Source organism: Lynx rufus, unplaced genomic scaffold, assembly GCF_022079265.1.
Source record: "Lynx rufus isolate CCGP_SWC_20201006 ecotype Redwood Valley unplaced genomic scaffold, mLynRuf1.p SCAF_4, whole genome shotgun sequence".
Lineage (NCBI taxonomy): Eukaryota > Metazoa > Chordata > Mammalia > Carnivora > Felidae > Lynx > Lynx rufus.
Genome location: NW_025814856.1, coordinates 126598583 through 126670671, shown reverse-complemented (window position 1 = coordinate 126670671; position 72089 = coordinate 126598583). Strand labels below are relative to the sequence as shown.

Here is a 72089-nt window from a genome sequence, read left to right as displayed (position 1 = left end):
TTGAATTAAATAATGTCATAGATCTAAAACTGTGCATTATATTAATCAGGTAAATTCTATTCAATTGTTTAAGCCAGCCGCCAATCAACGGTTGGAACAGAATACTCCTATTTTCTTGATTAATTGTCCTGTTGATTGCAGAGAAAAATCACAAAATTCATGCTCTTCCTCTCATACTTTGCAGTTATTTCAGTTGGACATCCACTCTCATCAGGGGGATAGAAGAAAGCTCTAAAACTTGCATCTTACACCTTGGTGAATATGTAAGTTAAGATCAAACATTTGAACTCTATTTATGGTGGACTGCCTATCCACTCTCTTGATTCCCAGGGTTGGAAATATTAAGGACTGTCTGATCCTATAGCAATGAATCCTTAACATTTATTAACATCTGCAGGGCTGACACTGTTCTAGGGACTCATTTCGCAAATCTCACCTTATGTAGCACTTTCAACATGCTTGATCCCGTCTGGTCCTCACAACTACCCACCACCTTCCTACGAGCTGTGCTCCCACCAGAGAACAGCACAGAGCACTTAGAAGTGCTGTGTTTGGAAAATCATTAGCAGTAGTTTCTCCTGGGCAGTGGAAGATGTCGCTCTGCCCAGAGAAGGTGTGGCTCTGAGCTCTCCCCTGACCCAGAGAGGACCCTGAAGGGCAACCACGTCTCCATAAACCTTGAGACTGTCCAAGACATAGCCTTATGCTTTACAAGAACAATCTTGTGGGATTTCTTATCCTTCCAACTTTCACTTGGCCACAAATGCCCTGAGACCCGCCTTTGCAGCTATATTTTAGCACTTTTGTCTCTGGCTTCAACAGCAGCAAATAAGGGTACAGAGATGTGAGACACTAATAGTCTTTCACCCACACACCCTTAAAATAATCTAGGCTTCTTGGGAATGGTCCACGTCAGTTGTCTGAGTTTCACATGAAGGTGAAGTGCCGATGAATCTCCTCAGCTTTCTCCTTTTCTGACAGAGGCTATCAAGCCAACTTTTTGCTCTGACAAGAATGCTCTAAGCACCTGGGAAATCAGGGAAAGAATCAGAAGATTTGGGCTTCTTCATGTATGCTTTGAAAACATCTTTAAACATCTTTATTGTGAGAGATACAGATGGCTTCAAGGTGAACAGACACAATCTCTCTTTTTTTTAAGGAACTCCTAGTCAGACAAATAAACTGATAGAGTATAATTCTGTATCATGGCTGTATAATTAGTTGCTTACGTGCTTAACGAATAGCCATTCTCCCTTCTTTCTTGCTAATAGGACTCCAATTGTATTCCCATTTAACCTGCTGTGCCATGGTGGATCAGTTAGGGTGGGTCTGAATCAGTCACTGCAAGTCCGATGCCCTTTTTCAGTGACCAGCCCTAGGGGTGGATATGGGACTCAGTTCTGGCCAGTAAGACTTCAGAGGAAGACTTGGAGAGCTATAGACAACAACTGTGGATGACAAAGTAGAGATATTGGTAATTGAGTCTTGGATGGCATCATTGAACCATTAAAAGCAAACCTGGGACCATCTGTCACCTGACTTCCTATTAAGGAAATAGGAGTTTGAGCCAGAGGTAGTTAAATCTTTTGTTACTAGTAGCCAAAGCATTCCTAAATGTTAAAAATGAGGGAAGGGCTTTACTAAGATATATGCTACTAAATTCTTGGGGGACAGAGGCTACACCTGGGAGGTTGCATAGATGAGATGACACTTGAGCTGGGTCTTGAAGGATGAGTGGGGCTCACCTGGTACAAAAAGTGGGGAAGAGAATTCCCGGCAGAGGTATGAACAGTGAAACATGTGTGCAGAAAGACATGCTATATTTGGACATGGTGAGAAGTTCAGTGTGGTTGCAACACAGATTTTGAGGAAGAAGTGATGAGTTTATTCAGAGTCAAGGCTAGGTTTCTTTAACAAAATTCAGTGGCTTAGAGGATGTGCAAGCTTACTTCTCTCTCAGGCAATAGTCATGGGGGTAGTGGTCCAAGTGGCCAGGGGAGTGGTGCTCTGGGTGGTTGTTTGGGGACTCGGGTTCCTTGCCTGATCGCTCTGTCCTCCCGGGGGGTGTTGCCCTGTCTTCGTGTTTGGGGCAGGCTCCATGTTCCAGCTTCGGGGGAGAGGATGACAGGCTAGCGAAATGTGTGCTGGATGTTTGAATGGCTCACACTGGGAAGTGTGATCATTTTTGCTTACTGTCAGTTAGCAAGAATTTAGTCACTGGCCACGGCTGGCTGCAGGATAGGCTGGGAAATGTAGTCACTAGCTGTGCAGGCCACTCTGCAGCCAATCTTTGTTGCTGGGGAGATTTGGGCCTCATTGTGAACGGGTTTATGTGCTAAGGTAAAGAGATGGGAACTTCTGTAGGCGGAGAGAATCACTAAAGAGCTGAAAGTGACGCGAGGGAGGTAGATTTTAGCTTAATGTAAGGATGAAACCTTCTGTGACTGGAATTGACCAGAGGTAAATGATCTATTTAATGATGAAGTCAATTTCTCTTCATCAGAGATATTCAAGTAAATGCTGTACAGCCACTCTCCAGATGTCACAGAGACCGACAAGGAGAGAGTGGGCTGGACTGGACCACCCCTACAGGATCCCTGCCACGTCCCAGACCGGGAGTCTGTGAGTTCTAAGTCTCTGTATCACAGCGGTGGTGTGATATGGGTGGATGGGGCAGCCTGGAGGTATGGAGATCAGTTGTGAGGATGAAGCCAAACTGAGGTGGTGCCAGAGGGGTGGAGGAGAGAGGAATGGCCGTGAGGTAGAGGAAAAATCAGCAGGACTTGGTGTCTGATGGGCCTGGGGACGGGTTTAGGAAAATCAGAAGGCTTAATGGTGACCGCAAGTTTTCTAGTCTGCACAACCACAGAGATGTCACCCAGCCACCAACAGAAATAGGCAAGAGTAAAGCAGGATATGGAAGGAAGATGTGTTTGAGGTCCCTGTGGGGTATCTATCAAGCAGCTCAAAATGCAGGTATGGAATTGGTAAAGAGACCAAGGTTGGAGGCTTAGATGTGAAAATTGTCCAAATTGCATAATTTTAAAAATAAGAATTGTCAAGATCACCAAGAAAGAAAGTAAGGAGCAGAGGTAGTTAACCTGGCATTTCCAGACTTTTATAGGGCCCACGAATGGATGTGTGTGTGTGTGTGTTTATTAGATTCTCAAAACAACCTGTGACTCTTTAAAAAATGTCAAGAACTACAACTGTAGAAAGAGAGTGTTCTGTCAGAAAGAACAGAAGAATTTGGAGGAACCATTATTCACAGGTGCCAGAGGGAAAGTTCATTCCAGAAAGTGGATGTTTGGCAAATTTCAGATGCTACACATCTGTGGGACATCTGTCCCACGGAGGATAAGAATTGAGGAACGGCTTTCCGATTAGACGGCCAGTGACTTTTAAATAAAGCCACCTCAGTGTGATGTGAGAAGGTGCAGTTCAGATCCCAGAGTGCGGAGAAGTGAGTAGGAGGTGAGGGCTAAGAGGCAAGGAGAGAAATGAATTCATTCATTGAAAGGGAGTGCAAGAGTGTAGGGTTTCTGGTATGGTTCTTAGAGGAAGTGAGCATGGCCCGGACTGAAGGTACAGTGGCGGTGAGTGGGAGGTGGTTGGGAGGGGGTTCATTTAGGCAAGGGGAAGCAAAAAGGAGGGAGAGTAGGCAGGTGTGTTGAAGTAAAGAGGTGGGAAGCAATGGAAGGAAGCTCAAGAAAGATGGCCTTCACCACCCCTGCTAAGAGTGGGGGACCAGGGGTGGAGTTGGGACTGAGTGGTGTATTCGGGTCTGCGGGTTTGAGGATGAACTGAGACTAAAGCATCAAAGCCCGTGGAGTTGCTGCAAGAGCAATGGTCTTAGCTCCCTCCACCCCCACCGGGCCTCACACAGGTGCTGTGTGCTGACTGGCAGGTGTGGTGCCAATGTCCATTGCCTGCTGCCTCGCTGGTAAGGCGTCACTTTGGCCCAGCGGCTCATGTGGCCCCCACCCCAGTTCCGTGCCTCTGTCCGCGATGTGATTAAATGAGACCTGTGCCTTTAAGGAGTGCCCCCTTCCTCAGCCCTTCCCCCTCCAATTACAGCACTAATTTCAGTAATGGAGCATTAATAGAGTAATGGGCTGGTGAGGCTGGCCTGAAGGAACTGTGGAGCTCAGCACAAATTGAGTAAATAAACCATATATTAGATTTCTAAACAATACTTTTAGTCTAGTCTCCAGGGAAAGAGAGTCGTCAAGACTTACTTAAGTCATCCCTGCAAAGTGTATGTAAAAGAAGCCTCCTCCTAGAGCTTAGTTGTTTGTAGAAGCCGGAAATCTCCTTCTCTCTTCCAAGGATAGGAGAGATAAGATAGCTGCTGTTCCCCAAAGTTCCCTTTTCCTGTGATTTCCCAATTTCTCTTACTTTGACAGATCTATGAGAGGTGAGACTCTCCAAGGATGCCTCATCCCTCCTGAGCACCCTGGCAGGAGAGGGGACACTGCATGTCTGCCAGGGAAAGGTAGCCCGAGGCAGGTCGTGGTGACAGATGGGAAGTAGGGGAAGGACAGGGGCACAGTAAACAGGAACTTGGGAGGAAAGACGGGAAATGATTAGCAGATGACCTTCTGATGGGGGAATGACCTTGTACTGCCACTACTTGGCAAGGTTTTAGTAGAGATCCCTTTCGGAAGACTAAAGCATAATAACGACAGGCGACAGTAAGGACTTGCATCTATGTTGCTTTAATGGATAATGGAAAGAACAAAGGTCTAAGTGTCAGAGACCAGGGAGGTGGTCTCAGCTCTATTAGCTGTAGGAATGTGGACAAATAATATTACCTCTCCATGCCTCAGTTTCTTTGTCTGTATGATGGGGAATACAGAATCTTTCTGCCTGCTTCCAAAGGAATTACGAGGGACAGACGTGATGGCATGTTAGTTGGGTGGCTTCCTGACTACAGTAGTGGAAGTCTGCATCCTCTGTGTTTCTTCTTCCAGCCCTAGACTCTGAGGGCAAGGAGAGGGTGATTCTGTGAGGTCTGAGTAGTGGTAGGAAGTCCTTAGAAGATTAATTTAGGGTCATGAATGTTAACATATTGATCACTTGCTCCGGGTCCATGATGGTGACATTTTGAAGCTGTGAAATAGGATTATAGGATTTCAGTATTGTTGCTAAAATCCTTCCTGACTTTGTTTGCTCCTATTGCCTGAGCAAGTTCTGACTGTAGGCTGAGACGATAGGGTCAAGTGCCTGAAAAGAGCTCTCTCTCCTCCACAAAGAGCCTGTGAACTTCAAAAGGGCTGATTCACAGACTGACTTATGGTGGCTGTGGCGAGTCCCTAGGGTAAGGCATTGATAGCCAATGACTGTTCTGCTAAACCTGCTAAACGTTCACTTGCGAGAGATCAACTACTGCAGTAAGTTCCTCGTGAAGCTTTTGTCTCCATGGGGTGTCAGTGAGGAGGCAAAAGACGATGGGAAAGAGGCAAGGTGGGTTCTCGTACCTTCTCAGTCTTACTGCTTAAGAGCATGCATTCTGCACTGGAGTCTCCCAATCTTTGCTGAAACCCCTTGTCACCTGCAAGCATAGACTCAAGTTGCTAGAGGGTGGATATCAAACTGTTTCCCTCTTGGTGGCTGGTTTAGATGGGGCTCCTAGCAGACAGGCCCCAGAGAAGCTCAGACCACAATCAGAACCCTGGAAGAAGATGTTTTGCTACCTATATCACTTTTGAAAGAGAAACCCAAATCTGTATGCTATTTTCATCCTTTACAAAACAATGCATCCTGAAGGTATTTGCTCTAATTGTGTTCCTACTGAGTACCAAGTCCCCTAAAATAGCAAGTACATGCAATAAATCACAAACAGTATTTATAATATAGCAGCTTTGGAGTTTTACTATTAGTAATAGTATTACTGTTTCACCCAAATTTGCTCTAATAGAATCAGAAGGTCTGGTTCATCCAACCTAGAAAATGATACACTGTACAAGCCATTGTGTGTAACATTGGCATTGGCAGCTTTCATAAACTCTTTTAGAACTTTTGGGAGAGGATGCATAAAGCATTCTTGCAGAGCCAGCTTATATTCAAATTCTGAGAAGTCTATGCTTTAGGAGAGAGGGAAAACACATTTCTAGCTATGTATTCTGGCTCAGTCTGAAATTCTAATCATGCTGGGCTCAGAGGTTTAAAACACAGGTAGACATTTCATAACTGTTGACTTGGATGAAATCTAAAGCATTAATGCTTACATTAATGGGGCACAAAAAGAGAAGACCACCTCTTGGGCCCATGATCTGTAGGATGATTTGAAGTGGCTGCATAGATGACTGAGAACAGTTTAAAACCTCTAAACTACACACTGCCTGAGGCTTCTCCCAACACTTAAATATGTCCAGTTCTATGGGAACAAAGCACCAAATGACCTAGAGAGAAGTGTGTATTTCAGAAAAATCGTGACACGGTGGGCATCATATTAAGGGAGAAACGTGAGTGGGCAATGCCATGAAAAACAGGGCTTATCTGAGCAGGCCTCCAAAGCCCCAGGTCAAGATCCAAGAGGCACCCGTGATTCTGTGCCAGTTGGCTCAGGGAATCAGCTCAGATTCCTCCCCAACTCTCCTTCTTGCAGTTCTCTTCTTCTAGCTGATGGCCTCGGCTCTATCCTCTAGCCCCATACCTTGGTCCTGCCCAGCTCTTCATAGAGGCCTCTTGTTTGGATGGGTGTCCGGTGTGAGGCTTTCATTTGATCCCTGGTCATTGATGCAACTCTCTGTATATCTCTGAATCTGCTTCTCAGGCCAATCTCAGCATCCTACCCCTCCACACTCCCCACCCCATACATCCCTAGCCTTTTACTCAACAACCCAGACTTTGATACCTGACTGTGGACAGACTTTGAAGAAGAAAGGAAGGAAGGAAGGAAGGAAGGAAGGAAGGAAGGAAGGAAGGAAGGAAGGAAGGAGTAAAGGAAAAAGAAAAGAAAAGAAAAAAGAAAAAAGAAAAGGTTGTATTTGACACCTAAAATCAGAAAGGTTTGTCATATCCCTAAGTGATGGCTAAAAGTCAACCTAGGTTGAATCCACTAAGAAAATACAGAGTGGAGATTAACAGTATGTACCCAGATGGCCAAGGTTCAAATCCTGGCTCAGCCACTTACCACCCTTCTAGTGTCGAAGGGCCTCTTTCACTTCTCTGAGCTTCAGTTCCCCACCTCCAAATGGGAACTATTAATTCCTACCTTCCCAGGCTCTTCTATGTAATAAAGGAGATGAAGCAAGCCTAGTGCCTGGCACACAGAAAAGACTCAGCAAATGTTCATTTTTCTTTCCCTTTGGGAGACCAATATCAGGAGATGATCTCCATGGTACTTGATTTTTAAATAGCCCTTGCAGAGAATTTTTATTATTTATTTATTTATTTATTTTTATTACGTAACTTTTAAAATTCCCATTAAACATGTCAACCACAGAGGACCTAATGGGTCCAGGAGCCAGTAATGTGGGATAATTAATCAGGTTTACTTTAATTTTTTAGACGTTCCCAGATTGCAGTGACTTAACTGGCTTACTGTGTGGACCTCCTCTTTGGTGATAAAAGTTTAAGAGCTTTGTCCGTGTGTTCATATCACAGCAAATGTGTTGTCATGGGGCTGTGCCTGGTATCCCAATTGGTACTGTCCTTTTTCTTTTTATTATGGAAAATTTCAAGTATAAACAGCAGTCAGAAGAATAGTATAATGAACCGTATTTACCCATCACCTATCCAATCCTGTTTTATGCATATTCTTACTCACTTGCTGTCCTACTAGAATATTTTAAAGCAAAACCCAGACTTCACATTATTATATATACATTTCAGTATTTAGTATATGGAGAAGAACTATTTTTCAAACATAATCACACTACATTATCACCTCTAAAAATTATTACAATAATTCCTTAATATCTTTCAATATCTACTTATTTTTCCTCTCCTTTTCTCCACCCATACTCTGCCATATGTAGTTTGTTCATATTAAGATCCAAATAAGGTTTATACATTGCAGTTGGTTGACTTTTCACATGTGTTGCTTTCTTAAAAAAATACACTTCATTTTTTAGAGCAGTTTGGGGTTCACATCAAAATTGAATGGAAAGTAGACTTCCCATATACCCTCTGTCTTCACACACTCAACAAACTCCCCCTCTGTCAACCTCCTGCACCCGAGTGGTACATTTGTAACAATTGATGAACCTGCATTGATACATCATTATCACCCAAAGAACAGAGTTTACATTAGTTTCACTCTTGGTGTTGTGCCTTCTATGGGTCTTGGCAAATACATAATGGTGAGTAGCCCTCTTAGTATCATACAGTTATAAGTACATTATAATATCATACAGATACAATTTTACTGCCTTGAAAATCCTCTGTGTTCTGTCTATTCTACTTTCCCTCCTCACTAATGCCTGTCAACCACTTACCTTTTGTACTGTCTCCATACTTTTATCTTTTCTAGAATATCTCATAGTTGGAATCCTATAGTATGTAGCCTTTACAGACTGGCTTCTTTCACTTAGTAATATGCATTTAGGGTTCTTTTCATGGCTTGTTAGCTCATTTCTTTTTAGTCTCGAATAGTATTCTATCATTTGGATGTACAACAATTTATTCATTTGCATACTGAAGGACATCTTGGTTGCTTCTAAGTTTTGGCAAGTATGAATAACTTGGCAGTAAATATCTATCTGCATTTTTTTGTGTGGACACAAGTTTTCGATTCATCTGGATAAATACTGAGGAGTATGATTGCTAGACTGCAATGGTAAGGGTCTGTTTGGTTTAATGAGAAAATGCCAAGCACTTTCTATTTTGCATTCCCACCAGCAATGAATGAGAGTTCCTGTTGCTCCCCATCTTCACCACCATCTGGTGTTTTCGGTGTGTGTTGCTTTTTAATTTATAGGTTTCTCCTTCATCTCTCTCTTTACCTTTCACTTTGTTTGTTGACGAAACCACCATGAGGTTCTCATAGTCTAGACTTTGCTGATTATAACCCCCACAGTGTCATTTAGCATGTTTTTCTGGCTCTGAATTGCCAGAAAATTAGTATTTAGATCTAGAGTTTGATCAGATTAAAATGTGGTATTTTTGGTAAGACCACTTTAGAGATGGTGCTATGTACTTTCATCAGGAGGCATAAAATGTTTGATTGCCTCTCTTTTTATGATATTGTGATGATCATTGCCAAGTAAATTAATTCATTAGTGTTGCAAAATGGTGGTTTTTTTTATTACCCCTCCTCATTTATTAGCTGGAAACTCTATAAAGAGAAACCACTCATCAATGATTTGATTACTCTCAAATAGAGTTCACGTTGGAAAGGTAAAATAAGTGTTTGAGTCTTTCCTTTTATTTGCCAATTTAAAAATAATGAATTCATTCCCTAGAACACATTTAATCTATTTCAATCCATTGCAGCAGTTATTATCCTGTTTGCTGCTCAGTTTGCCCCATCTTTGGCCAATGGGAACCTCTCTGATGAGACAGCCCCTGAGTCCTTTTGCCTTGATCCCAATAGACTCTGATAGCTTTGTTGCTGTCTCATATGGTAAAAAGCTCCAGGTGTATCCCACATATTTCCTGCTCCAGACCTGAATTCTGTTACTTGTAGTAGGTGACTGCTTCTCTTTCATGCATTATATTCTTCAATGTCAACCAAAAGGGAAACTCAGACAATTAGCTAAGCATAGAATCCTACTGGGGTTGTGGAATGTTTTGCATCTGGGGAGACCTAAGTATACCTTGACATAGGCATCTTATTATTATGAGAGGCATTCTCTGTCTTTTAAAAAATTATTTTCAATGTTTAATTTTTTTGAGAGAGAGACAGAGAGAGTGCAAGCAGGGGTAGGGAAGAGAGAGAGGGAGAGGGAGAGGGAGAGGGAAAGGGAGAGGGGGAGAGAGAGAGAGAGAGAGAGAGAGAGAGAGAGAGAGAGATACAGAATCTGAAGCAGGCTTCAGGCTCTGAGCTGTCATCACAGAGCCTGACTTGGGGCTCAAACCCACCAACTATGAGATCATGACCTGAGCTGAAGTTGGACCCTCAACTAAGCCACCCAGGCCCCCCTGAGGCATTCTCTGTCTTGATTATGAGAAGGCCCTTCTGTAAAGACTTGTTTGTCAATATTTCTTAGATACTCTCAGTCATCCGGGTCTCCTTTTATCCTAATCATATGAAGGTAATAACAATTCACTGTGCTCATCAAGTTCTAATTATGTACCAGACACTTGACATAGATTTCTAATCCTCCATGCAACCCCATAGGGTATGTATTTTCAGTAATTTTTCCTCTACAGATGAAGAAACCAAAGCAGAAAGATTGAGTATGTTATTCAAGATTACAGAGAGTGAATTGACAGTGGTGGCGTTTAAGCTTGGGTAGAAATAATATGGCACTATACTCTTAACAGCAAAACTGGCTTGCTTGGCAAGATGTGACTATGGGGAAAGCTGGTTTCATTTGTGGTTAAGGAGATTTCAAATGAAAGATGCATCTTTGAAACACAGTAGTAGCGGTAGAGAGAGGACGGCAATAATTCTGGGAGCTGATTAATTGTCTCAGCTTATTTCCAAATCCTTAATGGCAGGTTGTCTTGGATAGTTCTTTGATCCGGAGGCTTTCCCAGCCTTGACTCTGAGCTAGTTTTGAGCCTCTAAAAGAGACGAAAGACTAGCAAAGGAGAAAGTCGGCATGGGGGACAAGGTTACAATGTGGTTGCTCCAGGAGTTGGGTTAATGTTTTCATTTAATTGATGGCTGCTGTTCCACTGGGGCCCACTGCAGTGTCAGAATGGCATTTGTCAAGCCTGGCAGAGACAGACCGTGCGTATGTGTACTCCTTAGTCTCAGAAGCCAACACTTTTTTCTTTAATGCTCCTTTGATGTGATACAAAATCCTAATTAGGGTAGTTCAATAAATCAGTCCCTTGGGCATTGACACTTCAACATAGGCCTAATTTGCTAAGCACTGGTAGACATTAACCAGTTGTTGGAAATTTGCTGTGACATTCCTCAAAGACTCACATAAGGATCCTACTCCCACCAGAGGCCCTGATTCCAGTTTCTGGTCCCAAGTGTACGTTCCCAAAGGTTGATCTCAGATAGTCCATGACTAATAATACTTCCCCCGGTCCTTTAGTGGATTAAGCTATTGTTTGCCTAAGACTCCAGGATAGACAGAGATATGTAAGTGTTAAGTGGTGGCCTCATGGCTCCAAGTTTCCTGTGGTTACTGCCCAGCCTTCAGGATTAATTTGGAGCCTATCTCTGGAGAGAGTCAACTGTCCTGTGCAATCCTCATTCATAACTTCCTGCTACATTTGGCAAGACGCCAGGACACTCATTTTTTTTGTCTACTAGGCTGAAAGGGAAAAAAAGAGGGGGGTGGAGAATTACAGAGGAAGGAAGGGAATTAGGGATGCCTTATCTTCAGAAAGTTCATCCATTCTTTCTCAGCATAGGATAAGACTGGCAAATCGGCCCTATTGGTATCCTGCGTATCCAGCCTGGGATTGCACAGGAAGGATGTGACACATTTGGAGAAGAGACACCCCCACCTGATATGGGCTTTGGAACTAGCACCTGGGAAAGTCAAATGATAAGACCAACATTTTTTTGAGGACTTTCTTTCTCTTTCTTTCTTTCTTTCTTTCTTTCTTTCTTTCTTTCTTTCTTATAAAATATGTATTTTATTTTATTTTTCTTTAATTTAGATTGTAGTTGGTTAACATACAGTGCAATATTGGCTTCAGGAGTGGAATTCAGTGGTTCATCACTTACATACAACACCCAGTGCTCATCACAAGTGCCCTCCTTAGTACCCATCACCCATCTAGCCCATCTCCCACTCACCTCCAGTTTGTCAATCCTCAGTTTGTTCTTTATCATTAAGAATCTCTTGTGGTTTGTTTCCCTCTCCTGTCTTTTTCCCCTCCTTCCCATTTGTTCATCTGTTTTGTTTCTTAAATTCCACATGTGAGTGAAATCATATGGTATTTGTCTTTCTCTGACTGACTTATTCCTATGCTTATGACTTTACAGGCCGTATTTTATTTAAATGTCCCTGCAGCACTATGGCTTTCTTTGGGTAGAAACTGTTATTATTTACATTTTAAAGAGGATGAAATTGAGGCCGGAACGGTTAAGCCCGTTGCCCATGATGCAGCCAGCAAGAGGCTGATGTAGTCTGACCCTCTACTACCATGCTGTGGGGGCCGATGCAGGCTGGAGAAGCAGTTTTCCACCCATCCTGGGCAGCTGCATGTGTGATGGTTCTCTTGTCGAACCCACTCCTGTGGTGGACACTGGATCATGCATGCACAAGCCTCAGAGGGCCAGTTATGGGACTGGCTCCACAAGGTCAAGTGAAATGAAGTAGGATGGAGTGAAGTTATTATTACAGAGGGAAAAGCTTGGAACTGCTCTAATTGATGGGTAAGAGTAGATGATTTGCAAATCATTTAAATATATCAAATAAATCATTAAATAAATAAATATATTCAATAAATCACTTAAAATATGTAACTCCTAGGGGCCCCTGGGTGGCTCAGTCAGTTAAGCGTCCAACTCTTGATTTCAGCTCAGGTCATGATCTCATGGTTCATGGGTGTGAGCCCCACATCGGGCTCTGTGCTGAGCGTGCAGAGCCTACTTCTGATTGTCTCCCTCTTTTTCTGCCCCTCCTCTGCTTGTGCACTCTCTCTCTCAAAATACATAAACTGAAAAAAAAATTTTGTTTAAAAAGCACACTTAACTCCTATTAGGCCCTGCATTCCATCTCATGTTTAATCATCGATACCTGTGGGTTTCTTCATCATGCCTCATGTGTACAGTGATCAGCTTCATTCTGTGATGCTAGGGGTTACTTTGGCTTTGGTCCCTGCCATACACACCTCTTAGGTACTCGCATATGTAGTAGGCCCTGTGCTGGCTTACAATACTCAGAGAAACCGACATTGATGTGAGCCCCACTGAAGGCACAGCATAGACCGTGTTTATGAGCAAGGGCTTGGGTCAGATTGCCCAAGTTAGGCGTCCAGCTCCATCAAGTTTCTTAATCTCATCGAGTCTTGGTTTCCTCATCTATAAAATGGGGACAGTAATACTACCTGCTGCATGGGGAATAGCAAAAATTTAATGAGAGAATTTATGCAAAAAGTCAACCCAGTCCCTAGTATATAGTGAGCTCAAATAGATATCAGCTCTTCTTATTTCCTGACATTTTGGGTTTACCCTCTTCTCATGATAGACATGATTTCCTGCGTTTGGTGGCCCTGGCTCTCGAATCTGTTTGGTTGCTGACTCCAAGATAATTTGATGTCAGTTTGAAACTGGCCCAGGTTTCAAGATGGTGTGGTGGCCCATGCCCCCAGGAGTCCACAGCCGGGACAGCTGGCCTGGGTGCTCTCTCATGGGCCCCGTCTCCTCCCCAGCCTTGTCAGGCCCCACAGTGTCCCCACCTCAAGTAATATATTTTCAGTCTTCTCCAGGATTGGTGACATAATTTTACATTGGCTAAAATATTTTTGCTCTTTCTTTGATTTCCCCCTTTCAAAACGGAGCAATCACATTTTTCTTTTAACTCGAGTGTAAGAGAACTGGACGAAATGCCTACTTTACATAGTAACTTGATAACACCAGGCTTTAGCAATACTTGGTTCTGTCTGAGGATCACAATCTGCAGCAAATTGGTTTCCCTTCTGCCATCTTCACCGGCTTTGCTTACTCATGCCTCTGTGCTGCTCTTGGCCATTTCCCTATCCTGGACTACCTTCCTGTGTCTCGATTTTCTCATCCCGCAACACATATCTCAAGGTGTTACTCCCACTGTGGGACCGTGGCCTTCAGCTGTTGCTTGATTTCTTTGCTTCCTGAACAAGCGAAGCACTCAGCTACCTGCAGTTTGGCACTTTTCACACACTTTCTTATATTCAGATTATTCAATGAACATTCAGCAAGCCTCCTAATAATTTCCAAAGTCTAGGCTAAGCATCTTTTACATATTTTACCTCTTGTAATCCTTTCAACAATCCCGAGAATAGGTATTGTTAATATTCCCCACAAACATATGCAAAAAATTGAAGCTAGATTACAGTAGCTTAAATAATTTGTCCATTAAGAAAATGAGAAGACAAGCCACAGACTGGGAGAAAATATTTGCACATCATATATCTGACATGGAATTTGTATCCAGAGTATGTAAACAACTCCTACAACTCAACAGTAAGAAGATAAATAACTCAATTAAAAATAGGCCAGATTTGAATAGACATTTTGCCCAAGAAGATATGTGAATGGCTATTCAGCACATGGAGATACCCTTAGCATCATTAGCCATTAGGAGAATGCAAATCAAAACCACAACGAGATGCCATCCCCACCCATTCGGATGGTTATAATTGAAAAGACAGATGATAGCAAGTACTTATGGGGATGCGAAGAAAGTAGAGCCTCATGCATTGCTGGTGGGAATGCAAAATGGTGCAACCACTTGGTATATGAGTTTGGTAGTTTCTTAAGAAGTTAAACAGATACGTAAACCCCCAAAATCTACTCCAAGGATCCTATATCTACATAAAGATTTATAGGTGAATGTTCATAGAAGCACTATACATAATAGGCCCAATCCAAATATCCATCCGCTAGTGAATGGATAACCAAATGTGGAAATCCATAAAATGAAATACAATTCAGCAATCAAAAGGAATGAATACACACTAATACGTGCTACAACATGGATGGAGCTCAAAAATATGATGCCAAGTAAAAGAAGTCATGCACCAATGAGCACATATTGTATGATTCCACTTAAGAAATTTCTAGAAAGGGCAAATCTGTAGAAACAGAAAACAGATCAGTGGTTGCCTGGGTCTGGGCTGAGAATGAGGATTGACTGAAAGTGATCATAGGTAAACTTCTGGGGATGATGGAAATGTTCTAAGATTGGACTGAAGTGATGTTTGCATGCTCTGTAAAGTTACTAAAAATAATTTTATCAAACGCTATACTCACAATGGGTAATGGTATATAAATTATACTTCAGGAATGATGTTTTAAAAAAAAATCCTTGTCCAAGATTGCACAAGCAGCAGAGTAGGGGTTTGGTTGTGGCCTCCCTGCGGGGCTGTTCCAGCATTTGTTCTTGTGTGTGGCATCTCCCCAGCAGACAGACAACTCTTTGAGAACGGGAGCACGGCTTTACATCTTTGTGACTCCCTCACTGTGTTCTCAACAAATATGTGGAACTGAGTCGATAGTGCATCATATTATAATGGGATTATTCTGTACCAGAAGGAACAACGTAGGACTGCTGTTTCTCCAAAAGCTGCTCAGAGTGTTGAGCCATGAGGGGCAGATAGTCCATCAAAGGCATGCCGCCCAGAGAACAATGTTGTGACAGGGCTGGCTGACAACGAGAGACAAAGAGCTGTGCTGTCGAACACTGCCCAGAGCAACCTGTCTCTTCCTGCTCAGCCCAGCAGTCTGTTAAAGGACCACAAAAGGCTGCTGGGGAGATGACAAGAGCTTAAGAATTTGCTGAATGTGTTACCCTTGATAGTGAGAGTAAACCCGAATGACCTTCCCAGGACACATAGTAGAGATTATTAACATATAGGCCGGACCTGGACCTAGGCAGGGAGGTGGAGATACATGTTTCAAGACCGTGTAGTGGGCTCACACATATCTGATCCACTCAGCAGAGTTAATTACTTTGTTGGAAAACAATGTTAATTTTTTTTCACAATTTATAAAGGTATTATCAAGAAAACTTGTTCAAACTTCAAGATGAGCAAACAGACGACTGAGTGTGCTTTTAGTGGCTTACTGGGCATTAGCTAACATGTCCTATAAGGTGTGCACTTTTTACTGGCTTTCTATTGATTAGGCTACTTTCCAACCACAGGGATAACAGTTAACATGTAGAAAACTTGATAGTAATGCAAATGGCTCTTGTTCACAGCAAAGCAAATGAATTTCATCCAGTAGATATAGAAAAGATAACCCCAAACACTGCATATATAAAATGCACGATATATGATGTGCATTTTATTGCCCTTTCAGGTATTAACCAGTTTGCATCTATTAGCAAATTTATGTAGGCATTCTTGACTGCCTATAGATATCACTGTTCTTCAGATTCTCCATTGAAATAGTCTTAAGGGGCGCCTGGGTGGCTCAGTCGGTTGAGCCTCTGACTTGGGTTCAGGTCATGATCTCATGGTTCGTGAGCCCTGCATCAGGCTTACTGCTGTCAGCACAGAGCCCACTTTGGATCCTCTGTTTTTCTCTCTCTCTGCCCCCTGCCCCCACTCACACTCTCTCTGTCTCTTAAAAATAAATAAAACATTAAAAAAAAGTCTTAAGAAAAGAGAAATAGCCTTAACATCTTACAGATTCTCCCATTAAGGGGTCAAACAAAATCTTTAACACATATTCCTTTTATATTTGCATAGAAGTCATGTTTTTAACTTTTTGAAGATAATATTTTAGCAGTGTGGACAGACACAGTTCAGGTTCACAATCAAAAATTGTACACTGGCATCTGATCAGATAATTGAAAGAGATTCCCCCCACCCTACACCCAACCTCCCTTTAGTCCTGAAACTCCCGTGGTTCTTCTCTATTAGGCCAACAGCTACCATTGCTCTATCAGGAAGCTCTCTAACCTTTATTATTTATTTATTTATTTATAATGTTTTTCTTTTTTTAAAAAATGTTTATTTATTTTTGAGAGAGATAGAGTACGAGCAAGGGAGGGGCAGAGAGAGAGGGAGATGCAGAATCTGAAGCCGGCTCCAGGCTCTGAGCTGTCAGCACAGAGCCTGACACAGGGCTCGAACCCATGAACCATGAGATCATGACCTGAGCTGGAGTCAGATGCTTAACCAACTGAGCCACCCAGGCACCCTATCTCTAACCTTTAGATTGGACTAGTTGTCTTTGTTCTGTGCGGTCACAACAAACACTTGTTTTCTCATAACACAGTATGAAACACTCTGGAAAAAAAGTAAAAACCAAAGTTGTAGACTACTTTAAAAAATAACAATAAGAGTATTACCTCTCAAAGTCTAGGACAATTATTTGCTAATCTCCCTGTGATAGGGATTTGCCACTTTACCTACCCCCACCAGCACCATTTGACTTTGCTAGGCCATTAGAATGTGAATGGGAGTAACCCGTGTCTGGTTCAAGCAGAAGCTTTAAGACCCCAGGTGTGCCTCAGCCACTGCTCTTTTTCTTCTACAGTAAGAAAAGCATGTCCCACATATGAGGTGGCTTCTTTGGCTTGCATCTCAGAACGAAAAAGACTAAAGCTGCAGCCAACATGCAAAGGACATGTAATGTAAAAGAGAATAAACCCTAGATGTTTAAACTGATGAGATTTGGGGATTATTTCTCCCTGCAGCATAACCTAGCAAAAACTGACTAATGCAGCTACATTCAAGTAGTCCCAAGTGTGTTTATTAAAAACAGCACCAAAAATAATCTAAGCATTTAGCTCAATCCAGAAAGAGAGAAATGTAGGGGAAGCAGGAGAAAGGTAGCATAAAGTTTAATGCAAAATTAATTAATTAGAAAAGTAGAGAAATGATAATAAATTCAAAATCCATTCCTTCAATAGGACCAGTTAAGTTGGCAAACTCCTCACAAGTGTAAGGAAAACAAAAGGAGAGAAAAAAGAGAACCCCTAAAATAAAAAATCCAATATACAATATTAATCACAAGAAGTGGATTTGGGCAAAGCTAGAAAAGAAATTATGAAAAGTTTTAAGAAAATACAATGTATATCTCTACGTTGATAAATTTCAAAATCCTGATTCAATCCATTTTTAAAACTGAAAACATATGGTCACGTTTGTGTAAAAGAAGTTGAAAGTCTACATAGAACAAAAAGCATAGAAAAGATAAAAAAAAAAAGGCATCGTTGAAGACCCACTGTTAAAGTACTGTAGCCAGGAAAATTTATTGGCAAGTTCCTTCATATTTTCAAGGAGCACATAGTTCCTATGCTATTAAAACTATTAAAAGAGAGGGAAATGAAAGTTCCACAATTTATTTTAGAAAATTAGTATAACCCTGATACCAGACTTGACATACTAGAACCTCAAAAAGAGATAATCGACTAAATGTATAACTGTATAAATGTAATAATCCCATATGAAATATTAGCAAGTCAAAACTGGAGCTGTTTTTTCTTAAATACACTATGTCCAAGTGAGCTTACTCTTGAAATATAAGATGGATATAATTTTGGGATATTTATTAATATGGTTAATCATATTACCAGAACAAGGAAAAATTTTAGTGCTCAAATAGCAAAATAGAAAAAAATATTGGTGTCAAAAACATTTGAAAAAACCTAAAATTTATTCCTGATTTAAAAAATTCTCTTAAAGGGAAACAAAAAAAATTTAACTGAAGTAGGCATTATGAAATTAGTATCTTGATGTTAATAGTGTACGAATAAAGAAGCATTTACTTTCACATCAAAAAATAAGACAAAGATACTTACTGTCATCTTATTATTAAGCAGTTTTCTGGAACTTAAAGGCAATAAGATGAGAAAAACAAATGAGGCATAAACATTGGTAAAGAGTAAAATATATATATATTATATACTTTGCAGAAGATAATAGCCTGCCTGGAAAAACTAAGAAAAATCAAATATGCCAGCACACATGTTCTTGGTGTAATATCCTGACACAGAGAGAAAACATGAGGAAAAACATCAAATAATTTGATTTTTAAAAAACTTGCAGAGAACACAATAAATAAAACTGACAGGTGCATTATAAATTAAGAAAAAAATTTGAAACCCATCCTAAGTATTAATTCCATTGATAGATAAAGAACTCTTGCAAATTGTTAGGCACTTCCCTTCATTCAACAAATATTAACTGAGCACTTATTCTTTGTCAGGAACTGGTGTAGATCCTTGGGGGCATACACAAAAATCCCTGCTGTGACAGACCTTACCTCCTCAAGTAATTTATCTTAAAAAATGCAAATACTAATACGAACTGAAAAAAGTCTTGACTTCCATTAGCAATTAAAGAAATGTGAATAAAATATTTTAACTCTTCACTCTTTCAATGGTAGAGATGTTAAAAAATTGGTTATATTCAATGTTGTTGAGAGTATGGGACACATGTACTCTTATGTGCTTCTGGGAGGAGTATGAAGGGGTAGAAACTTTCTGGAAGGCCATTTGGCAACCTTGAGAAGGATTACCTTCCTTCAAGAGGAGTTCCTCTTCTAGGAATTTTTACCAAGCAAATAAACAGATAACTGTGAAAACAACTTAACTATCAGGATATTTATTACAGAGATATTTTTTTTAAAGCTTCTTTATTTATTTTGAGAGCACACAAGTGGGAGAGGGGCAGAGAGAGAGAGAGAGAGAGAGAGAGAGAGAGAGAGAATCCCAGGCAGGCTCCACGCTGACAGCAAGGAGCCAGATTCAGGGTTCGATCCCAGGAACAGTGAGATCGTGACCTGAGACGAAACCAAGAGTTAAACACTCAAGGAACTGAGCCACCCAGGTGCCCCTACAGAACTATTTATAAGAGCAGAAAAGTTGGACACACTCTAATTTGCTATACACACACAATGGGATGACCCATAAGAAGTTATATTGTAGAAGAATATGTAATAATACAAACTATTGTTAGATGTAAATGCCGGTTGTAGTATATACTGAATGGCTCAATTTTAAATGAAAAAAGTATATACGTATACCCATGGGTTTTAGAAAGTTGAGAAGATAGACGTTAAAATATTAAGGTTCTGGGGGCGCCTGGGCGGCTCAATCGGTTGAGCGGCCGACTTCGGCTCAGGTCACGATCTCACCATCCGTGAGTTCGAGCCCCCCGTCGGGCTCTGTGCTGACAGCTCAGAGCCTGGAGCCTGTTTCAGATTCTGTGTCTCCCTCTCTCTCTGACCCTCCTCCATTCATGCTCTGTCTCTCTCTGTCTCAAAAATAAATAAACGTTAAAAAAAAATTAAAAAAAAATATTAAGGTTCTGTCGTAGGGGTACAATTTTGATTGTGCTTTTAACTTTCTCGTGACTTAGGTGGTATGGATTTTTTTCAATTTAAAAAAGAGTATTGCTTTTCTTTAAAACTAATGTATGGAGTAAAGATATCCATATGCCTTAGGGATTTTATATTTTGTCAGGTCCTATTATTTTGCAGATCTATCTCCAAGGTTTGAAAGTGATCCCCCTTAAACTCTGGAATTCTCTCACACCTGAAGAGAGGCTGTCAGGAGGGACAGGCTCTGATCAGGGTAAAGCAGGTGAGGGGAGTTGTACAAGCGTGGTGTTGGACCCCCTATTTCCTTAAATGTTTGATATTTATTGTGGATTTTTTGCATTCATGTTACTTTTAAAACACTGCATTAAAACATTACTTTTCTTGAATGCTGATTCTTTGGCACCCCTAAATTTTGCCCCCGTGGTGAGGCACTCACTCTCACCTCACCCCATTCCTGGCCCTGCTGCCTGAGAGCCCGGTGCACCTTCCATGCTCCGCAAATAGCATCTGTACATGTCCCGCTTCTGCCCACCTTCCCACAGCTGCAGCTCCCTCCTGGCAACCTAGGACCAAACGCTGGTGTTCTGAGTGGGTGAGGGATGGCAGCGGTCCCAGCCATTCGTGGGGCACTTCCTTTGGCCCGGTCTCTGTGCAAAGCACTTTACCAGCATTATCTGAATCCTCACAATAGCTTGATAGGTTGGGGAGCAGAGAATCCTATGCATCCCCCACTATTATGCTTTCCTCTCAGGAACAGACTTTCCCAATTGCAGTGGGGCACATGACCATCCAGAATAAAGACCACATTTCCCAGGCTCTCTGGCAGCCAGGTGTGGTCCTGTGATTAAGTTCAGGACAAAAAAAAGTTAAGGGTCATGTCCCTAGAGGGGAAGACCATTCCCTTCTTTTCTCTTTGCCTGCTTGCTCTGCGTGGAATATGAGTGTGAGGGCTGGGGCTGCAGCATCCATCTTGGACTAGAATGGAAGCCACCATGAAGATCGTGGAGCAACTCGATGGAAGACCCGATTTCTTCATTGTGTGGAGTCTCCACAGCAGGCCTGGACTGCCGTGTTACATGAGAGAGAGAGATAGACTTACCTCGTTAAAACCACTGTTATCTCAGGTTTCCCGGTACTTGCAGGTCCTAATTTATTCTGGTGGATATTACTATTAAGTCCCCTTCATAGACAGATGAGGGAACGAGACTCAGAGAAGTTAAGCACCTTTCACAAGTTTGCACAGCTATTAAGTGACAGATGAGAATCTGAAACCAGGATGTCAGACTCCAATGCCCTAGCTCTTAATCTATGCTATTAAGGTTCCCTGCTCCAGGAAGATTTCCAACTCTGAACAAAGGGCTTCGAATCCTAGATTTCAGATGCTCATTCCTATGCTGTTCTCCAGCCAAAGTCCTAAACCCTGCTGGGGGGTCAGCAGCTGAAAATGGCTTAGCAGGAGGATAGAAAGAGAGAACAGGAGAACAGAAATTCCTTGCAAATGTCTTCTTCATTACCTCCTATACCTTGCTCGGTCTCCAGACCACCATGTGAAGCTAGCACTGTTTATATGCATTGGGCTTTGGGGATCGTCCGTCATTGTTTCCTAGGACAAAGGTTACTCTGCTCTTCCAACAATGAGAGTGGTGGGGGTGCAGGGGAGGGGAGGGCTGCACCTCTGCAGACACTTCAGAAATCCCACCACCTTAAAATAGTCTCATGGAAACCCGGTTCCAGCTTTGGAACACCGCACAGCCCTGTGGCATTTTGACATTGGATGTCTCTGCATTGTTGAAGTAACTCAGCACGTTGGCATGCCTTTATCCCCTCAGGTCAGGTCAATGCTAAAGGAAGTTCATCGCCTCTGCTTCTTCAGTAACTGATGTCTGATGCATAAGCCAAATGCATTTCAGGCTTATAAGCAGTTCCCCTCAATCTACAGGCAAAAAAGCTTTCACCATCTCCCCCTCCCCGCGGAGTGACCGGTGTCTCAGCATTAATGCATCTGATGGCACTGAGCCTTCGTGGCCAGAGCGAGGACAGTCGCCAAGCAGGGATTGAAATCACATTTTTATTTACATTATTACTTTTCCACAGCTTGGTTTCTTGCAGGCTTTTGATCTATTAGGCTACACTATTTAGTCTGGACTGAATCTTTGAGTTGCTTTACTTTTCCATCCAAGATTATCAAAGAATTTGATAAACCTGTACTAATTAACCAAAATATTCATCTGTAGCGTTGCTATATCAGGTCCAAAAAGCGGAGCATTGCTATATGTGCACCGTGGGGAAGACAATCTAAATCTTCTCAAGTGTAGTCTTTGTTGGTGATTCTTTTGTGAAGAGTAATCATTGTTATTTTAGGAAAGGCCCGGAATTTATCCAGCTCTTACTAGAGCTGGAGGAGACTGGATTGCTAGCGTAGAATGCAACTGTGAAGGCGAAACCCTCCTGTAAAGTAAACTGTAAAGTAAAGTAAAATGAGTTTACTGTAAAGTAAACTCATACTGTTGCTTTCACGTGTCTGGTCACAGCATTAATAAATGCAGATTGTCTTGGAGAAGACACAAAGGTAGCCTTTATAATAGATACGAAAATAGGATTATAGATAATTGCTCTTCTTCATTGTGAATATTAGGTTGTATTTAATGCCAAACTTTTTTTTTTGACAGCTTCTAGGGAGTAAATATTAAGGGTGTTATAATCATTCTCAAAGTGCAAGCTGCCACTTCTCATTCATGGCATTTCTTCTCCATCCATTAATGAAAGAAATGGAGACAGGATGAGTCAAAGCAGAACCAGAGGGATTTGTTAGGACAGAAATTCTGATTCATTCATGATTTTCGCATATTGCCAGACAATCGGCAAGTAATATTCTACTGGATTTTTCTTTTGATGCATACAATGGGCAGTTTTCTAGCACAATAGCTTAGTTTTGGAAGAGCAGCCCTAAATACACTACTAACTGAAATATCTTCCCATTTCTGTTGTACTTTCTTCTTTGACTCATTGGTTATTGAGGAGTGTGTTAATTTCCACATATTTTTTAATTCCCCAAAGTCCTCCTGTTATTCCTTTATATTTTCATTCCATTAGATGAGAAAACATAGTTTGTGTGGTTCAGTCATTTAAAATTTATTGAGACTTACTTTATGGCCTAATGTATGATGTCTCATGGAGCATTTTCTATTTACATTGAGAAGAAATGTATAGTCTGTGGTTAATGGTTTGAGGGTTCTATAGATGTCCATTAAGTCCATTTGGTTTGTAATGTTGTTCAACTCTTCTGGTTTGTTATTGGTCTTCCGTGTAGTTTTTCTATTCTTAATTGAAAGCAGGGTATCGAAGTCTTCAACTATTATTGTTGAATTGTCTATTTCTTCTTCAGTTTTGATAGTTTTTACTTCATATAATTTGGCTTCCATGGTTAAGTGCCTAAATGTTTGTTACTGTCTTCTTGATGGATTTATCCTTTTATCATTGCGAAATGTCCTTCTTTGTCTCTCGTGACAATTTTGTATTAAAGTCCATTTTGTCTGATATTAGGATATCCACTCCAGTTCTCTTTTGCTTAAATTTTTTCCATCTTTCACATTCAAACTGTCTGTGTCTTTGAATCGAGAGTATCTCTCTTATAAGACAGCACCTAATTACATTATAATTTTTGTCCATTCCACCAGTCTCTGCCTTTTAATTGGTACTCTCAGAGTCCTGAAGAGAGCTCCTCCAGCTGGGGAAGATCAGGGGAGACCTTGTGTAAAAATAGGATTTTAGTGGGGGATTGAAGAGTGCGGACAACTCTATGGAAAAGATCAGATTTTAAACGCTGTTTAGATATTTTTACTTTAATTTCTTAAAAATTAAACTTTGAAGGATGGAGGGGGGAGGGTTTGGGGAAACAGAGGTCTAACCTTGCTTTCTAAAATGGAGTTTTTATGTAATAACCAACGTATTATTCTACTATAAATATATATGTTAAACTAAACAGAAGTAGTGGTACCTTTTTGAATTAGCTTCCCCAAATCAGCCTTAGATTTAAACAATTTAGATGAACATAAGTGCGATGAGCTGAAATGTGTCCTCTTCCCCACAAATTCGTATGCTTAAATCCTAACAACCAGGGCTTCAGGATGTGACTGTATTTGGAGATAGGGCCATTAAAGAGGTAATTAACATAAAATGAGTTCATATGTATGGGCGCTGATCCAATATGGCTGCTGTCCTTATCGCAAGAGATTAACACACATGTGCACAGGGGACATACCATGCGAGGACACAGAGATGGAGACGGTCTTCAAGCTGATGAGAGAAGCCTCAGAAGAAACTAAACCTGTTGACTCCTAATCTTGGGCTTGATCTTGGACTTCTGGCCTCCAAAACTGTGAGAAAATAAATTTCTGTTGTCTAAGCCACCCCGACTGGGGTATATTGTTATAGCAGCCCAAGCAAACTCATACAAAGGTTTTACAGATGTATAACCATTTGCTTATTCCAAATCAATGTTTTTGTAATTAACAGGAAACTCAGGACTATCTTCCAAGCAGTTTGAGTAAGTAATAGTAATATATTCAACAACAACAACAACAACAACAACAACAACAACAAAAACCCCCATAATCATATTCCAACAAACAGATGCCAGGATTTCTGTCTGATTAAACTAGTTTGACTTCACACTCCATTGTTCAGGCACACACAGACACACTCAGAGATCAGCCTGGAATTCCCAGATGATGTACTCACTGTGAATGTCAAGATTATTTTCATGATCAGATGTCATCTTTTGTAACAGTCCCTGGTCCTACTTGCGAAGCAATGTGTTCATTGAACACGTTTCAGCAGAAGAAGGATTTATTGAAGGATACGAGGAAACTCACAGAACCTGGGGGGAAAGGCTAGAGGAAGGAGCTGGAAACCCCCCTTCAGAAGCAATACCCAAACCCTGCAGACAGAGTAGCCTGCCAGGAAGTCACTGACTCTGCCACTGCCGAGCACTAAGCGCCTGAGATTCACTTTTACTGCACCAGCTTCTTCCACCTATTTTGAAGCCACTTGTGCAACAGGATCTTTTGGAAGGAAGTCTCTCCCAAATGTCCTTGATTGGTGGGCACTTGGGTCACATGCTGTATTCTAGCTGCAAAAAGGCTAAGTCACTTCAGTTATAACTTCTATACTGGGAAACATAGGTATTTCAGTTAGTAATGGGAGGTCATTTCAAAGTTGATGGGCCGGTAAGAATATGACAAATGTCTGGTATAGGCCTGGAGTTCTCCCTTAGTACTACTATATTGTGCTTTAACATCTAAGCCCCTAAAATAACAGAATTCATGTTCGACGAATATAAATGTAGTGATCAACAAGGCTGACAAGTCAAGTATTTTCCATCAGATTCTCACCAAAACTTTACATAACACATGTTCAGTATTCTCAGAACATTTGATAGTGTTTGCTAATAAATGAATAAATTTTATCATGTATTCTTTTTACTTAATGAGAACACCAAAAACTCTTAGAACCCAAATTGATGGATTGTACTTATGGCTCTTCATTTTCACACCCCCTAATGGTGTCTACCTTCTCATTCAAGAACATAGTTTATCTGTTATTGTGGCAACCTTGTTTCCCAAAAAGAGCAATGAGACACATGATTCTGACAAATAATCTTGGTAATTGTTTTGGGGCACAAGGAGTAAGCTGATAGATGATGCTCAAATATTAAAATGGCCATTTTGATGGTTGGTGAGGACAAGAGAATATTTCAAATCAGGAGTGTTCCAGAAAGTATGATATGGTCATAGTATGTACCCACACTACAATGGGTATATCATTTGTTTCTAGGAGAAGTTGTACAGGCATTGAAATTAATTCATGCATTCAATTTTCTATTTTAACAAACATTTCTTGAGCACCTCCTGTGGTCCAGACACTGAACTAGGCCCTTGAGTTGTTCCACAAAGACTGGGCCGTTCAATAGTATGAGAGAGAAGTAAGCAAAACCAATGCAATAAAAGAACTGTTAGGACAGAAATCTATAACAGTGCTTAACCACACACTACATTATGATTACACAACAAAAAGTAAATAACTTGGGTGTCTGAATGGATTAAGCCTTTGACTCTTTTTTTTTCTTTAATTTTTTTTTTCAACGTTTATTTTTGGGGCAGAGAGAGACAGAGCATGAACAGGGGAGGGGCAGAGAGAGAGGGAGACACAGAATCGGAAACAGGCTCCAGGCTCTGAGCCATCAGCCCAGAGCCTGATGCGGGGCTCGAACTCCCGGACCGTGAGATCGTGACCTGGCTGAAGTCGGACGCTTAACCGACTGTGCCACCCAGGCGCCCCAAGCCTTTGACTCTTGATTTCAGCTCAGGTCGTGATCTCTCAGTTTGTGAGATTGAGCCCTGCGTTGGGCTCTGCACTGACAGATTCTCTCCCTCCCTCTCTCTGCCTCTGTCTGTCTCTGTCTCTCTCTCTCAATCTCTCTCAAAATAAATAAATACACTTAAAAAAAGTAAATATAACTCTTCCTTCCTTAAGCACAGAGTAACTACAAAGAAGTCATATGTTAATATCTTGTCCCCAGTGCAATGCAGATCTCTGCTGAGAATTTTTTTGAAGTCTGCTACATTTGCTCTCCTGGTTGAAGATTTAATTTCACTTCGCAGTCAGTAAAACATCAATATGCACACAGAGCCCACAAGATAGAAGATTTCACATAAATACAAAGGGAAGTAACATGACCACATTCGCTTGTGTACTGAATGGACTTATGAGACTCTCTTAGCTCAGTTCTTTCCCCATTCTCTCTTAAGCATCTAATCATTTACATGGAATTTCAAAAGAAAACAACATGTACTCTAAAATCTCCTATGAAATCTTTAAGACCCTCTCCAAAGTCCCTCCCAATGGAAGAAAGGCATCACTTTATTTGATGGTACAGTATTTGTTTACTTTTCTCTGTCTCCTGTCCTGCACTCTATGTTCTTTTCTCTCCTTGGCGCCTAGGACCTGGAAGATGAGCAATCATCTCCAAATGAACGCATAGCTAGTGGAATAAATGAAGGCACCCCTTAGTAACTCGCAGAACATGAAGAGCAGTTTTGTAGTAGGCCTACAAGTTTAGGAGTTGGGCAGCCTTGGGTTGGAAACTGCCTCTGCTACTTGTTGGTTTCAGGAATTTGAGCAACTCGCATAAACTTTCCTGGCCTCGGTAGTTTTATCTGTAAGATGGGAATGATTAATAGAACACACCTCACAAGCTTGCTGTGAGGATGAAGCGGGACCATGTGCGTAAAAGATACAGCACACTCTGCAACACAGTGCCAAACCCATGGCTGATCCTTAGTAAGTGGTGGAAAGAGTTGTCGTTGATTGGGATTCCAATGGTGATGATGTGCTCTATTGCAGCAGGCACCCTTGTGTTCAGGGACATTGAACTTTCTGGATAGAACAAATTTTATATTGCTCTTGGCTGCTACTTGCTTTGCCTCATACTCTTTCATAATATGGAATCTACAACTCTGCCTGTCCCAAATCTGAGTGCATCTTTGGCCTTTGAGGAGGTAGCACTTTTTCTTGAGGCGGTAGCTCAGATTTTTCTTTCTCTGCCTCTCACTGCCCTGGAAGGGTATTTAATAAGAAAATGCCCCCAGCTTAATTTGAAAGCCCAGCTTCCCAATTCATCATGAAACATAGAAATCTGATAAGCTGGCTTCATTAAATTAAGGGCCCAACATCACTGCACTGCAAAGTTTGGGGAGCACAGGAAGTGTGCGCCAGTTGGGTGGGCAGTGAGGAATGGCAGAATATGCCCCCCCCCACCCCACAGACAAACACGTGCTGTCTTAGAAGAGCCAGGATCATTTTTTCTGATTGGATGCTCATTCTGAAATTGGACCAAGTGGAAAAACACAAAGCCTTTCAGATTTGTCCAATTTTGTAACATTAAATTGGGATGGAGTGTGTGATGGGGGTGGGGGTAGTTTCATAATATAGTAAGTGGAACCTTTTAGCTTCAGTAAGTGAGTCTGACTCAGGAATGTAGGCGATTGTATCTCAAAAAAAATCAATATTAAGATGCACAATTGCTCCCCTGGTATCGAAAGAATTAGTTGATCTACATGCTAAATGACAAGCCTCTTGATAACAGGGATTATGCGACCTGCCTTTCCAGCCAGAGCTGCTGGGGACTGTCCCTTAGGTCCCTAAGGCAGAGATAACCTAATTACAACAACAAAGACCAGGTCCATTTGAGGAGAAGGCAACCGTGGGGGTGGGTGGGGGGTCGGAAGGTGATGGTGGGTGTGCGGACCAGACCGTGTTGGGTCTTGTGTTAGCAGGGAGGGGCTCATCTAGGACAAAAGCATCTAGGTGGGGAGTTGCTGGGGAGTGAGGCCCAGAGGGGAGGGGATGACTGCAGAAAGGGTGGACAGAGGTCACCTCTAAAACATGACTTAATCTCCACTTTGGCTCCACAAACACTGCCACGCTGGCTCCCAGACTCCGGCCAGACTTGACAGAATGAGCGAGCAAGGCTCCAGACATTCAGACACTCAGAGACCCTCCAGCCAGTCACAGGAGAGGGAGAAGGGTCTGGGAAACACACGTGGGCCTCTGTGACCCAGGTCTTCTCCCTCCTCTGTGAATCTCCCACCACCCTAGAAGGATAGGTTCCAGGGACCAGGCCCTGATGGCATTTCCACCTGACCATGGCAAGAAAGGGGCCATGTGCTGCACTTTTCAGGGAACTAAATCTCTTTCATTTCAAGGACTGTCCTCTTTTCTGATTTTACGTCCTCCTCATGTCTTTGGTGCTAAATATTCCTTTTTTAGAAGTGAGATGATGGTGATCGTGGCTAGGAAAGGTTTTTGTGCTTTGACTTTTATTTGTTTTCAATGCTCTTACCTGGTATGATAAGAAGTTTCCATTGATTCCAAAAATGTTTGTCTCTGAAATTATCAGACTCTGGAAAACAAAAATCTGTAAGACTATGTTGTTAAACAGACTTCTCAGCAAATGTTCGTTAAAGTTTTACCCTCGTACTTTTTTTTTTTTTAATCTTTTGGAGAAAAAGTGACACAGATAATCTTTGTTCCTAGTTTCTATATCTTCCATATCTTACTGCTCCCAAGGTTAAAAGGTGCTTTCAGTACCTTGGGTACCCTGGAATTCTAAGGCAATGAGGCATTCATTAGGTCAATAGTTGCCCCATCTTTAAAAGCAGAAGGACCTTTTAATGTAATCCAGTCACTCAGAACTTGGGTGTGTACCACAGTGTAGACTAAAGCACGGGAGCTCTGACTTTGGGGCAAGGTGGGCTCAGAGTCCTGACTTCTTGGCCTTTTCCTCAAATGCCCTGCCCCCACCACCTCCAGGGAGCCTGGGTCCCTCATGTGTCCCTGGGCTGTGGGTGGTGGGTGTGTGCAGACAAGTCCTCCATCAGGCTCCTCAGTTCTGGCCCAGTGTGAGAGGCCTTCCTTTCTTCTCCCCGGCTGTTCATGCTGTGGACAGGCTGAACCGGCCCATCACTCAAAACTAAGATTTTGAGGGACACCTGGGTGGGTCAGGCAATTCAGTGACCCACTCTTGATTTCGGCCCAGGTCATGATCCCAGGGTCGTGGGATCGAACCCACACTGGGCTCCGTGGTGAGCGTGGAACCTGCTTAAGTTTCTCTCTCTGGGGTGCCTGCGTGGCTCAGGTGGTTACACATACGACTTCAGCTCAGGTCATAATCTCATGGTTCATGAGTTCGAGTATCTCACTGGACTCTATTGACAGTGCAGAGCCTGCCTGGGATTCTCTCTCCCTGCCCCACCCCCGCTCACTTGCACATGCTCGCTCACTCTCTCTCAAAATAAATAAACTTAAAAAATTCTCTCTCTCCCTCTCTATCCCTCTCCCTCACTTGCTCTCTCTCTCTAAAATAAGCTAAGATTTTTGAACCCTAAAAAGCTGAGTTTACATGAGAAACCTACCCAAGCCCAGGGCAGTGGAGATGCTGGGTGATTTACCATGGTTTGTTTGAAGGGAGCTTCCTACTTATTTCAAGGAGCATAGGTCATGTCCAGGAAAACAGCTTAAAGGTTCTGTTGACATTTTCACTCAAAATGGAAAATGAAGGAATGTTGGTGGGCAGTGGAGAGGAAGGGACTTCAGTTCTCTACCAACCAGTTCTAGTGGGGAACATGAATGTTTTAACCTGAAAAGAAATTAGAAAAATACATGAGAAGGCCTTAATAGATAGTAAAAGATCCTGAATTTTTATTTTTCCTGTCCCAAAGCTCTCACACAAATTCCTGAGTTTCTTAGAGATGGCCACTATATAAATGATCCATCAATTTAGTATTATTTTTATGCAAAATAATACGGTGATAATTGTCGTGTTTTCTTTTTTTGTTAAGAAAAATGTGTGGGTTTTGCTAAGGGGAAGAAATTATCAGCATTTTTGGATAAAAACCTAAAGCAAAAATGTTTTAGGGATATTATCTATATCTGACTTCCTTGCTAAGTTCTGAGGACTAAATCCTAGAATAAATGACAGTTAACATCTGCTTAGCTTGAGTAAAGACTGTACTTGGAAGGCTTAATAATCTCTCCCCTTGACTTATTAAAATGCCAAGAATTTATATCAAACTAATTTGCTTAGGCATGCACCGGGTTTGAGTTTTAGAAAATGTTGCTTTTGTTTGAATGTCACTATGATTGAGTTTAGAAGGAGGTCATGGCTGAATGAATGAGAAGGAAAGAAGAAACGGAGAGGAGGTCCCCAAATCCTGCTTTTTGTCTCACTGTCATAAAATATACACGTACATTTGAAAATTAAAACTATACATGCTATTCACATTGATTCTAATGTCAATGATTGAAAACTTACTGCATCCCCCCCTATTCTTGGGGGTACCTAGTTGGGGAGAAAAGACTGGCACAAAGGAACTAACCCAGAGCAAGACTGTAATTAAACGCTAAGTTGGGTGGTCTGTCACAATGCGGATGATTTCTGTGTGGGCTGTGGTAGTCGGGAAGTCTCTGCAGAGAAATGGGTGTTGTGATTTGATTCGATGAATGGAGAGAACCATGAGCAGGAGAACACAAAAGAAAAAAAAACAGACATAGGGAAGACACAGATGTGGTTCAGTGGGAAGGTGGAGCCAGATTCTGATCCCAGGAGAGGACCTTGTTTGGGAGATGGGAGAAATGAGGTTGGATGAATAAAATGAGACCAGATTACGGTGGTCTTCACGTCCAAGTCAGTGGCTATTGGTACTTCTCCACTCCTTTGTCCAAGAAGGACATCACTGACCATTCCATGTCCTTCTCCATACAGCTCTCCAGGCAGTCACTGACAACTGATCAGCTTTGCTCTGCAAGACGAAATCTACTTTCTATTCTCATCCCAGGCCTGTATCTTTCAACTTGACATAGGAAGTGGGGAGATAATGGGTGAAGAATAGATGAATGAAGAAGACATGAGTCCCCAGACTTCCTGGTTACCACTGTTTTCACCTTTCTTACCCCAATTATGTTTTCAGCTGGAGCTAAGCATGATGGGGAACTATAAATCTAGTTCAGGGGCACCTGGGTGGCTCAGTCAGTTGAGTGTGTGACTCTTAATTTCAGCTCAGGTCACGACCTCAAGGTTTGTGGGATCGAGCCCTGAAGTGGGCTCTGTGCTGACATCATGGAGCCTGTTTGGGATTCTCTCTTTCCCTCTCTCTCTGCCCCTCCCTGATTGTTCTCTCTCTCTCTCTCTCTCTCTCTCTCTCTCTCTCTCTCTCTCTCTCCTCTCCCTCTCTCTCCCTCTCTCTCTCTCTCCCCTTTCCTTCCTCCCTCCCTCCCTCTCAAAATAAATAAAGAAACACTAAAAAATTAAGAGATCCAGTTCAGCCACTAACTTCCCTCGTCTGTGCCTCATTTTCCTCATCTGGAAAATGAAAGGATTTGAATGGATAATGGGATAAGATCTGTTCTGACATTGAGTTTTTAGAATCCCACAGATGCCAACAGAAAGTCAGCCTACTGAGGCTTGCTTGGGGCTCACCTCTGGGGAGCAGCAGGAGGGCAGTGCAAACCAGGCAAGAAGTGGAGGGGAAGAGGAAGCTGAGGTTCTGGCTAACCCACACGCTAAATTAATAGCTTCTGGATAACTGAGAGTTGCTATCATTAGACACTGTTTGTATTAGATGATCCATATGGTACAGAAGGTGGCTTAGGCGCCTTGAGGTCTCTCAGTGGGAAGCTGATGAAAAACCACATCTGGAAAGAGATTTCTCTAAGGATCAAGACTAGTGGAAAAAATTTCGTATATCGTTGTTTGCTTCCCTCTTGAGCACCATGGCTGATCCCCAGCTTCATGTGGCCAGTTTGGCAGACGTCCCTACCCAAAGGGACATCGCAACAAAGAAACCTTTTTCGCTAATGATGTCCCCTGCTTCCCTGTTTTCCAGCTTCTTTGGCCTCGGAGGGATGCATTTGGTAGACAGGAGACGTGGCAGGACGTGGTCACAGCTCCATGCAAGAGGGCAGGAAAATGTTCATGCTTGGAACTGCACACTCTGCACACTCCATATCCAGGGAGCAGGCTTGGGGTTATTACCCCATTTGCTATCTCAGTATCGAGATCAGTTGTTGGGAGCCAGCTTGCCAGCGGCCTGGGTTAAACTTCAAGAATGCAGATAAGGCTGAGAGGCTCGGAGCCGTGGTATTTGGATGTCTAGCTAGGCATTTTGCAGGCCTGGCTTGGCTTAATTTATTAATTTGTTAGTATTCGGGCAGGACCATGGCAAGGTTCTGTGCTTACTTCTTGAAATGTGCTTTTTTCTCAAGCTCCCTACATGTGCATTCAGGGACTAAGTATGTGAGGCCCTGTCTGAGGAATTCAACATGACAGGAATGATGTCTGTCTTTCAGTTGGGCGGTTTTTTTAAAAAAAAACCTTTGACTAATGCTTCATAAAATAAACATCCTTTGTCTACTTTCACTTTTATTTTTTTTTAAGTTTATTTATTTATTTTGAGAGAGAGAGAGAGCGAGAGGGAGAGAGACAGAGAGAGCATGTGTGAGCAGAGGAGGGGCAGAGAAAGTGGGAGAGAGAAAATTCCAAACAGGCTCTGTGCTGACAGCGACTCAGGGCCTGATCCCACAAACCTCGAGGTCATCACTTGAGCCAAGATCAAGAGTCGAAAGCTCAACTGAGTGAGCTACCCAGGCACCCCTACTTTCACTTTTAAAATTCATCTTGGCTAGAGGTGGTAACAATAACGGGGGAAACCATTCCTTACTGACATTGCTTTTCTTTTTTTTAATTTTTTTTTTAACGTTTATTTATTTTTGAGACAGAGAGAGACAGAGCATGAACGGGGAGGGTCAGAGAGAGGGAGACACAGAATCTGAAACAGGCTCCAGGCTCTGAGCTGTCAGCACAGAGCCTGACGTGGGGCTCAAACTCACGGACCGCGAGATCATGACCTGAGCTGAAGTCAGCTGCTTAACCGACTGAGCCACCCAGGCGCCCCCTGACATTGCTTTTTAAGTCTAGGATGCCCAGGGGTCTCTGACCAGAAAGGAAGAGTGTGATTTAAAAGGAGCTGACCTTGGGGTGCCTGGGTGGCTTAGTCAGTTAAGCATCTGATATCAGCTCAGGTCATGATCTCGCAGTTCGTGAGTTCGAGCCCCATATCAGGCTTTGCAATGGCAGTGCAGAGCCTGCTTGGGATTTTCTCTCTCTCTCTCTCTTTCCCCCACTCATGCCTTCTCTCTCTCAGAATGAATGAATGAATGAGCTAAACTTGTTTGTCTCCCTCTCTTGAGTTGGGTTTTTTTTTTTACATCCATTCATCCATCCATTAATCAATTCCTTTCCTTCTGTCCACCTGTCTGTCTATCCATCCATCCATTTATGTATCTATCCATCCATTTACTCATTCAGTTGTTTAACAAACATTGCCTGTGCTCAGCACTGAGTTTGCCGTGGTGAACGAGACAGACCCAACTTCGGCCTCCATCTCCACTAGCACAGGGCCCCTGTCTTGTGGGGGGAGGTTCTGTATTGGTGGGCACTCCTGAAGGTGCTGGGCTGCAGGCATAGCTGGTTCTCAGTGTGCGTGCACACTGCTTGCTGCACAGTCTCTGATCTTTCAAAAACCAAGGAAAGTTCTCTTGTGGCCATGGGGGTTTTGACTCTATCTTCAGGATTTGTGTATTGAAGTTGGGGAAGAGAAGAATGAACACAGTTGGAGTCTTGTTGGCCCTGCTGTCTTCCAGTGTGGTGGAGAGAGGACTCGGTTTGGAGCTGTCCAGCTGGCACTCACTCTGACCTGCCCAAGCCCAAGGTTCTCCTTCTTTCCTTCAGTTGCAGATGATAATATTTATTCTATCATGTTGCCATTGTGAGGATTGCATGAGATAAAGTGCACTGGGTGCTTGGCAGAGGGCCTGCCATATTATAAGTATTATAAGTTCCTCCTTATTTCCTCCCCCGAAACAGGAGCTTTTACTCTTATTTAACCTCTTATGTAAGCTCTCAGGAGCTTTTCTCTTCAGTGCTACTGAGACAGAGCTCTTTTGCTTCCGTAAGGGTTCCTAGTGGCTGTCGGTCACTAAGATTTGGACCTTCTGCATTTTACATTTCTGAGCAAATCTTGGGTTCCTTACCAGGCTTTCACGTAATAACAAGCAATCAAGGCAGGGTTTGAAGCAAATTACTTTAAGTAATGATTATCTTTCACACAAGAACTTACAGACAGGACCCAGTTATTCTGTAATGCACATTTGCATTCTCTGTCCGTGTGTGTGGGGGTGTGTGGGGGGTGTATTTCTGGGTATAAATATGATTCGGTTCCCCTCAAAATTTTACCTAAAATAGCACTGAATTATATCTGAATAGTTGAAAGTAGTATGAGTTCTGAGTACAAGAAGGGGGAAAGACAAGGGAGGAATAGAAGAGTTTTCTCTCCTTGTAGACCCATGAACGACACAGCTCTGTAAGACAACAGGGAGGGCTTCCTGGAAGCAGAGGAGAGCCAGTGGCCTGTGTCTGCTATGCAGAACAGAAGCAGGTGTGGCCTGCCTCCGGCCGAGTGGTTTATGCTGCCCCAGGGCCTAGTTTTCGTCTCTGCCGTGGGATAGCACCTCCTCTGGGAGGCAGACATGCCACCCCACAGGGCATGTCAGCATTTGGAACCCCTTCCCCACCTGCACAAATTTGAGGGACAATATGAGATGGTCTTTATTTTGTGAGAAGCCCAAGGTCCCCAGAGGTAGACCAGATGAAATGCGAGCCTGTGTGTGGCTCCCCATGGGCCCCAAACTGGGCAGTGCCCTGAGCCAACCTCCTTCTGTCACCTCAGCAGTGGCCTCCTTGACCTGCTTCTATTTTTTCCCTTTTCCCTTGTTTCCTTCAAGTCCTCAAAACCCCTCTGGGTCCTTCCCACAGTGTGACTATATTAGTTTCCCGTGGCTACCGTAGCAGATTACCACCAAGTCAGTGGATTAAAACAGCACACATATTCTAGTTCACAGTTTCCATGGGTCAGGAAGCTGGGCACGGCTATGCTTGCTTCGGCAGCACATGTACTAAAATTGGAACGATACAGAGAAGATTAGCATGGTCCCTGTGCAAGGGTGACACGTAAATTTGTGAAGGAAGCTGGGCATGGCTGAGTTGGGCTTTCTGCTTGGGGTCTCACAACCCTGCAATCAGGACACTGACTGGGCTATATTTTCATCTGAATGCTTGACTAGGAAAGAATCCACTTCTAAGTTCATTCAAGTTGTTGGGGCAGAATTCATTTCCTTGCAGCCGTAGAACTGAGGGACCTGGGTTCTTGCTGGCTGTCAGAGGGAGGGCATTCTCAACTCCTAGACAAGGATGCCTGCAATCCCTCCACATGGCCACTTACTCCATTGGGCCAGCAAGGAGAATCTCCAGCCATAGACTCCATTAGCAAGACGGTCTTTTATAAAATAACATAGTCATGGGAGTGATATCCATCCCCTCTGCCATATTCTACTGGTTAGAAGCAAGTCACAGGTCCTGCCCCTGCTCAAAGGGAAGGGATTATACAGGTATGAACACTGCGGGTTGGAGGTCGTGGGAGCCACCTTAAAGTCTGCCACCACTGTGGACTCCCTTTTTTCATTTTTCAGGAAGTATTTTAATGGCAGAGAACAGCTGTAAGCTCTCAGCCACTGCATCAAACCTAGCCCCTTCTAGATGGACTCCTCACCTATTCCTGGCCTCTCCTCTGCAAGACCTGGTCCTCAGGCTCACGGTCATCCACAGACCGTCTCAGCCACCATCTTGCTTCCAGTCACCTGCACCCAAGACCTCTGATGCAGCCTTCAAGTGTCTCCCTTTCTCCCTCAGTCTCACAGTTACTTACAAGTCCTGTCACTATCAATTCGTAATTGTCTCTCCAATAAATCTGCTCTCTTTTCTCTTCATTGCTACTGAGACCAGCTTAGTCTAACTGTTCCTTATCTTCCATTAGAACTAGTACAGTAACCCCCAGCCAACTTCTCCTCCTCACTGTCACCCCCTCAAACGCTTTCTCATTTCCCTACCACCATCTCCCTTCCACACTCTTCCTTCTAGCAAATCCAGAACATGAATTGTTTTCCTTCTGCACCAGGCTTTGCTCACCTTGCTCTGTTTCTCCACAGTACTCTTCCCCCACCCAATCCCTACCATTTTACCTGTGCAAAAAATCACTCATCCATCAAAATCTAGCCAGGATCCTGGCAAGCTTTTCCTGACTACAGACAAAATAATTTATTCCCCTAATTCTGTCTTTTGATTTAGTTCTGCTTATTTTTGTGTGTTTTTCTTTTTTTTTTTTTTGTTTTATATTCACATAACTAAATGCACCGCGCCTTGCATTTTTGGGGTGTTGACTGCTCTCTGCACCAATGCTTGAGGAAAGGAAGTGTCACTTCTTTATCTTTATCTTCAAGGCATCAAACACAGCAATCCAATGGAGTTATCAATAAGTATTGTTGAACTGAACTAGTATTTCCAAAATTATTTGGCCAGCTTGGGAAATTTGTTAAATCCTGCATAATATAGTGACTTTTAAATTTCTTTAAGTTTATTTATTTATTTTGAGAGAGACAGAGACAGCACAAGTGGGGGAGGGGGAGAGAGAGAGAGAGGGAGAGAGAGAATCCCCAGCAGGCTTCCGGCTGCCAGTGCAGAGCCCATCTCAGGGCTTGGATCACAAAACCTCAAGATCATGACCTGAGCTGAAACCAAGAGTCAGACACTTAACTGACTGAGTCACCCAGGCACCCCCATAATAAAGTGACTTCTAAATTTGGTTTTAGACTTTTAACCTACAACATTTTATTTGTTTGTTTGTTTGTTTTGGCTTGTTTATTTATTTTTGAGAAAGATAGAGAGGAAGGGGCAGGGGGACAGAGAGAGAGAGAGAGAGAGAGAGAGAGAGAGAGAGATTGAGAGACAGAGAATCCCAAGCAGACTCCATACCATTAGTGCTGAGCCCAGTGCAGGGTTTGAATTCACAAACTGTGAGATCATGACCTGAGCTGAAACCAAGAGTCGGGCACTTAACCAACTGAACCACCCAGGTGCCCCTAACCTACAGCATTTTAGAATTCAGCTGTTTGATCAGTGCTTTTTCTACCTCGTCTCTCCTAATGTTTCCTCAGCTGGTTTTCAACGATCAATTATTATTTTTAATTATTATTCTACTATGCTATCAATCCAATATGTTAGATAATTATTATGTTCTATATTATTAATTATTATTTTCAGTTATTAGTAGATCCCCTCAGTAGAGCTAAACAGGAATGAAGAAACCAGCTGTGTGTTTTTGGATCAGGAGCTTTTACTGCTTTTCTTTCCAAGCGTTATCTTGATCTTGTGACCACAGAGAGCTGCCACAAAAAAAAAAAACAAAAAAAAAAAACCAAAACACTTTTCTGGGCACCTGGGTGGCTCAGTTGATTAAACATATGACTCTTGATTTAGCTCAGGCCATGATCTCTAGGTTGTGGAATTGAGACCCATATTCGGCTCTGTGCTGACAATGTGGAACCTGCTTGGGATTCTGTCCCTCCCTCTCTTTCTGCTCCTCCCTTTCTGTCTTTCTCTCTCTCTCTCTCTCTCTAAAAATAAATAAACATTGAAACAACAAAAACAAAAAAACCCCACACTTTTCAAACAAGCATTCAGTGCAAAAAGCAAGCATTCAGACATCTCCAAGTCTTGACATTTTTTCTTCCTTCTCTAGACAAGTGGGTCCCAGCAGAAAGAAGAATGTCTTCACCTCACTGGCTCTCCAATGATGCCATCAACACTTGCTTCTTTAAGTTGCTTGACAACGTGGCCTGGAAGCACTGTCTCCCTGGGAACTGCCAGCTCCGAGGTAAGGATTGGGTGCTCTGGAGGGCATAGAGGGCACTCCCCGACTCTGTGCATGGCAGCCTGGCTCAGTGTGGGTTCTGGAGCCCAACTCCTCACTTCAAATCCTAGCTCCATTATTTACAACTCACGTGCCCATGAGCAAGTTATTCAGCCCCTCCGTGCCTCCGTTTCCTCATCTGTAAGATTGGGCTAATACTAACTATCTTCATATGGTTAGTGAGAGTGTAATAAAATGATGCACATAAAATGCTTAGAACAGGATCCTTTGCATCCCAACATTATAAGCATTCAACAAACGTTTGCTGCTATCATTACCCCAGAACTTAATTTCTACTCTTCTGGAAGGACATCAAATTCGGTTTTTCTATTTTCTGGAATTGGCTCGCCTCAGTTTCAAGATGTGAATTTTTAGAAAGGGCATCAAGATGCAAAGACAGAATCAGTTGCTCTACTGTGACTTTTTCTAGAGGAAAAAAAGTTGTTAGTTCTTTATTTTTCTGTGTCTTTAGTCTGCATCATTTTTCATATCTAACAGAATGGAAAGTATCTCTTGCTTCTGATATTTCTTTAAAAACAATCACTCTCCCAGAATTCTAAATTCTTTTCTGAATTAAAAGGTCCTTTCTACCTTCTTATGCTGGATTATTTCTTGATTTAGATTAGCATCTTCAAGCATAGACTGAGTCCTTCCATTTGCTGTGGAGGCTTGATGTTTGTTTTACCTTTTTCTTCTCCGGCCGGCATTAGGGAAGGTCTTAATTGGTTGGTTTGGCTTTCTCCTTCGATAAGGTCCCGTGTAGGGACATCTGTGGGAAGAGGTCAGGGTTGTGGATGTGTGTTCGCGTCTGGGCTGAGGTGTGGGGGTGAAGACGCTCTGACAGTGTGCTGTGTGGCAGGAGGAGGAATGGAGGAAGATGAAAGGAAACATTGGGAAAGAGTCCCTTAGAGATAGAGCCATGGAGCTACACTGACAGGTGCATGATTGAGTGTGTCAGGCCATTTCTGACACTCTCTGCTCACCTCCCGTTCCCAGGAGGAAGTAGCTGGGGGAAGGGACTTAATGCTCATGGAGCACCTGATCCACCAACCTTGTGCCCGGTGCCGGGTAGGGCACAAGCGTGGACTCTATCTCCTTCCCAACCCTGAGAAGTTCATGGTGTTATCTCTATTTCTCAGATGACGAAGTTGTGACTTTTCAAAAGCTGCACTACTACGGAGGTCCGGAAATGGGTTCAAACACAGGTCTCTCGGACAGCAGAGCCTATCCTCCTATATGCTGTACCCCTTGTAGCCGAAATAAAAGGTTTAAAGATCATGTACCATTTGATGCAGGAGATAGTCAAGTGTGGGAACATGCATCCATGGTGATCCTCTTTCTGGAAGTCTTGGGCCTGTCACTCTCCCGGCCCACCAAGATAATTTCCTAAGTACTTGGTAGTTGTTAAAGGAGTTTAAAAAGATCTGTTAGACAACTTTTCCAGGGAAACGTCGATCAGCTAAAATGATTCGAGATAAGGGTGAGCAGATGTCAAAATAGACCACCAAGGAGCCGAGAAGCCTGAGGAAATCTGGAAGGATGCTGAGGTATGAGAAGTGGAAGGGAGACAGATTCAGATTTAGGAAGCCACAGGCAATACCAACACCCGTCAGAGAAGTTTAATTGTTTTTGCTTTTGATCCATTCACTTAGAGTCCGAGACTCTCAAGATGCTGGATGGAGAGCAACTACTCTGCCAAAAAGGGAGAGAGAACATTCTTCTTCGGTAGGTTTTTTTTTTTTTTTAATCCTTCGCCTTCAAATAGGGAGAAACGGGGAGACAGGCTAACTTCACCCCTTGTGGTGTGCGCCTCTTGATCCAGAAGCGTGGGCCTATGTGATGACACGGAAGAGAGTGTGTGGAAACATCCTCCTGCACGAGCCACACATGGATCACACGGCAGCTTCTGGGGCCAAAGGAGCTTCAAGCACCCCTCAGTTGTCAGCAGAGAACAGAAAGTCTTGAAGCCCAGAACTTCCAGGCACATGTCTCACTCTTATATTTTAAAAAGCCTATTACATTGGTTTTAACAACTTGCTAAGTTTAGATGATTTCTATTTTATGTGGCAGCTTTGAAGCATGCATATATTTCTGTTTACAGTGGGGTCTATTTATAGAACGACCAAAATGGCCAATGACACCGTGTGTCCATCACGACCAAGAAGCTAAAAGCTTATGGAAGTGTTGATATTTCTGCTCTCAAACTCACGATTGAGTTACTTAGCTGCTTTATTCAGGGCTCTTAGCAAAATGAAAGGGTGTTAAAAAGAATCCATCAATGAGTCCCAGGACAAAGTTTTATCAGCAAACACAATTTTGAAGTACTAACTATCCACAAATCAGATGACGATCATAAGTTAAACTTCGATGGCCTTGTTAAAGGATGTGTCAACAGAGACACAATCTATGCTATAATCAACTTTAGTCAACTAACAAACATGAATGACAACTTTCAGTCCTTCATTTAACATGTATTTATTGCAATACTTAAAAATATTGAAAAATGTAAAAGCCCTCGTAATAACCTTCTCCCAAGTTACGTAAGCACTGGGACCCAGCATAAATTGTTGCTTTGAATTTTAAATAGATTTTCGATGTAGTTTATTGGACAACTGGGATACTTTCATGGCCCATGTTTTGTCACCCTATTACCGGCACCTAACACGTATTGGGTATTCAATAAATGTGTTAAATTAAATTGAGCCTTTTTGAATTTAAGCAGTATTCATTGTGTGTTTAAATTTATGTGCGCAGGTCTGCAAATACAGCCAGGAATTAATCACTTCTAAACTTTGTGTCAATGTCTTAAAAAGCTGCATTTAATTTCCAATTAAGAGTATGGGAGAGGGGAAGTAATTTGACTAATGAGACAGAGAATCACAGCTTTTCTTTGGTTGACCAATGGATTGTGACTTTGATTGAAGTGTCTCCGCTGAATCAATCTGTGACCTGCACAGAGTGGAGTTTTACCATCCTGGAGGACTGGATGGTGTGGAAAGACCTAATAGAAAGAACACAGAATATCTGACCTCAGACACATTTTTAAAATATGATGGTGTTGATAGTCCCTTCTGTTTAAGTTCTGGCTCTGTATCTTCTCTTTATACTTAAAAAAAATTTTTTTTGAGGACAGAAATGGCCAAGTGATGATGACTCTTCATCAGAAACTCAGATTTTGCTGGCATTACACACATAGATTGCATTGTGAGCACTTTCATCTGATTCCAAATAACAGACATTAAGAGGCTTCCTGTCAAGTTTCCAGAGAGAGGTTGGAGATGGGAGGAAGCTCCTCTGTTTTAATTTGATTGATTGGTGACCTACATTCGAAATGGCACACTTCTAAAAACATAGGCAATTACCCCTTCTCCAGTTAGATATTACCAAGAAAACAGCAATGTTAGAAAGATACGAATAGTTATAAATTAATTCACCGTATTAACTGAGCTGTTACTATGTTCAGCCCATCTCTGAGCATTAGATCTTCACAACTGTCCTCTGAGGCAGGCATTGTTCTGGTTGTCTGTTGCTGTAAAACAAGTCAGCCCAAACTCAGCGCCTTAAAAGAAGCCCCTGCCCCTCATTTTCTTGTAGTGCTTTACAAGGCCACTTCAAGTGAGTTTTCATCGACCCACAACTGCAAAAATCCTGGGTGTGGATCACCACCATGGAGCGGAGGGAGCTAAAACCACCATGGAGCTCACACCATGGAGCGGAAGGAGCTAAAACAAACCATTACAGTCATGGTGTTCAAAACTAGCGGGGAGATGAAGGGCTGTGAAGACGAAGAAAGTAGTTGGGGAGAAGGGGTCTGGGAAGGCCCCCGAGAATGCAGCACTAAATGAGGAAAGAGTGATGTTTGGCTCTCTTGGGGGAATGGGGCTCCAAACGGAGAAAGACAACGCACAAAGGGGCAAGGGAGTAAGAAACAGAGATTTGGGACTTACACTCTCAGAGGTGGTGAAGGCAGAGTGGGTTGTCAGAGTGGACGGGATCTGAGGCGTGGGGGCACCACTGACCTCAGTGTCCATGCCTTTAAAGTGGCAATAATACTTCCCTTTTTATGTTTGTTTTGAAATTTGGATGAGAGAGAATGTCTTTGAAACCCCTGGCGTTTAATAAATACAGAAAAAGAGATAGTTTTGTTATTCTGTATGAGGGACAGAAGATGAATACAGCAAAAATTATGGGGTCAAATAGAGGAAGTGGACTTACTCGTCTAAGCTCGGATCTCCTATTTGCAGATCTTCTTCCGTTAGTAATTCCTGAAAGTAATAATGGGAATCCACTATAGAAGTCCACTATGGGGGTCCAAGTGGAAATCATGCATTTGCTCATGATATTCATGCAGGCTCATTCAGTCGTTTCAAGTGGGAAGTTTCCTGCCTTTGAAAGGGTACAGTCTACGGGGCACCTGGGTGGCTCCAACTTCGGCTCAGGTCATGATCTCACGGTTAGTGAGTTTGAGCCCCTCGTGGGGCTCTATGCTGACAGTTCAGAGCCTGGACCTGCTTCAGATTCTGGGTCTCCCTCTCTCTCCCTGCCTCTCCCCCACTTTTGCAAGCTCTCTCTCTCTCAAAAATAATGAACATTAAAAAAAAGTTTAAAAAAAATAAAAGGGGGAGGTCTAGGAAACACTGCTGGGGACAACATGAGAGGTATCACGCATGATTTGCATTATGGGAAGATCCCTTTTGCTTCTCTGCTCCTTCGTTGAACAGCAGGGCTGCTGTACCTGTAGAATTGTGGTGGGGAGGGGAAGGCAGGGCCACCAGGGACGTGGACTCTGGTGACTGTCAGATCCTCAGATGAAGGGAAAAGGATGTGCTGGAATTTGGTGGTTGGTTCAGACCTGTCTTTTCTGAGTTAGGAACAGACACTAGGAAAAGACATAATGTATCATTTTCTTTTTAAATAGGCTGTTTCATTAGGTTAAATCTGTATGAGTTTTTCTTGATTCTGTAGAAACATCCTGAAATGAACACCTGTCGCTCTTGCTTGTTGGTGTTGAGGGGCATTTTCTACCCTCTCCGGTGTCTGTGGGTGTTTTCCTGGGAATGCTGCAGAGACTGTGTCCGACTGTGCTAACCAGCTGCCACCTTAACTCCCCGGGCTTTCCCTCGCCCCACTTCACCCCTTCACTGGGAGCGATTTCCAGAGTAGATGTGCCATGGCATCGACCCCAGAGGACAACCGCACAGCTCAGAGCTCAAGCCAACGCTGGCATCTTCGGCTCCCGCTTGTAACCCTATCCACTCTTCCCTCAGCACGCCTTGCTTTGCTCCAAGGAAGGAAGAACCTGCGGGCTGCAGCCATTCCCAGGCGACCCTGCTCTGTGCATGGCCCTCGAGACATCCAGATGCTCTTGGCCTGCTTGTGTGAGGAGTAATCATGGACAGGAGGGGAGCGTGGGCCGTGATGGATAGGATTGGTGGCTAAGTAAGGGTCAATGGGGTTTTCCATTCCAAACCTATCTTTGTTTTCCCTGAGACTAAAAAGATAACCGCCTTTCGGGTAAACACTAACATATTTACTATCCAACTCATGTTCTCTCAGCTTCATGCATTAGAAAAAGACATTTCTTCTTCTTTCTCTTCCTTGCTTCCTCCCCACCCCCATCATATTCCTTCTCCCTCCCCCACCTCATTCTCTCCTGTTTTGTTATACAATTTCTCTCCTCTTAAAGGAAAAAGATAACTTTGGTGGAAGGCTGAAGAACGTGCCCCCTCCCTGTGCGTTTCCGCCCCAGACTCCCGGCTCCTTGACCTGGCTGCCATTCATCCGGGCACCATTTGCAGCTGAGAGAAAACAGCAGAGTAATCCTCAGGTCCTTAACTTGATCCACCTGTATCAATGGCCCCACTTGTGAAGAGGCCCGACGAGATCAGGGCCCCCACTTGGCTCCAAGTCTGCACTGAGCTCCAAGTGACTGCTCCCTGGGAGTGAAGGGGACTGGAGAGTGGAAGCAAATCCCCATCATATTCTGCCTCCTTTTGAAAACAGGCGAGTGAAACCAGGTAGTTTTGGTTCCACGTTACGCACCTTTGGCAATGGTCCCTGTTGCTTTCACACAGAATCGATGCTTTTCTCACTCAGGAAAAGGCCCTGGCGTTTTAAGCTTTGTGTAGATTTTGTTCTGATGTGGACTCTACTTTCACATGTACGTCGCTGCTCTGCTATAAAACGAGTGGGGTTTGAGAGGGTAAACAATGCTGTTAGACCCCTCAGTTCACTTCCAGGGGCGCAGCTCAGAGCCAGCGGCCTCCTCCTCCCTGCTTGGTTCTCTAGTTTGTAAAAGTAGCCCTGTCACTTGCTAGCATGTGATCGCTAGCAAGGCATTTAACCGCTCTGGGCCTCAGCTGGAGTCCCCAGGTCCAGCACCCGCTACTGTGGAACCAGAGCACTTGTGACCAGCTCAGCCCAAGGGAGAGTCAGGGTGGCCAGGAAACCTAGCTGGGCTGCGTCCTCTGCACAAGGGCACCTGGCCTGAGGGCTATCTGGGGGGAGGCAGAGATGCACCCAACAGAGCACCCTGTCACAAGGTTACACCCACCCAGAGGGGGTGCCTCTCTCTAAGTACGGTGCAGAGGAGAGCTATGAAAGAGAAATGGCCAACTTCCAGACGATATGGAATTTTTGTCTTTCATTTTTCAAGTTCATAGCTAGTTCTTTTTGGCAGAAGGTGAGGCCAGATGGCAAAGGCAAATCATGGACCTTAAAGAAGGCCAGGATGGTGTAGAGAAAATCAAGCGGAGTTTAATGAGGACACAAAGTAGTGGTTCTCAAAGAGGTAGACTATGAGCAAACTATCCTTTCTCGTGTCTTTTGGAAGGACTTTGAAGGCAATGTCAAAATCCCGGTGAAATAGGAAAAACATCTATTCCATGACAGTGTGGACGTAATGGGGGACATGTCCTTGTATAAAAAGATCCGGGCAAGCATTTGGGTCACAGCCTGTTTGAATGCTACAGTCAGTTCTGCCATGGCACTTGTTTTGAAAGTACAAATTTCTTCCGATGCAATTGAAATACCGGGGGACAATTTGAGCATAGCATTTTGTCCACGAGAAACACTAGGCAAAGCAGAAAACTGCCTCCAGTTGAAATGAGCTGTGTAGGAACACACAATCACACACATGTGCAACTCTCAAACCTACTATACTATGCATGTGATGAAACACACATCCACGTCCCATAATACCACTTTCTGCCCACCTCTAGATAATCCTTCCATCACTTCGCACTACCTGCATATGCTGCAACCCTTCAAAGAAAAGCATCGTATTTATTATGGTATTTCTGTAGCATGGACCCCGTGGCAAGCTCAGCAATGCTCAATGCTGGGCTCTGGAGCAGTGACGAATAAGGCAGGACCCTGCAGGGAAGCTCACAAAGTAGTGGACATAGCTCCAAGTTTAAGAATCAAAGAACGCTGTGGGGCACCTGGGTGGTTCCGTTGGTTGAGCGACCGAGTTTGGCTCAGGTCTTAATCTCCCGGTTTGTGGGTTTGAGCCCCACATTGGGCTCTGTGCTGACAGCTCGGAGCCTGGAGCCTGCCTTGGACTCTGTGTCTCCCTCTCTCTCTGCCCCTCTCCCACTCACGCTCTCTCTCTCTCTCTCTCTCTCTCTCTCTAAAAAATGAATAAACATTTAAAAAAAATTAAAAATAAAAAAAATCAAAGAACACTGAAACTACACGTTTAAAATACCTCTTATCTGAAAACTCAGCCAGCAAGATTTTACCTTGCATTCGTGATGATTAGTAGCAGGTTCCGGATTTGTGACATTTTTTGCTGGGCGCCAGGCCAGGCAGCATGTGAGGCACGCCACATCGCTTATTTCTGATCTTCACAACAACCCCTGCAAGACAGACATCACCAGTCCCATTTACAGGTGAGTAGACTGAGGCTCGCAGTGACAAAGTGACAGAACAAGCCCAGGGCCACACGGCAACAACGCTGTGGGGCTGGGAGTCAGATTCCTCTCACCGCCTCCGGTGCCCACATGTCTGCCCCTTGGGGTGCAGTGAGAAGAGGTGCGCTGGGCCAGTTGCCTCTTGTCTTCACTGGTCTGCTACCAGCCTAGGAACACACCTTCCTCACCGTAGAGCTGCTCCCCGCGTGTGAGGCACCAGAGTGGTTCCCTTGGGCCCCCTTCCTCCTCTCCCTAACGTCAGAACACTTCACAAGCCCTCCAGACTACCCCACCTCAGCTTCGTCATCTGTAAAACAGACAACGCTGGCCTACCTGCAAAAGGGAAGTCTTGTAAGGTTCCAGGGAGAATGTGGTGTTGCTTGTACATCGCGAACTATTCTCTGTGTGCAAGAAAACAGACAAAACCAGCTTCCTGAGTATAGCTCCATAAACCAGCACTAACACGGACACAAATGGCAAAGGGCCCAGTTTTCTCCTTACGCACACGTACACGCACTGAACTGAATGCCTCCTTTTTGAGTTGAGCTGTTTTCCTCTCAGAGTCATCCTTGATGCTGCTTTCGGTCTGATCTTGCCCATGTGAATGCTGGGGAGACAAAGACACATATAAAATGAGTGCCAAGAAGAGAAATAAAGCAGGGTAAGGAGGTGGAGGGTAAAGGAGGTGCTGGTTCATGCGGGGTGGCCCAGGAAGGAAGACCTTTCTGAACAGGTGCTGCCTGGGCCGAGACCTGCAAAAAGCAGAGGGACCACCATGTACCGTGTTGTTTTCTGTGGGAAAGTGTCAGGCAGAGGGAAGAGCAAATTCTGGGTGCTCTGAGGATTAAATGAGATCGTGCCTACAAAACCACACGGAGCCAACTCTTGATAATGTGAGACTTACCCAACTGGAAGTCTAGCCCAATACAGAACAATGATATATTTTTGAATAAAAATTTATGTGTGGGGTCCACCTAGGTGGAATAGCACACAGGTGCATTTTTGTCATTGTTTCCTTTTCAGATGGCATGTCTCCATATTTATATATTTGGCTCAGTGTCACGATTTCATTCTCGTCTCTGGGCTGCTGATGAGTTTGCCTCGTTCTTCTAGAATACACCTACTGTTTTCAGGTATGATCAGAACACCTTTGAAATATTTGGTCTTGGCCTTCAACCCTTGGCTAAGAGAGAAATGTTCCCCACTTGAAGGTGATCCATATATTTAATTTTTATCCCAGCCTATCCATTGGTTCTATGCGGCCATTCTATTGTGAGTTGCAAATTGAATTTGTATGGATCACAGAAAGCCTTTTAGAGAGAGCGATGGACAGACTTGTGGGCAGGGAAGGGAGGCTTGGCCTGTGATGAGTCTGACTTTGAATATACCCCCTTCTTCACTCCATTTCATGAATGCTAGAGGTGCAATGCAAGTGGCTTCTCTCTGGAGGGGATACTTCAAGCAGCAGGATGGATGGTCAAGAATGTACAGTCAGAGAATCAAAAGCACATAACCCTTTGCTTTGTGTTATCATACGCAACAGATAATGAAAAAGGACCAGAAACCTCTATACCTCTCCCTTCTCTCCCCACTAACACACGCACTCGAGAAAACCATGGTGGTTTGCTCCCTCACCAAACGTCCATGGGTCAGGCCAAGTGTTTCATTGTGATTCCTGGGGACACTGATAAGAATGGATGGAAAGGCAGCTGGGCAGAAGAGTGAGGCCCTGAACCAAGAACCCCCTGGGGAGGACAGTATCCCCACGGAGTGTGGGAGAGTGGATCTCCCTGGGGAGATGTTAACAGTTGCGACGCAGCCCAGCAAGGTGGAAGTTTTATTTCATTAGATTGCTCCCCAAAGGGAAATTCTGGTTCCTGGGACAAGACAGCATTTGTCATTTTGACACCTTTCCATTGCTTGTCAAATCTTAACAGCCCTCCTGGGCCTCTTCATATGTCCTCCTACTACGAGGTAGCCTTGCCTCTTGCGGGAGTCTCATGGCGGGAAGTTGTTAGGAAATACTGTACAAGCAGCTCAGGTCCAATTTCTGGAAAATGCATGTTATTTCATTGGGGAGCATAATGAGAAGAACACAGACAGTGTCATCTGTACGAGTTTAAATCTCAGCCCCTCACCCTTAATCTGTGTGGGCCTCAGTTTATCAATTCAATACTGGAGCATAAAAAGGGAGAAAATGATAGGTAACCCTTAGCGCTATCCTGCGGATCGAAGCACAAGTCAGAGTTCCGCACGTGGCAGCTGTCGCTGTTAGTCTTATTAGGATTCCAATTTCTCTGCTCGTCCAGTTTCTCTGCTTGTCTGTTTCAGCAGCAGACTAAAACCCTCCTTTAAAGAGGGCAGCAAGCCCAAGGTATAATGGAAGGAAACAGCCCCTTCCGTCTCAGGAGAGATTGATACTTGCTCCAAAAGAAGTGTGTGGCAAGGGCCCCAGGAACATGGTGTGTGGTGTAGCAGTGGATCCTAGGAAGGGTTGCCAAATTTAGCCACAAAACACAAAACAAAACAAAAAAGGACAATATTTGGGACATATTTGAAATTCAAATTTTACTGGGCATTCTGTGTTTGATTTAGTGGCTCTAATCCCAGAGGCTCTGATACCCTCACATTTGGCCTTTTGTGGTCTGTACATTAGTGTGTTTGTCTTCTTCATCCTATGAAACAGCAATAAAAATCCATCCTGGAAGAACTTCATAACACAGCATGACTTGGTACCAAGTCCAGCTTCATTACACCCCAGCTGCAGGCTCATGGGCACAGTATCTGACCTCTCTGAATCCCGTCTCCTTATTTAAACTCCTGGCCTGACTATTGAACCGAGTTGTTAGAGGAGCAAATGAGATGTAAGGCCTGATCCTTTTCATCGTGTGGGTTGATGCATTCATTATGTGCGGACATTCTCTGGGCAGGAGCCCACACAGTCTCCCTCCATTTATGGAGAGCTATGATATATGAGGCACCATTGGAAAATTTGCAAAGTCAAGACCAATCGCAAGGATGAGTTCCAATGCAAATATCAAGGCTATCATATGAAGGTTAATTCGATTGGTCCTACAGAAAGCTTCCTTTCATGACACTGTTGTTGTCATCACGTTTAGAACAGCATCTGGCACACAGTAGGGCGCTCATAAAATATTTGTTGAATGAATGAATAAATGAATGAATGCACGAGTAAGGAATGTTCCTCCATTCCCTGTTTACTTCTCAGTGCTTGCAAGGTAATTTTAGCATTATTTTTGGCTTGTCAGGAGTTTTCTGACTGAGCTTAAAGATGGCTTACTTCACCAGCTCACCATGGTTTGTCCTTCTTCCCACCTGGCAGGGCCCTGGGCAGTTCTCTTGGTGGCCTGGGTCACAAGTCCTCAGATCATGCAAGTCAAATCGCACTGATGAACTGAAGGGAATGTTGGCATCCCACCTGCCCATGCCTTTTCTCCGTCTGGTCATTCCCCTTCCATATCTGGCCCTTGGCTTGTAAGGTGGCTCAAATAAGATGACACAGGATACTTAGAAAAGTGTAAAACTTCTAAGGAAAGCCCATTCTTAGTTCTTATTTTCAGGTTACCTCACAGGCTCAATGAGACTTCCAGATCCAACATTTTGGAGAGGGGCAATGGTTACCTCTTCCTTTTCTCTTCCAGCTAATAAAGGGACAGCATTTCCCTTTACTCTCCTCTTGTGCCCCCTGAAAATTTATATCTCATCTCCTGCTTCAGATTTGCTGACTTCCTTGAACATGTTTTTCTGATTTCTTTGTCGTCCTCCCCAGGAACAAGTCTGTTTTACAATTTCTTGGCCCCTTCAGTGTGCATCTCCATCCCTTGAAAGTCCTGTTTACTCAATGGACTGCCTTCCACCTTCTACATCTTTTTTTTTTTTTTTTTTTTTTTTTTTTTTTTTTTGTGAATGACAACAATGCAAGAACTTTGGGGAATTGTTTTCATGCAAGAACACCTGGTCGTCTCCAGGCCCCTAGCTGACCCTTGATCTCCTTTCTGTGGAGGCTTTTCAATGAATCCCTTAAGCCTGTTGAATTCCCCTTTCTTAAAATCCATTTTCTTAATTTGACCACATTTCCTTCTTTACTGACAGCTCTAACCCTGATCAGCTGAGAATGCTGGTCCCAAGGCACACTTTTATTTTCATATTCTTATTGTCCAAACCCCTACCCCCTGTATGAAAAGCCTCAAATTAGAAGAAAGACAAGACTTTCCTTTCCACAAGCTTGAAAACAGCTTCGCTCTTGGTATTTTTTTTTATGTTTATTTATTTTTCAGACAGAGAAAAGAGAGAGTGCAAGCAGGGGAGGTGCAGAGAGACAGGGAGACACAGAATCCAAAGCAGGCTCCAGGCTCCGGGCTGTCAGCACAGAGCCCGACGTAGGCCTCAAACCCACAAAGCGCAAGATCATGACCTGAGCCGAAGTTGGACACTTAACCAACTGAGCCACCCAGAGGCCCCATCACTCTTGGTAATTTTTAAGGAACTAGCAATGGAAAGTCCTCTTGCTTTTGGTTGCCATAAACCTCTCACCTGTGGAGTCAGACTTCCGGGTTCAAGGAAATCCACAGCATTATTTGCCACATGATATGATTTTATCGTAAGTCATAAGTAAGTAGCCCAAGAGATGTTGCCCTCGCATTTTCAATTTTTGGGTTTCAGTAAGGAGGACATGCTTTAAATGGATTGCTGTCTTCCTTAAAGAAAAGCAGCCACAAACAGCAACCCGTCGGCTCCAGTTTGGGTATAAAATTGCAATTTCGTAATTCATCATCAGTTTTTGTCCTTGATGAAATGAGAATGAGCTGTCTGCGTATGACCACCCCCCCCACCGCCATGTTCCCTGTCACCTTCTCACACACACTCACCACCATATGTTCAGAGGAGATGCCCATAAAATGGCGCTGACATTGAGCACCTGAAGCCCATACACCAATCTGCTCTTTATGCACCCAACACTTAGCTTTCTTGGGATGTGTCACTTTGCTTAAACCCCCTACTTTGGGATGCCAGGAGCCAGGAGACGCTCCAGATGGAAGTCTTATTCTGAAAGCTGTACACATTTCACACATAGCAATACCTGGAAAGTTTACAGAGGACTTGTCCTCACTGGAGGAAATTGATTTGGAAGGCACAGAGCAATCCATACTTTGAGAAGCAAATTCCACCGGCATTTACATAATGCTCCATCACTCTGGGACCACAGCGGCTGATTGCCAGGTTGGCATGTGGAAGACAAGTGCGTTAAGCCAAAGCCATTGCCCAATATTTTCATCAATACGAATAGCATCTCAGGGATATTTTAGTTCATTGAGTTTTTCCATTTGGGTAAAATGGTCACAGTGGAATTTGGGGGGATAAAAAGGCTATGTTAAATTTTTCTACAAATTTTTCAAAATGAACTATGTTGTCTGTTTCTTCTGCAATCTTCTGGTGTTCATTTAGGGAAATCAAAATTGCATTGAATAAGTCTTTTCACTATTCCGTGTTTGTCCCCCTCCCCCTGTTTCCCTTCACATCCTTCCCTTCAATAAATTGCTCTTGCTTCACAAGTTAGGTATTTGAGATCACTTGATCACATTCCGGACACAAGAGTACTATTAAGTGGCTCGTCCATCAGGATATTGGGTATAGTTTTACAGTATGAGAATACCTACTGCTCTACGTGGATGTGTATAATATCCCCTTACCCCCAAGGATTCCATGTGCTTTTTTATTTATATTTACCTCTTATTCCTCCTAACTACATGTGGTGATAGATAGTGGCCAGTTATTTCTCCTGATTTTCCAAGTCAGGAAGCAGGATGCAGAAGGATTAGGTATTTTATCTAAAATCACCTAGGAAGTTGATGGCACGCACTCTTATGAGTACTCATGTTCTGTTTGGTGTGACACAAGTAAGAACTTTGGTGACTTTCCTTTGCTGGGCAGGTCTTAAGTGAGTGTTCTGCGTTGCACTTAGAGGAACACACGATAAGCAGCATGTGTGCCCTGAATGGGGGACAGACAGACCTGGCTTCTAGCCCGAGTGTGCCACCGCCAAACTCCGGCCTTGGGCAAAGTCTTTTAAGCTCTCTGGCCCAAGTGCCCTCTTCTATAAAGTAAGAGACTTGAAGACAAATGACCTCCAACATTGTTTTCGGCTTGCACCATTACTTTCTTATGATTGATGTGTGACAGTCACAGGTTAAGTGAGTTCTGAGAAAGATGACTGACTATCCACTTTGCAGGGGACAATGCCAGTTTACACGTGACATCCCAGGGTAATTATTAATCCTTTCATTCTCAAAAACATCCCGATTTAGGGGCGCCTGGGTGGCTCAGTCAGTTGAGCGTCTGACTTCGTCTTGGGTCACGATCTCATGGTTTGTGAGTTTGAGCCCCACGTCAGGCTCTGTGCTGACAGCTCAGAGCCTGGAGCCTGCTTCAGATTCTGTGTCTCCCTCTCTCTCTGCCCCTCCCCCACTCACACTCTGTCTTTCTCTCAAAAATAAATTAAAAAAAATTAAAAAATCCCAGTTTCAATGATAGTTCAAATAAAATACAGTACGGACCTGAACTTTTAATGTTTATTTTTGAGAGAGAGAGAGAGAGACAGAGAGAGAGAGAGCGCGCACACAAACGGGGGAGGGGAAGACAGAGAGGGAGACACAAAATCTGAAGCAGGTTCCAGGCTCTGAGCTGTCAGCATGGAACCTGATGCAGGGCTCCAACTCACAAACCATGAGATCATGCCCTCAGCTGAAATTGGACGCTTAACCGACTGAGCCCCCCAGGCGCCGGGGACCAGAACTTTCAGAGTAATATCTGCAGAACTACCTAAGCTGTCACCTGGGCTGGGGTCCTTTCCATGCGGCGTGTCTTGTGGCCCACCCTTCTGAACAGTTAAAAAGGAATCTGGTGTGTCAAATCTATTACTGAAAAAGAAATCCATGTCATTTACTCCATAGGGTTTATCAAGTATCTGTTAAATATATCGAGATACACATTGATAGAAATGCATGTGTTGTGCCCCCTGCTGCTGGCAAGCAGGGGCTTCGTGGGCAGACTCTTGAATTTTGCCAACCCGAGTGAGAACAACTTGATGTCTCTACAAATGGAAGTTGGTGCTATGAAGCAGGCTATTTGCTTTGTTAAAAAAAAAATACCTACTAGACAGGAGTTTTCTTTAATTGTCAAAGAGAGGAGATTTTTGTCCATCTTTGGACAGACCCTTTCCTCTGCAGGGCCATGTTATTTTGATTTTCCCCCAATGACTATATGGTAGTGCGTGGGAGGAGCAATAATCACACTGCAGCGCTGAGGACTGCAACATATGGAAATTTCATCCCCTCCAGTCCTAGACGGTGGTGTTTAAGTCTTTCTTCCAACCGTGGAACATTAGTACAAACCAGTCAAATGACCGCGAGCAAGCGGCCTGCGGCACCCGCACCACCTTCCCATTGCCCACAGGAATAATGGTACTCTCAGGAAACGTCTGGGGCATTGGGCTGCTCACCCAATACAGAAATTCCCTCTCTCAAAAATCTGCCGGGAAGTCACACTGTCTCCACAATACCTTCCCAGTGGTGAGAAGTTCATCCCCCCTCCCCTCAAGGCAGCCCAGTCCAATTTTGAATGTCTCTAGTGGTGGGGCCAGTTAATGCTAGGGCCCAGGCCCCAAAGCCTGGGAAAGTCACCTTGCAATAACTGAAGCCTGTGCACAACCAGTCTGCGCTTTCCAGGATGGCATGAGGAGTTCAGGATTTCCTCACCTCCTTCCTATACCCACAGGGCAAGGAGGTGTGAGGCTTGGTGTTCTGTGAAGGTGCAGCAATCTATTCTCAAAACAAAACAAAACGAAACAAAACAAAACAACAAAACAAACGCTCTGGGCAAAAATTCAAAAGTAGAGCGGAAAGCTTTCCAAACAAACTGGTATTTGAGGTTTCAGCGTTAAAGAGTAGGTACCCAGCCAGGAGTCCTGAAGGAAAATGCCTAGCAGCGATCTCTTTATTTTCTCCCTGATTTCTTCTGGATAGATGTGCCCTCTCCCCGTGCTCCAAGTGCTGAGTGGCCTCGCCTTGAAGGATGGCCTCTTCAAATGTTGCTTGGGATTGGACTCGACTCTGGGCCACAAGCCGATTCTGCCTCTGCCCTGGAAGCATCCTGCCACCATCCCTCATTGTAACCCATGCTCGCAGGCTGTTCGGAAAGTTCTTCGGCCGACATCTCACTGTGGCTAATGTGCTGATTTACAAGTTGTAAGCAACCGCTTACCAAGGAGAAAGGCTGGCAGGAGTCTCTGTGGGACCGCATAGGGATACACTGTGCCACAGGATGCCCAAAAGCCATTAACAAGCAGAGGCTACAGACACGTGGTTAAAAGGTGAAAAGAGAGCCATTAACATCAGAGACAGAGAGAGAAAGCAAGTGTGAAGTGTAATAGCTGGGCAGGGTTCCGCAGTTCAGCCCTCTTAAACTTCTCTTGTGTAGCAGCCGGATCCAGACAGGATGGGTCCAGTGCAACTGCCCACTGAATATTTGGGGGCGTTTTTGCTTAGGTCTGATGGCTAATGAGAGCCCCCAAATTGTTAATCTGGTCATAACTTGCTAAATGGGTTCAGGATGTTAAGGATTTTGAAATACTCACTTCTAGAAAGCTTCGTTCAACTCAAAAGTTGATGTCCACCATGGACGACCAAGATAGATCATCTCAGAGTCTTTCTGATGAGATTCCACAGGGCCCTTCCTTATGTTCTAATGTTTCATATCATTGGCTCTTGGGAAATTCTTCCTTATGTGGAACCCTAACTCTTCCAATGGTGGTTTCAGTCTGATGCATTTCATTAGAGAAGGTAGGGATGGTTCGCAAAAACCATCAGACCGGGATTGTCTTGAGGTTCCTAGAGTTTATAGCTGCGCCATTTGGTACAAAATAGTTAACCTCTGTGGGCCTTGGTTTCCTCATCTTTACACTGTGGATATGCCGGTGACCATCACTGAGGGCTGCTGTGAGAATTACATAAGGTCCCAGGGATCTGCTACAGTAGTGCCTACCACAGAGCAAGCACTCAATAAACAGCAGTTAACTTGGAATCTCTTTTTAATTGTTCAACATGAATATATATTAAATGAGATATGAGGTGCATTGGATGGCAGCGGCTGGAGGCGGTTTTCTTAGGACATGAGACAGAGGCAGGGACACTCAGGCACCCCCTCCCAGTGCCTGATAGATCGACTTCCATCTGCTTATTCCTTGTAGCTCACAGAGACCCATAGCTGCTTTGGGCCCTGGTCCCTATAATCCTTGGTTCCTCTGTCTTTGCCTTGGTGTAGTTGCCCAAAGTCAGCCAGAAGAGAAAGCACCTGTGTGTCTCTGACCAGCCTATGTGTTTCTTCCTTCCATTTTCTTGAGGCTGATTCTGAGCTGGAAAAAGGCATCTGGGGTCAAGATTAGGGTGTTGTCTGTGAAAATAGCACACATAATTTGGGTCTGGAACAAACATCACTTATGAACCATCATAGAATTTATACCTTTCATCCCAAGAAGGGGCAAACCATTTCTCCCCCTGCCTATTTTTAGGCCATCTCTGCTGTGGCATGTAGGGTATGGCTGTGCATTATTTCCTCTGAAACTTCCTACAGCACTTAAATGAATTAGATGATTTCATAATCCTACAGCGTTTTCATTAAATATGGATTTAAAAAAAAAAGAGAGAGACGTTCTGGGAATTCTCAACCTGGTACTGCTTTAATGGTATATAAGAAGTTGAATTTGAAAGTGACCTCCTTGAACATATCACTGGGTAAAAGCAAAAGCCTAAAATAAGATAGCCATGGGAAACCCAGTCCCTCTGAGGTGTTGCCAGTAAAAAAACAAAGGAGGCAAGCAAGTGGTCACGGAGCATCTAACACAGACTGTGATGTTCACTGTAAAGAGAAGAGTTCTCAATGCTAAACATTCCTTCCACAAACACCAGTTTCATAAATTATGATTTCGTTTTCACAGCCATATCTTGCCTCCCGAAGCAACCGGGGCTCTGACAATACAATTTATTTTTGCACAGGACATTGTATCATGTCCTGTCATGATACCATGTATCTTCAAGGACATGATGTCACACTTCAGAATCAATTTTTCTTAATGGGCATTTCAACAGCCCTTCCGTGGGGGGACAGCTTCTGAAGAACCGTGCATGGTAGAGGGATTAGAAAGGAACCCTACCTCACGGGGGTGAGAAGTCTGCTTCTCTTGGGCTCAATCACATTGAGAACATTCTTTAAAGTCTTATGCTCGCTCAGATTCCCAGCTCATCCATCTGTGAAATGGTATAAGAAAATTTTGGGAAAAGAAAAGAAAAAAAAAAGACTTCTAAAAATTCTCTAGCTTAGGGATCAGCAAACATTTTCTGAAAACATCCGGATATTGAATCTTTTCAGTTTTCAGGCTCACGTGTGCCCCAAAACAGCCATAGCCGATACATAAATGAATGGCTGAGGTGTGTTCCAATAAAGCTTTATTTATGGACACTGCAGTTTGAATTTCATGTGTATAAAATGTACTCCTTTTTTGATTTTTTCCCAACCATTCAAAATGTAAATGTGATATCTTAGCCATGCAAAAAGAGGCCTGTGGTCTGCAGTTTGCTGACCCTTGCTCTAAGAAAGGAAATCTGTGCATATATCCAAAACTGCATTAACTATTTTTTTTCAGCATTATTCTTGTACAGGATGAATCACTCAGCCTGTGGTTCCTCTTTCATAATGTCGCTAAGAACCCAATGAGCAATCATACAATTGAGGTAGCATTTTCTCTCGCTCCAGAGGCACAGGCACCTTCCTCAAGGAACAGAAAGTTGAATGTACGTATGTGCACATGCCCAGGTAGACATTGGAGCTCTACATGTGTATAAGCCATATGTATACGTGGTGGGGAAGTAAGATTCAGGTAAGAGAGAGGGCTCTTTTTTAAACTTAGGAGCGGTGTAGTCGAGCTATGGTCCCTCTGTTTAATAATCACAAAGCCAGACTTACAGCTCTTATCAAACCATTTCGGTGGGGTCTGCATCATTTCACCAATTTCAACAAACTGTCTCAGCGAGGAGAAAGATTAGACTGTGTGTGTTTACTCTCTGTGGAGCTATGGGCTGTGTTCTCTTCAAGAGAATGAGATATGGAAATAACAGTTTACGTAGTCTGGTCTCTGAAATGTTCCGGTGACTGGGAAAGTTGGCAGTCTGTGCTCAGGTGAATCAAAGTGAAATTGTGCACCGCACCCTTCCCTCTGGAGATGCAAATTCTTAAAAGGGTGGGGGTGAGGGAGTGAGGGGCACCCTGTGCTGTCTGCTTCGGTTGCAGTTCAGGGCTGCAGAGGCCTGGGGAAGAGGCCTGCAAAGCAGGGAGGGAGGGAGAGGCCAGTGTGGATAGCATTCCGTGACACTGGGGCTAAAAGAGGCCCTTGCAGCCTTCCTCTCCACCTAGAAGGGGAGACAGAGAGCAGAGGGAGGGCCATGACTGCCCGAGGCCTCCCAGGGATGGAGACCAGAGTCAGAGCAAAGGCCAAAAGGAGGTGGATAAGCCCAAGGCCCTGCCAGCACTCTACACTTAGGGGGCTGGAGACTGGCTTGGCCTCTCTGGGCCACTGATAGAGGTGATTCCTGATCCTTCTACTCCCCCACCGGTGCTCAGGTTCTAATAGGCTCTCCCAGACACCCTCCTGGAGCAAGCATGGTGACGTGACTGTTGAACCCATTAACCAGCTGGGGCTCAGGTTTCACCCCCAGGCCCCTAGCTGGCCAGGGTGTGGCATCCACTCCAAGTCAAAGGACATGGGAGTTCAATCCACACCCACACAGCTTTCCACAGAGTGATAATTTAGCAAAAATCTTAGGCTGAATGCTCCAGTGGAGACCAAACCTTGATGAGAACAGGAAACTGGGAAAGCATGGAGAAATTTTTCTGGAGCCTCAAGAGGCTTGTACTACTGCTCTAGAAGTTGGGATGCAAGACAGCCTGATCCCAACAGTTGGTTGCAGGCCTGTGTCCCCTACTTCCTCCTGCCCCCAGCTTGTGCCAGGGATGAATGACACAAGACTGGGCGTGGGGTCAGGACCCCAGCATCAATTTTATCCCCACTTTCCCTTCCTAGGCCTCAGGCACCTCATCTGTAAAAGGCCTTGTGCTGGGTGAGGTGATTTTGAGGACTTTGCTCTGCTAGAATTCCCTTTTGATTATAGACAACCCTGCTAATAACCTCACAATTTACTAGGGTCTGGGAAGATAATGCAATGCCAATCCGACCAAAGGAAAAATTGGCAATCTAGACACGTACCTCCAAGGCATTGACTTAAAAAACTCTTCACATGCATTGAGTAAAAAAAAAAAAAAAAAAAAAAATTGCACTTACTCCAGGCTAGGGATTTATGTACATTTTCTTACTGAATCCTTACAAGAACCACTGGTGAAAATTAAAGGTGAGAGAGATCAATTTGCCCAAAGTTGTAAGCTAGTAAGTGGAAGAGCCAACGTTTGAACTTGGGTCTATTTGGCTCCAAAGTCCCCATTAGGCCAAAACACAAAAATAAGATAAATTGACATTTCATTTATTTAAACCTCCCCTCACCACCCCCCCCTTAAAAAACCCAAAACCAAACTTCTGTTCATCTCTCTCCTACTTATTTTAAGCCTTTCTTTTAATCTCAGGGGCCAGGGACCGATTTAGTAGCATGCATATATATATATATATATATATATATATATATATACTTTTTTTTTTTTTTTTTGCAACCCAGATAGGGATTATAGTGCTTACAAGATATGCTTTGCTAGCCAAACATGACCTAGAGGGTCATTCAATAGGCATAAGAAGTAGCAGAAGGTGGGCTTGTTTGGGGCCACATTTCAGAGGCTTTCCCTGTAATTTGGGCTCTGCTTTGTGTTTCTCTCTGTGCCTTGGCCGGAGCTGGTCATAGGTGGCCAAGACCCATCGCTTCTTGGGCTCACAGGCCATTCCCGAGTGCTATTAAGGAAATATGTTATCATCAGGAACCTACTGCCAGGAAAGACCAGATGGACATTTTCAGTGTTGATGCACAACTGTGTGGAGGCACCACAGAGAAAGGGAGCGACAGGGATGTTCCCAGCCTCAGGGGTCCATGCGTGTACGTCCACTGACACCAAGCGCCTGGTGCCTCCAATCTGCTTCCCGCTGTCACAGGGAACTGTTGAAGAGCTACAGCTGCACTGGGGTCAATGTCAATGAGGCCCGAAGAGCAGCCTCATGGCTAGAATTGGAACTCTACGTGGACCAGGAAGATGGGAGTGGGTGGGAGAATGTGGCTATAGGGATCCTCGGGGGATGGTTCTGGCCCAAGATTTCAGTTTATCTTGGATGGAAAGAAGTTCTCCTCCAATGGCCCGGCCAAGAATGTTGATGTCACAGGGAAAGGGAACAGAGTTTGATTGTGTGTCACATAGAACTGGGAACAGGCTGCTGTGCTTAGAGGGACACCCTTATCAATTAGGTAATGTCTGCTAATGATTGAGGAACTGTGTGATGTAGTGCTCCAGCTGTTGATATGTTAGCAAACATCTGCAAAGGGCACTCATACCTTGTGGGAAAAGGTTTTCTTAGACTGCATCCCACTGGTTTGAGCTCTGAAAGACTGGTAGAGCCAACAGCACCACAGGGCACTTGAAACAGAGCAACGTGCAGACATGTGGACTGGGCAGAGGAGGCAGCTCTGGTTGGGATCTTGGTTCCATCTCCAGGAGGTGAAAGTACATTTGTGCAGAAATGACACCTATAGCCACGTGATCTTCCCCTCTTCCCCCAGCCTTCCTTCCTTTCCTTCTTTCTTCCCATCTCTCCTCCCCCTTCTTTCCCCTTTTCCTTCCCTCTTTCCTTGCTCCCTCCCCTCCTTTCCTCTCCTCTTCCTCCCTTCCCCTCTTTTTCCCTGCCATTTTCTCCCTCCTTCCTTTTCTCCCACCCTGCCCTTCTTTCTTCCTTCTTTGAAATACTAACATTTAATGATGTCTACAGTATATAAGACACTGGGCCAAGTGCTGGGCATGCAAAGACAATAAGTGCCTTGTCCTCGAGGGAATAAGGGCTAGAGATATAAAACTAATATGGAAACTGAGAGATGTAAAAAAAATAAAAGGGTAGAAGAATACAATGGAAGAAGTATATAAGCTCTACCATAGCTAATGCCTGTGCTTTAACAACATGTAATTGGCTTTATTTAATGTTCTTTCTCTTTTCTCTCACTCTTTTTTAAAATAAGAAAACATATTGTAGGGTGTAAAATTTAAAAAAAAATCAACAAAGTAATCCCCAGTCCTACCAGCCAGTAATGGAAATGTCTGAAGAATAGACATGTATTGTATGTCGTGTCTCCCTCTATATACATACATATACATATTTTAAAACAAGAATTGGATATTACTGTTTGTACTGTAATTTACTCTTTTGCCAAACATATTAATGGCATCTTTCAGGATTAATAAATATAAATGCACCCCATTATTTTTCATGGGTTACACAGCAGTCCATCAACAGAGGGTCCATAACTAACTCTATCCCCCACCCCCATCTTACCATTGCTAAGAATTAATATTGTTCCCAATTTGGGGATATGATTTTCAAAAACACAGAGCAAAAATCATTATAACTAAATAGTTACACCTTGGTCAGATTATTTCCTTAGGATAGCTTCCTAGAAGTGGGATTCCACTAGAAGTGTGTACACGCTTTCAAAACTTTTTGATACATAACCCAATTGCATCCCAAAAAGTGTATATCAGAAGGTAATATTACTCTTTCAATGTTTTCCAATTCAATAGTTGAAAAATATGTCTCATTTTAAAATGGACATATCTGTTAACAACTAAAAAACTCTAAATATTTCAAATTTATACATTTGACTTTTAAGACTGTTATTTAATTAATTTTCCTATTATTTTTTATCACATTCATATGTTTTATGCATTAAAGTCACTAATATTTTGTCACATATATTAGAAATATTTTCCCAATTTGTCATTTGCTTTTTAGGTTTTTTTTTTTCCTGTATTAGAATTTTGGGTTTTTTAACGTGATGTAATTGATCAATTATTTCCTTTATGGTTGCTGCTTTTGGTGTTATATTTATAAAGTACCTGTCTACTGTAAATAAGTATAAATATTTATATGTACTTTATTTTTGCACTTTAATCCATATGGAGTTAATTTTGGGTTTGGTATGCTAAGAATGTAGCTCTATGCTTTCCAAATGGTCAACCAGTTGTATAGTATGATCAAGTCTATGCTTGCACCTAGAAAATCTGTAATTATATTCTTTTTCTTATACTTAATATTGTATATTTGTCACTTTTCTTAAATTATCATTGTTTGATATTTGGCTATGTTTGTTCTTCTTGTCAAAGAATCAGCTCATTTCTCAATTTTATTTTTTTAAATCATTAATTTCTGTTCCTATCTGTGTAAAATGTTTTTCTCTTTTTCTATATTTTTAAATGTTTTGGCTTTATGATTCAAATTCATTATTATTTTATTTTCATTCTTTCTGCTTAAACATTTTAAAAATTGGTACTATGAGTATTCTTCTCATTATGGTTTTGGCCAAATCCCATACATTTTGTATGGCATATTCTTTTTTTTTTCTTTTTCTTTACAGAGAGACGCAGGTGAGTGGAGGAGGAGCAGAGAGAGAAGGAGAGATAGAGAATCCAAAGCAGGCTCTGCAATGTCACTGCAGAGTGTATGGCCTATTCTTATAGGTTCTGTTTTCTAAATAATTTATGTTACTATTTTATTTTCTCTCTGAGAAAAGAATTTCAGAAAAAAATGTTTACAGTTTGTCAGTAGTTGGGGATTTGATTTAAATAATTGCCTTTAATTTCTGGTTTACTACTTTGTGGTCAAGAGTATGACCTGTAGCTGTTTCTTTGTGTGTGTGTGCATGCACACGTGCATGCGCGTGTGTGTTTTAACTTCTGGAAATTTTTGACATTGAAAAGAAAGTCTGGCCCCTAACTGTATTTCATTTTTTTTTTAAAGGGAAAAAAGTTTAAGTTTGGAATTCATTTAACTTCTGTGTCTTTCAAATATTTAAAAGAGAGTTATGGTAATCTCCTGTTACAAAACAGAGCCCGTGAGCACTCTTTTCTTCTTCCCTAACGGATCTCTCTCAGCCACGCTGTCCTATTCTCTTTGTCCCGGTGCCTGTCTCCTCCTTGCCTCAAATGATGTGTCACAGTATGTTCTGGACACATGAGGTCTTACAATATCCTGTTCCATGTGAAATGCAGTTCTCTAACTTAGTTTTTCTCCTTCAAATCCATCTTCAGAAAGTGGCGATGGGGAAAGAAAGCTAGTAAATGGACAGAAGAAGAAGGAAAGACTCCAGGAACTTCTCCCCTGGTCCTTTTGACTGCTCACAATTAAACTGTGACTACTACTTTCTCGTTTGGTGGTAATCATATGCTATCCTTTTCAGTGAAGTTTTTCTTACTGTATTTATGTGTTTGTTTCTCAAGTTTAAATGGATTTTTCCACACTGAATGAACCTATTGACCTATTATTTGATAAGCTTAACCTACATGCATTTATTGTTATCATTTGATTCATCTTAAATCTGACTTACTCTTTTGTGATTTCTGGTTTTATACATCGTTGATTTTTCCTTCATTTTCAGTTACTTTACTTCATTTTATTTCATTTCATTTTTTTAATTTAAATTCAAGTTAGTTAACATGCAGTATAGTCTTGGCTTCAGGAGTAAAGCCCAGTGATTCATCTCTTGCATATCAAGAATATATTTTATTTTCTTTTATAATCCTTAGTATGTATTTCATTTTAGATTCTAATAGCTATTACCGCTAAGCTGTTCAAAAACATTACTCATTTGCAAAAAGCTGAGGGCAGTTTGAGCTCAGTGTTGCCAACAGAGAACCTGTGTGGCTTGCCCTTGGTTCTGTGCTTTATCCACCAGTGATGGTTGGTTCCTGTTCTTCATTCTATGGTTGAAAGGTGAATTGGTGTTACAGCTTTCAACCTAGCTTCCAGTATTTCTCAGGCTTTACCAATGCGTCATTGCCCTACTGAGAAGGCCTTCTTTTTATCTGGTTCTATAATACTCTGAAACACCAGAGAATGAAAAAGTCACACCCCCAAGAATGCTTCCAAGGTTCTTGCCATCGTCACCCTAGCTATCCCTACTTCTGGAGACTGCCATCCTCCAGAGTATCCCAGGCCATTGCCACTCCTCTTAACTGTTTTGCTCTCAGATGCCCTATTTTCTCACAATTGGTGGAGGAAGGAACATGGGTTGCTAATGCAACTTTGGTTCTTTCATAGGTCAACAATTCCATGGGAAGAGGAAGATGCAGTTGAGGTGAGTTTGCGCATCTGGGGAGCTCAGAAGCTGGGATGGCCCTTCAGAGTTGTCCAGAGTAGACATTGGGTCAAAGGCACTGGATATGGGGCTACCCTGGGAAGGGGGCAGGATCCCGGGTGAGGCAGTTCTCTTCAGTTAAGGAAATCTGGAAAAGGGTTCAGCTGAGGACTATGTTCTGGCAGAGCTCTCAGCGGTTGGAGAACGATTTCTGCTGTCCTGAGGGGGGATCTGGACGACATACGACAGCATCTGCCTCATAATTACATCCTTATTCATGTAAGTTTTACACATTTTCTGTCTCTCCACTGGGCTGAGCTTGATGAAAGCAGAAACTGTGTCTATCATGTTCAGTGTACATGCCTAGTTCCCAGCACAATTTCTTTTTTTTTTTAATGTTTATTTATTTATTTTTGAAAAAGAGAGAGAGAGAGTGCACACAGTGGGGGAGGGGCAGAAAGAGAGAGGGAGATGAGAATCTGAAGCAGGCTGACAGCTCACAGCCTGACGTAGGGTAGAACCCATGAACTGTGAGATCATGACCTGAACCAAAGGTGGATCCTTAACCGCCTGAGCCACCCAGGTGCTTGCCGTACCCCAGCACAATTTCTAATATGCTTGTAGTATATATATTAGCTGAATGGGTGATAAATGAATGAGTGCATATCTCTAGGTATGGGGAGAGGGCCCAGAATGAAAGGAGAGAAAGAACTGTAAAGAGGAGAAGAATCCCCATCTCATATAAGAAAGGTGTTGGGAGATGTCGGAAAAATATTAAATGACCTTCCGATCCACACACAAAAAAGATAAATGAATGACTGTAGAGTAATTCCCCACATCCACTTGAGAAACACAGCTGGAAATTGTGGGAAGAATATTTATGATCTTCAGATCCAAAGAGGAACATTAAATAATTGTCTGGTACAATGATTTCCACCCTTCTGGGACCTGAAGCTCACTATCATGATTTTCTGACATAGCCTGCATCCAAATATATGCTACTAACATTGTGTGCATGGGTGTTTGTTATGGTGAATTTAAATGAATTTGTGGTAGATAGACAGGTGGGTATATTAGATAGATGACAGATAGATAGATAGATAGATAGATCTCAGTATATCCTAATATTTTATGCCACTGAAATATTTTGAAATGCCTTGGAGTATCTACAAAATCAGACTGTGAGAGACTTTCCTAGAATTTTAACCAGACAAGCCCAAGAAGGGACCCTGTTTGGCTTTACTGTCATTTATCCCTGTCTCTGGTATGTTCAGTTAATGTTGGGACCTGGCTCCAGACACATTTGCTTCTTGCTTTCTCTGCTCTCTGGCCTAGACCCTTCTCCCTGAAGACTGACTCAATGAGCAAAGCAGAAAGAGGCCATAAAACTGATAAAGACAGCAAAAGCTCAGGGAGATTCCCACCTCCCAAAGGGAGCCCTGCACGGATTGCACATGCCTTACTAGCCAGGAGGCCTGAGCTGTGAAATGCAGCTTCCCGCTCTGACGGAGCCTCCTAAGGTGGGAGAATTGCACTGTGTCCTCCCCACAGAGGGAAATGGATAAAATGGCTTTTCTTAACTAGAAACGTCTTCAGCACAGGACTCTTTCTCAGGCACCAGTCTTCTTGGCTCCCCGTTCAAGTGCAGAGTCCCCAGGTGTCCATCCCAAAGAGACCATCCTTGCTTGGACTGCCCTGGGTCCATTGTATATTGAGACCACCACTGGAAACACAACATTGTATACTGAGCCTCTGGTTTGGTGTAATAGTTAATCTTCACGCAGCCCTATGGGTAGGTATGTTTATCTCTATTTTACTCATGAGGGTGCTAAAAAAAAGAAAGGGTGTGCAATTTATTCAAGGCTATCAGCCAATAAATGGCTGAACTGGGATTTATTATTATTATTATTTTGTCATTTATTCAGCAGCTCATTTTCAGGCACCCACTTGTACCAGGCCAAGGTGCTCTGACATTCCTACGGTCTCTCTGGGGAACATGCCATCAGCAATGACCTCACCACCTGTCTCCATCTGTGGGTATTGGCAGCTGGACCCCCCCAACCTAAAACCTTTAACGATGACCCGCAGAATCCCCTGAAACTTCTGGGGGAAAGGGGAAGGTTGAAGGGCTAGACATGTTGGAATTCTCAGATATCTCTGCAGGATCACAACCATCTGTGAAGACCTGACACTGGCACATCCCACAGTCTGTACCATGGCACCTTGGCATCTAGGCCAGGCATCAGGTGGATGGGAGGTAAGCCAAGTAAAGCCTGCCGCCATCCACAGAAACTTGATTGGAGATTCTGCCCCAGGCTGCTCCTCGTGCTATGCAAGTGTGTATCTGCGTGTGCATGTGGCAGCATGGATGAACCTGTGTGTGCCCGTGTGTGTATACCTGTGTGTGCGTGGTGCTTGTGTGTGTTGTGTTTGCCTACTATGCCCCAGGGGCTCCCTGACATGGAAACTGAACATCTTAATGTCCAGATTTAAAAAGCCATTTATTTACCTCCAGCCTTCTTCTGGGCAATAAAAGCTTCTCCGGGCTCTACCGTGCCCTGGCTCTCTCAGCCTTTGGAAATAATAATCATAGTAGTCAACACACACTGACCACTTAGTCTTCCAAGTATTGCTCTCAGCAACTTTATGAGTTGGGAGCCTAACCATTAATCCTTAGGTCAGCCCAATGAGACTTCCACTTCTCGCTACTCCCTCTTTAGAGATGAGGACAGGGAGGCAGCCAGAGGTCCCTGTGAAGCTGGGTTGGAATTCAGACCTTCCGGCCTCAGAGCCTGCTTTCCTAAGCATGGCTGCGACCTCCCCTCTGCACCCTGTGTGCCTCCCAGAGCTACCCAAGGTGTCTTCCTTCATTTGTTACAACCCCAAGATGCAAGCTGATTGGCAGGGGTATTTCCCAGGTTTCATCTTCACAAGGTCAAGGGGGTCAGAGTAACCCTGAAGGTTAGACTCTCTAGGGTTTCCTCCATGTACTCTTCTGCTATCACCTGGGAAGGCAGGTGAGGTCAGCCCCAGTGGTAGAGCTGAAGCATCCATAGGCCCTGGCATGAAACAACCAAGAGGTGAGGTCAGAACTGAGCAAGCATGGAATAGTGGGAAGGCTGGAGAAGCCAAAGACACATGGAGATCAGGTCATCCGCTGGGGCAAATCAAGTCAGGTGTCAGGGGCAGGATGGCAGGTAGGACAGGTTTCCATAGAACCAGGGCTTCTGAAGCCACCTCCTCTCCTCACGGCCCCGCCTTCCTTCCCCTTTTAGTAGATGGTTGCTTCTGGAAGCTTCTTTTTGTCAGTTTGGGAGGAAAACCAAGTATCAAGACAGGGCTTAAGATGTTAAGGGAATAAACAAGGGAAAACAGAATGAAGATGACTACTTTTATTTTAGAGAAAAGCATACTGATACTTAAAAGCTTTTTAGATTTTTTTTTTAATAAACATGAGCAATTTTCCCAGCAGCCCTCACGCTAGTAAACTGTGAACTGCAGAAAAACACCCCCAGCGTTGTGCAAAGGGGCCCTTTGATGAGACCTGACCCAGTGACTCCAGAGCTAGTGGGCGGGGCTTGTCTTTCAGTACCCGCCCCCCACTGCCCTTGTACAAGGCACAGCTTGCACAGCCATCCACAGCGGCCCCTCCTGGGGCGCTCACTCTCTGGCAGTCTGCACGGCGAGGGAGAATACACGTCCTGCGCATGTGGATTTATTCATCTTTCCTCTATCAGTAAGGAGATGGAGCTATAGCACATTAAATATTTACAATTATCAGAGACAAGACAGTGCACACCACCAAACCAAGATAAGAATGCAGTTTTAAAATATTTACAATGAACACGTCTTGCTCCTTCTGGTTCTTTTCTTTGGCCTGGCATTGTAGGTCTCTGATCTCTTTATTGTATTTTCTTTCCAGGCCCTCTGTAGTTTGAAATGTCTGACAGAGCCTCATAACTAAATCTTAAGAGGACTATCATATACATGAGAGACACAGGGGAAATTTCCTCCTGGGCCTCCAAGCAAGAGGGCCCTTCTCCCTGTCCTTTCAGCTGGTGCGTGTGTCTCCTGCGTATGCTGCGAATGCCCGAGTCAGGTTTCTGGTGGTTCTGTCAATTTCGTGTGGTCCCACCTAGAACAGGGCCAGTGGAAGGAACTGGCATAGTATGCTTCTGACCCCCTGCTAGCTGTGAGAACTCGTGTGCCCTGGTCACCTGAAAATTTAAAGTTACTTTAGACACTAGAGCTAACAATGGGCTGGGAATGGACTGCCTTATGATTTCCTTTCATTAGTTCAGTCCTGAAATGTTACACATTATTACACCCCAAAGCACAACATCATCTTGTTCGATTTAAATCTTGACGCCTTGAAAGATTCCACTCTTTCCTTTTAGATCTTCAGACAACCAATGATCAGAAACACTGGAATTTGGTACAACTAATAATCAAAAACAACGGAATTCTTTCTGGCCTGAATGGGCTGTATTAGCAACACCAGGGTAAAAAAAAGTGTTAGAAGAACAAAGACAGGAAAGATAATCTGGTCCTTAGTTTAATTGTAAAGAATGTGAAAGAAGCTTCGACTATGAAATATTTGGCTCTCCAGAGAGACGAAGGATCTCCAGCATTTGGGATGGGGTGCCAGAGAATTATCAGGATCATAGGCGTTTTATTTGATGGGTGCCATATTTGACCTTGAAGTGGCAAGGCTGGCACTCCATCGTGTCCTGGGGATTTCCTGACGTCCTTGCTCCCTGGCGGTATCTGCCCCTGGGCTCCGAAGGCCTTGATTCTGAGTATGAGCCTGTGCACGTTTCTGGTGTGTATTTATATCGAGGTGGCTGTGTTGCCAAGGAGCTCTGAGAGAAAGCAGAGCGGAGATAACTTCTAATCCACCTTTCTGTGATAATGTGGCGCAAAGTGAAGAGACCCAGGGCTCCATCCCCCTGGTCTGGCATTGCCCCGGGAGGGGCAGGCCCGAGGGGTGTTTTTAGCAAACCCAGCAGACACTGGGGTGAGCTTTTGCATTGGAAACCCTCATGACCACACCAGAGTGTAACTGAACTCTGTGCAGCAAATAGAAGAGACTAGGAAGGAAGAGAAGAAGAAAGCAAAATTTAATTTGTAGGCGGCAAGAAATAGATTGGAGTGACCATTCCAGAGATTTGGCAGGCAGGGAATTCGAATCTGAGAACGTTAGAACTGGCAAGGAGCCCAGAGGGCACTGAGAGCAGAGAGAGGAAGTCCCTTGCCCAAGATCACCGGGGGAGCTGGCGACAACAGGGCTATGGAGCCCAGCTCGGGGCTCTGTGCTCCACATCCTATGTACTCAGTGGCTCCAAATGGCAATGAGATGCCTTCCCTGTCAACACAAAGCTGGCACAAAGGAGCTGTCTCCTGAGGATTCTCTCCTGGTGGGCCATCAGTTCTATCATCAGAGGATGGATTGAAAAGTCTGGAGCTCTCCATAGGAATAAGATCAAAGAAGATGTGGAGAGGGACAGTCCGTCATATGCATATAGGTTGTGTATTAAGATGAAATGTGGTAGAGTGGGCAAAGCAATACACCTGGCATCAGACCCGGCCTTTCATCCTAGGCTTCCCTTGCACGAACCTGGGTGACTCATTGACGTTCGTGGTGCCTCCATTTCCTTATCTTTAAAATGGGGATCAGGACACCTTCCTCACAGACTTGTAAGGCTCACATAAGGAAACATGCATGAAAACCTTTTGTGATTAAAAAAAATGTGCTTTACGGGGCACCTGGGTGGCTTAGTTGGTTAAGTGTCTGACTCTTGGTTTCAGCTCGGGTCATGATCTCACAGTTCGTGGGTTCAAGCTCCACACCAGCCATTGGGCTCCATGCTAGCAGTGCGGAGCCTGCTTGGGATTCTCTCTCTCTCCTTCTCTCTGCCCCTCCCCACCCCCTCTCTCTGCCCCTCCCCACCTCCTCTCTCTTTCTCTCAGAATAAATAAATAAACAGAAATGTGCTTTACAACAGTCTGGGCACCTAAGGAATTGGCCTTTGGTAACTCCTTTTCATTAATAAGCACAGACAGCTGGTCACTGTTTATCCTGGCCATCCTTATCTTTTTCTACTGCCCCCAGATGATTCTCCATCTCAATCATAGCCTGATATTGGGGGGAGGGCATAGGCTAAAAGTTTATCAAAATGCCACAGGTGCTCCTCAGGAGCCCATGCAGTGCTCCCAGACAGCACCTTTTAGAGCAAGACTTCCTCATTGACCCCAAGCAGGCTGTCCTCCAAGGTGGAGTGGAGAAGAGCTGGAGAGGTCCCGGACCTTGGCCTTAAATTTCTGATGCCTCTATCATTTCATAGCACAAAACCCCTCTAGGAGAGAATGGTCTATTCACAAGGAATTTTAATAATAAGTAGAATAAGAGAAACAACACAGAAATGACTCACGGCATAAAAAGAACATTAATAAAGGAGCTGTGGCTAACCATAGAACTGAGCTCTTCTGGGCTCATAACCCCAGCATCCAAAGTTGTCTTTCTTACCAGCGTTGGGTTTGTGAGGTGGTAGGTTGGATTAATAACCCAGTTTAGCCTGGCGCAGCCATCCAACATAATCCTTTACAGGCCCTGACGGGGTTTTGTGTTTTGTTTTGTATGCAGGATATTCTCAGAGGTTCTGGCTGTGACACACCCCTGGGTTCTGGAATTTGTAGGATTCCTCTGGTTCATCTGGCTGATGGCCAAGGTCAGACTGTAGTACCAGCAGAATAACTGCCCTGGTCTGTGGACATCATCAGTACCTTTCTCTGAGTGGGCAAACCAAGGAGCCCATCACTGGGGCTCCCAAGTGGCCAGAGGCCCTGAAGAGCTGGCTGTGGGCCTTCTGGGTAATAGAGGTCAAAACTCCGGCACAAGGAGTTCACCAGAGGAGAGAAACTATCATTCTCTGAACACAAACAACATGATCCTCGCTCTGAGCTTTCCTCTTTAAGGAGAATGCCTTCCTGCTGGTAACTATGTGTCTAAATGCTCCCATGCTCAAGCCTACTCAACTTTCATCTTACCCACAAGCCCAATTCAGCTGATAAATACTAATGTGTGCCTATAAGGCATTTTGATTCATGTTGACCTGTTTTGAAGCTGAGTAAAGGCCTGGGTCTAGGCTGGTTTCCATATTCAAGGGGAGTACAGAAAGGGCCATAATGGTCATTGGTCTACCAGGAACACAACTTGAGGCAGTGGCTAGGGGACAAGAAACAAGATATGTGATTCCTAACTCCTGCCATCTGGGAAAGAACTGGTAAAGCCAAGCAACTCAAGGTGTCAGGGCCACAGCCAGGGTCTAGTGCAGGATTGCTGCATCAGTGGAGGGTTTGTGTGTGGGACAAGTAGCTGGGCAGGAGCTCCGTTGTATGTATGGAGCATCTCTGAGGAACTATAAGGAAGTGCAGTTAACAAATCAACATTCACAGCATGAGATCCAGGCCGGGGGTGGCAGGACTGTTGCAGTTCCCACCAGGAGTGAGCTAGGAACAGGGCATGGCCGGGCCTGCAAGTAGAAGCATGGAGACCTTCAGCGACAACGGTCAACTTAGTCTCTGCTTTCAGCCTTTTTAGATCCTATCCTCCTTCGAGGCATAGGTCAAGATCACCTCCTAAAAACAAAGTTTCCTTGGTTTTTTCCAACACAGGGACCTCTTCCGCTTCATATTCCCCAAAGAGCTTTACCTCCATCTTTCTCACTTTGACCCAGAAGAATGTCTTGCCCTGTTTCTTCTACCCTAGCATCTGAGCTGAAGCTACTCAGAGGCAGGTACTAACTGAAACACTCATTAGACACATTTCGTGCATTATGCTTCACCCTAAAGTTACTCGCATCAGATAAAGTACCTCCCAGCTCTTCACCACCAGCCACAACAGTGTGGGCATCTGAGGTCCTCGCTGGCTCCAGACTCTAGTTCAGTGATTGCTCTCTGGCTGGGAGACTTGCAGGTCCCCTAAGTCTGAGAGTAGTGCTGGGTTGAGCTGTTCCAGGCAGTAGACCGGTGGGGGCCTTGCTTCTGTATCTAAGACGATGCATCTTAGTTGACTTATTTTGTTTTTTAAATACCATTTACTTAGTGATTTTAGAAAGTCAGAATAGGTGGGAAAGAATTCAGAATCAGAGGAAAAAAGAGATCCTACTTGGGAATATTGCCTGCAGTTGACATTCGCCTTTCCTCTAGATCATTCTTGACTTTGCATCCTGTCTGCAGAGTGACACTCTGCCAACCAGACATAGTCACCTGCTGGGCGACTCACTCAGGACTCCTTGGC

General features: G+C 43.6%; 1 non-coding gene across 1 annotated transcript; it reads left to right on the top strand.

Moving 5' to 3' along the window:
* The first annotated feature begins 35605 nt into the window (after positions 1 to 35605).
* On the top strand, positions 35606 to 35712 carry LOC124525193 (U6 spliceosomal RNA). The gene has a single exon (XR_006965416.1). It is a non-coding gene; the product is annotated as a U6 spliceosomal RNA (small nuclear RNA).
* The last annotated feature ends 36377 nt before the right edge of the window (positions 35713 to 72089 follow it).